The 60,948-nt window shown below is 38.9% G+C and overlaps 2 protein-coding genes across 23 annotated transcripts in view; both read left to right on the forward strand.

Moving 5' to 3' along the window:
* Positions 1-14,904, forward strand: part of ZNF780A (zinc finger protein 780A) — a 19,184-nt gene extending 4,280 nt beyond the window's left edge. For 7 of the 8 annotated variants that reach the window (XM_030941733.1, XM_010380873.2, XM_030941727.1 and 4 more), the window contains 4 exons: positions 1,774-1,827; positions 3,356-3,482; positions 5,030-5,125; positions 11,686-14,904. In XM_030941733.1, the coding sequence (XP_030797593.1) occupies positions 1,819-1,827; positions 3,356-3,482; positions 5,030-5,125; positions 11,686-13,379 (1,926 nt within the window). In that variant the 5' untranslated portion in view covers positions 1,774-1,818 and the 3' untranslated portion in view covers positions 13,380-14,904. Of the gene's footprint in view, positions 1-1,773; positions 1,828-2,995; positions 3,055-3,355; positions 3,483-5,029; positions 5,126-11,685 lie in introns of those variants that run through there. The other variant, XM_030941734.1, reaches the window with a different exon arrangement.
* Positions 14,905-32,908: 18,004 nt separating this feature from the next.
* Positions 32,909-60,432, forward strand: LOC104676127 (zinc finger protein 780B). 15 transcript variants are annotated; one of them, XM_030941723.1, is made up of 7 exons: positions 33,073-33,280; positions 33,760-33,828; positions 39,875-39,928; positions 41,458-41,584; positions 43,071-43,169; positions 49,917-51,587; positions 58,712-60,432. In XM_030941723.1, the coding sequence occupies exons 3-7, from the start codon at positions 39,920-39,922 to the stop codon at positions 58,939-58,941; spliced, it is 2,136 nt and encodes a 711-aa protein (XP_030797583.1). In that variant the 5' UTR covers positions 33,073-33,280; positions 33,760-33,828; positions 39,875-39,919; the 3' UTR covers positions 58,942-60,432. The 15 variants fall into 15 exon arrangements, with proteins under 15 accessions (XP_010379180.1, XP_030797579.1, XP_010379182.1 ...); XM_010380878.2 differs by lacking the exons at positions 33,073-33,280; positions 58,712-60,432 and adding an exon at positions 32,909-33,066 and having other exon boundaries at positions 49,917-53,446; XM_030941719.1 differs by lacking the exons at positions 33,073-33,280; positions 33,760-33,828; positions 58,712-60,432 and adding exons at positions 33,020-33,066; positions 33,877-33,989 and having other exon boundaries at positions 49,917-53,446.
* The last annotated feature ends 516 nt before the right edge of the window (positions 60,433-60,948 follow it).

The raw sequence follows: 60,948 nt of genomic DNA on the forward strand, positions 1-60,948 counted from the left end.
GGCATTCTATAAGAATTATATCTAAAATAATATTTTAATTGGTTATTTGGTGAAGAAGGAAACCAAGCATGGTGGTGTATATTCCAGAAATTTTCTCACATAGTTTGCAAATGCTACTTATCTGCATTGTGTTCATTCGAAGAAGAATCTTGATAATGAGAATATCTAATTATATTGGTGAGATACAGCTAACGGGTGTTAGAACTACCTGATGTTATTTTTTATAGTCGCATTAACCTCTTGTTGAACCTCATGACAGGCTCAGGTTTTTTTCCTGATAACTCTGTTTTTGTTTTTTACTTCGAAAGTAGAAATAGACTATCATTAATGCATACAAGTCATTGGTTGGGGACTTGCAGAAAATTTTTTCTAGAAATTGTTCCAACATACATAAAAAAACATAGACATCTTAGTGTTGGTCAAGAATTGGAAAATAAAGGAAACAAACTCGTTAAGTAAAAACAATAGCTCATTAGATTATCCTGACATTTTCCCCCCAAGTTCAAAGGGAGGTATCTAAATAAAAAGTGTCTTTCATCTCATTTGGAGAAGTTTCCTCATAGGAAAGAAATGTGTATGTACATTTACATATGTCCATATATAGAGATGCATACACACACGTGTGTGTGTATAGATATATATATGTGAATATAACTGTAAAGATTCCAAGTTAATGTCTGGATGTAGTTACAATTTTTTTTTTTTTTTTTTTCTGACATGAAGTCTCACTCTGTTGCCAGGCTGGAGTGCAATGGCGCGATTTTGGCTCACTGCGACCTCTGCCTCCTGGGTTCAAGTGATTCTCGTGCCTCAGCCTCCCGAGTAGCTGGGATTACAGGCATGTGCCACCAAACCCAGCTAATTTTTGTATTTTTAGTAGAGACGGGGTATCACCATGTTGGCCAGGATGGTCTCGATCTCCTGACCTCATGATCTGCCTGCCTTGGCCTCCCAAAGTGCTGGGATTACAGGTGTGAGCCACTGCGCCCGGCCACACCTTTTTGCTTCTTAAGCAAAAAGAAGAAAATTGGAGCTACACAGAGGAGAACTCTTAACATACATATAATTTTCTAAATTTTTTTCTACTGATGTCTGTTAGTCTTTTTATTAATATTTCTATATACATATATTTTACAAATGTAATCATATTATCCTGTTTTGTAATCTGATTTTTCTGTTAATCATAGAATACCACCTATTCTATTACGCGGATGTTCTAAACTGTATTAACCAACTGGCTTTTGCTGAACTCAGAATGCTGAACACTGCCCTTGCAATTCTGTCTATATATCCTTTCCAGTTCTCATGCCTTGCCCCACTGCACCCAATCCTGATTTCACAAAGAGGTTCTGGATTGGATGATGCGATCCCTTCTCAGCTCTGAAAGGTGGGACTAGGGGAGGAGGATCTGCTTATGGCAGGATCAGAGGTCCAGTCCTAGGCCAAGATAGGTATCCCAAGAATAGAGGACTGGCTGGAAGCCACAACTTCAAGGCAGAAATGCCTGTGCTCAGCATTCATGCTTCTGCCGCAGGTTGCCTTGGATGTAGGCCAGAGCTTGGTTTCATCCCGACTCCACCTGTTCACTGCCAATTTATTTGGGAGAGAGTGTGTGTGGGGACAAGGGGAGTGATGGGAGGTGGTGGAAGTGTGCATGTTAGCAGGAGTAGTTGGAGAAATAGGAATGGAGAATAAAATAGTTATTTGCTTCAGTGCTTTGAGAGCACTGAGACATAGCTTTAATTATGGCCTTTTTTTGTTGTTGTTTTCCAGGGGAGAAGCACGAGGAAGATTGACCAATTTTGTAATTCTAGAAACATGGTCCATGTAAGTTGGTATTTCTCTTTTTTCCTTCAAAGATGGTGACTTTCGGGTTAGGTGACTGTTATTATTTAACCTGAAGCTTCTTACCTAGGATCTATGATCTTACATCCCAGTTTGTCCCATTATAGTGAAGGTTGGTGACAAAAAAAAAAAAGAGTCAGTGTTCTTCCTATTTGTACCTCTGTTTCCTACTGGCTTTGATGTTTTCTTTGAACAGGTTATTCAGTCTGTGCTCTGTGCTCAGACCTTGGTCAGGAAGAATATTGGAACAGTGGAGGAATCAGTCCCCACAGGGAAACAGGGTCTTATGGGTTTGATAAGTTACAGATGATTGACCACACTTGGGAACACTTTGAAACTTCACAGACTAGAGCTTTCCAGGTAGCTAAGGTAGAATTCCATAGTGAGTGGCCTCAGTTTGCAAGTGTGACAAGATGTTTTGCATTATGAGGCTTTTAGGAAAGTGATCAGTGAGGATAGTGGGCAGTAACAGGGAGAAGATAATTCAGGGCATGAATGATAGGTGATTATAGATTCTCTGGCCGGACGTGGTGGCTCACGCAGTCCCAGCACTTTGGGAGGCCAAGGCGGGTGGTGGATCACTTGAGGTCAGGAGTTTGAGACCAGCCTGGCCAACATGGTGAAACCCCGTCTTTTCTAACAACAACAACAACAACAACAACAACAACAACAACAACAACAACAAAATTAGCCTATTGTGGTGGTACGCACCTGTAATCCCAGCTGCACAGGAGGCTGAGGCAGGAGAATTGCTTGAACCCGGGAGGTGGAGGTTGCAGTGAGCTGCGATCGTGCCACTGCACTCCAGCCTGGGTAACAGAGTGAGACTTCATCTTAGGAAAAAAAAAAAAAAAATTATCAGAATTGGGAAAATCCTTAGAGGCCCTGGCCATCCTCAATGTATAAATAGAAAAAAATGAATAAATCTAATATGTCAGTTATATTGACTTTCATGCAGCTTATAAAAATCATTTGTCATGACAAGAAAAAATACTGTTGCTATCATCTCATACCATAATGAGCTTGAGGATTAAGAACATTCTTCAATTGTATGCAACCCCCACCTTTTTTTTTTTTTTTTTCTGAGACAGGGTCTTGCTCTGTGGCCCAGGCTGGAGTGCAGTGGCGTGATCACAGTTCACTGTAGCCTTGAACTCCTGGGCTCGAGCTATACTCCTACCTCAGCCTCCCAAGTAGCCGGGACTACAGGTATGTGATACCACACACAGTTACTTGTTTAATTTTTGCAGAGACAGGATATCATTATGTTGCCCAGGCTAGTCTCAAACTCCTGGGCTCAAGCAATCCTCCCAGCTCGACCTCCTGAGTAGCTGGGATTATAGGGATGAGCCACCATGCTCAGCCAGCAGCAGGATTCTTGAGGAATGTGCAGGCACTCTGTGAATTTCCATATTGCTTTTTTCTTACAGTACACTCCTTCACTTCCTCTCCTTTCGTCTTGAAACAATTTTCTTCAATTTCACCATAATACATGTGTTTGTGGTTTCAGGGATCAGTGACATTCAGGGATGTGGCCATCGACTTCTCTCAGGAGGAGTGGGAGTGCCTGCAGCCTGAACAGAGGACCTTGTACAGGGACGTGATGTTGGAGAACTATAGCCACCTGATCTCACTGGGTAAGGTCATTGGTCCCAGTTATTTTTGTGTCTGTTCTCTGGAATATCAGCTTTCTTCACCATGAATTTCAGGGCTATCTTTTAAGAGGTGGCTGAATTCCTTCTTCTTGTTCCCAAAGGAATGGATTGAGATTTGTTGGGTTGAAAACAGGCACCTCCCTGGAGCCCCTGCATCTTGCCTACTCCACAGTGGCCTCCATTACGCTGGTCCTCTTTGTAATTGCCTCTCTCTGTCCATGACCATGGGGCTGAATTTGAAATCTTGTACATTCATTGAAAGATATTGTCTAAGAACCAGGTTTCATATTATGTTTGATGTCAGAATTACTGTAGATTTTCTGTTTGTTGGTTTGTTTTTGTTTTTCTGGCCCACCTGTAAGGAGAAGAGTGTCTTGAATTTTTCTATCAAAGAAACCTCTATGATCACTGGGAGGTTGAGGCTGCAGTGAGCTGTACCCATCACTGCACTCCAGCCTGGGCAATAGACTGAGACCTTGTCTGAAAAACAAAAACAGACAAACAAAAATGTCTGTTATTTACATATACTGATTGGGTTGACAGAAATTCATTTAACACTAAAGTGAATGCATTTCATTTCCTTCAATAAACATTGCGTTACTTGTTTTGTAGCTGAAAGTTTCAGGCCATGGAGTTTATGTATTTTCTTTTTTTTTTTTTTTTTTTTTTTTTTTTGAGACGGAGTCTTGCTCTGTCACCCAGGCTGGAGTGCTGTGGCCGGATCTCAGCTCACTGCAAGCTCTGCCTCCTGTGTTCACGCCATTCTCCTGCCGCAGCCTCCCGAGTAGCTGGGACTACAGGCGCCGCCACGTCGCCCGGCTAGTTTTTTGTAGTTTTTCCGCCACGTCGCCCGGCTAGTTTTTTGTAGTTTTTAGTAGAGACGGGGTTTCACCGTGTTAGCCAGGATGGTCTCGATTTCCTGACCTCGTGATCCGCCCGTCTCGGCCTCCCAAAGTGCTGGGATTACAGGCTTGAGCCACCGCGCCCGGCCTATGTATTTTCATTGAGTAAATGTGCTGAGTGAGCTGTACATGTCTAAGGATGCAAAATAAATGACAATAATAAACATAATCTTGACTGTGCTACTGTGTATCAGGTAATGTTAGAAGTATTTTACTTACATTAACTTATTTAGTGTTAGTATCAATCCTATAAAATAGGTATTATATCATCCCCATTTAAGAGCTGGGAAAACTGAAGGACAGAGTTTAAATGACTTACCTGAGGTCATACTAGTAGTGAGTAGCAGAGACAGGATTTGAACGCGGCAGTCTGCCTTGAAGTTTCCTGCTCTCAACCATTCAGTTATACCTCTTTCTGAGGGATAAGATTCTGAGTTTAAATGAAAGAAAGTCCTTTTCTAACATAGTTAGAAAAGAGTTCTCTTACTCGACCTCTCACTCTTATCTGAAGTCTCTTCTCAATATTGTTTTGACTTGTAATTTATTATAAGTTTAAGCAGGTCACAAAGATTTGGAAAAAAAATTTTGTATTAAAAAAATTCTACATGTGTCATTTCTTTTATGCAGGAAGTTCCATTTCTAAACCAGATGTGATTACGTTACTTGAGCAAGAGAAAGAGCCCTGGATGGTTGTAAGGAAAGAAACAAGCAGATGGTATCCAGGTAAGTGAGGGTAAAGCAGGCAGGGGGAAGCCATCATTGTCCCGGACAGCCATGTGCTCAGAGAGGAGTCACACCCCTGAGATGTGGTTTGAAAAACTTTCTTCGACAACCTAAGTTGTGTTGGATAAAAATGCCCAAGACCTGGGAAGGAAGTAAAGATTAGAGCAGAAGCCGTCGCCAAGGAACTTCATCATTTACTAATCACCTAATTTCTGTTCTCTTATTTCCTTCCCCTTTTAGTGGAGTGAGTTCCCTCTGTTTTTCCCAGTGTAAACTTTTTTTTTTTTTTTAAATGGAATCTTGCTCTGTCCTGCAATGTGGAGTGCAGTGATGTGATCTTGACTCACTGCAACCTCTGCCTCTTGGGTTCAAGCAATTCTCATGCCTCAGCTTCCCAAGTAGCTGGGATGACAGGTGCCCACCACCGCACCTGGCTAATTTTTGTATTTTTAGTAGAGATGAGGTTTCACCGTGTTGGCCAGGTTGTTCCTGAACTCCTGACCTCAGGTGATCTGCCCACCTCAGCCTCCCAAATTCCTGGGATTACAGGCGTGAGCCATCATGCCCAGCCCATTTGCCAACTTTTTAATAGGATTTTTTTTTTTTTTGCTGTTATTTGAGTCTTGTCAGAGAAATAGTTGCAAATAATTTCTCTCATTTAATTTTGTCTATTCCCTCTGTTGATAGTTTCCTTTGTTCTGCAGAAGCGTTTTAGTTTAATACAGTTCCATTGATCTATTTTTGTTTTTGCTGCCTGTGCTTTTGCAGTGTTAACCAGAAAATTTTTGCCTAGGTCAATGTCCTGAAGCACTTCCTTTATGTTTTCTTTTGGTTGTTTTGTAGTTTTGAGTCTTACATTTAAGTCTTTAATCCATTTCCAGTTGATTTTTGTATATGGTGAGAAATAGGGGTCTGGTTTCATTCTATCGCATATGGATATCCAGTTGCTGCAGCACCATTTCTTTATTTATTTTTAATTATTATTTTCCAACTTTTATTTTAGGTCTAAGGGGTACATGGGTGGGTTTGTTATATGGGTAAATTGCATGTTGTGGTGGGTTTGGTGTACAGATAGTTTCACCACCCAGATAATAAGCATAGTACCCAATAGGTAGTTTTTGGGTCTTCGTCCTCCCACCCTCTACTCTCAAGTAGGCCCTGATGTCTGTTGTTCTGTTCTTTGTGTCCATGTGTACTCAATGTTTAGCTCCCACTTATAAGTGAGAATATGTAGTCTTTGGTTTTCTGTTCCTTCATTAATTTGCTTAGGATAATGGCATCCAGTGCCATCCATATTGCTGTACATAATCTTGTTCTTTTTTATGGTTATGTAGTATTCCTTGGGGTATATGTACCACATTTTCTTTAGCCAGGTGGTTAACCAATTATGGACATTTAAGTTGATTCCATGTCTTTGCTATTATGAATAGTGCTACAATAAATGTAGGCATTCATGTACCTTTAGGTTAGAACTATTTTCTTTTTTTGTTTCTGTCTTGTCTGGTTTTTGTTTCATGGTATGCCAGCTTCATAGAATGAGTTAAAGAGAATTTCCTCCTCTGAAATTTTTTGGAATAGTTTGAGGAGAATTGGTATTAGTTCTTTGTTTGGTAGATAAAATTCAGCAGTGAAGTCATCAGTTCTGGAGTTTTCTTTTTTGGGCGACATTTTATTACTGATTCAGTCTCATTACTCATTATTGGCCTGTTCAGCTTTTCTGTTTCGATGATCTTTTCTGTTTCTGTGGTGTCAGTGGTAATATCTCCTTTTTTATTTCTGATTTTGCTTATTCTCTTTTCTTCTTGGTTAGTCAAGCTAGTGGTTTATTAATTATATTTATGTTTTTTAAAAAACAACTTTTCATTTCATTGATCTTTTGTATTATTTAGTCTGTATTTTATTTAGTTCTGCCCTGATTTCATTGGATTGTTTATTTGAAATCTTTCTACTTTTTCAATGTTGGTGTTTATTGCCATCAACTTCGCTCTTAGCAGTGCTTTTGCTGTATCCCATAGGTTTTGCTGTGTTGAATTCTGATTTTCATTTGTTTCAAGAAATTTTTTGATTTCCTCCTTAATTTCTTTCTTGACCCAGTGGATATGTATAAGCAGGTTGTTTAATTTCCATGTGTTGTACAGTTTCCAAAGTTCCTCTTATTACTGATTTCTCGTTCTATTCCATGTCTGAGAAAATACTTGATATAATTTTGGTTTTGAAGAATTTGTTAAGAATTGCATCCTAACGTATGGTCTATCCTAGAGAATGTTCTGTGTGCTAATGAGAGTATGTGTATTCTGTAGCTATTTGATGAAATGTTCAGTAAATATCTGGTAGGCCTGTTTTGTCTAATGTGAAGTTTAAATTCAATGTTTCTTTGTTAATTTTCTATCTAGATGATCTGTCTAATTCAGAGTGGGGTGTTGAAGTCCCCAGTGATTATTGCTCTGGAATATATCTCTCTCCCTTTTGATCTAATAATATTCACCTTATATATCTGGGTGTTCTGGTGTTGGGATTATAGTATGTTTAGAATTATTATATCCTCTTGCTGAATTGATCCCTTTGTCATTATACCATGACCTTTTTTGTCTCTTTTTGCTGCTTTTGACTTAAAATCTTTTTTGTCTGATATAAATATAGCTATTCCTGCTCACTTTTGGTTTCCATTTGCATAGAATATCTTTTACTATTCCTTTACTTTCAATCCATATGTTTCTTTTTTTTTTTTTTTTTTTTTTTGAGACGGAGTCTGGCTCTGTCACCCGGGCTGGAGTGCAGTGGCCGGATCTCAGCTCACTGCAAGCTCCGCCTCCCGGGTTCACGCCATTCTCCTGCCTCAGCCTCCCAAGTAGCTGGGACTACAGGCGCCCGCCTCGTCGCCCGGCTAGTTTTTTGTATTCTTTAGTAGAGACGGGGTTTCACCGTATTAGCCAGGATGGTCTCGATCTCCTGACCTTGTGATCTGCCCGTCTCGGCCTCCCAAAGTGCTGGGATTACAGGCTTGAGCCACCGCGCCCGGCCAATCCATATGTTTCTTTACCAGTGAGATGAGTCTCTTGTTGGCAGCATATAATTGGGTCACTTTTTTAAAATCCATTCAGCCAGTCTATATCTTTTAGATGAAAAGTTTAATCAATTACATTCAATGTGATTACTGATATGTGAGGGCTTATTCTTGTCATTTTATTAATTGATTTCTAGTTGATTTGTATATCCTTTGTTCCTTTGTTTCTCTTTTATTTTTTATCATTGTGGTTTGGTTGTTTTCTATAGGGATGACATTTGAGTTCTTTCTCCTTATTTGTGTGTTTGCTGTGTCAGTGGGTTTTATAATTTTGTATGTTTTCACAATGGTAGATATTCTTTCACTTATAAGTGTAGGACTCTTAAGCATATCTTGTAGAGCTGGTCTACCCTCAGCTTTTGTCTGGGAAATATTATTTCTTCTTCATTTATGTTGGATAATTTGCTGAGGATAGTATCCTTGATTGGCAAGTTTTTTCTTTCAACATTTGAATGTATCATTTCATTCTCTCTCATTTCTTTCTGTTGAGAAATCTGCTCTTTGGCTGATGAGAGTTCCCTTGTAAGTAACTAGATGCTTTTCTCTTGCTGTTTTTAGTATTCTCTCTTTGTCTTTTTTTTTTTCTTTGAGACGGAGTCTCGCTCTGTCGCCCAGGCTGGAGTGCAGTGGCCGGATCTCAGCTCACTGCAAGCTCCGCCTCCCAGGTTTACGCCATTCTCCTGCCTCAGCCTCTGGAGTAGCTGAGACTACAGGCGCCCACCACCTCGCCTGGCTAGTTTTTTGTATTTTTAGTAGAGACGGGGTTTCACAGTGTTAGCCAGGATGGTCTCGATCTCCTGACCTTGTGATCTGCCCATCTCGGCCTCCCAAAGTGCTGGGATTATAGGCTTGAGCCACCGTGCCCGGCCTCTCTCTTTGTCTTTGACTTTTGTATTTTGATCATAATGTGCCATGGAGAAGACCTTTTTGTGTTGTTATCTATTTGGGTATCTCTGAGCTTCCTGTATCTGGATGTCTACACCTCTTGCTAGAGTTGGAAAGTTTCCAGCTATTATTTCATTAAATAGATTTTCTTTCCTTTATTTTTTCTCTTCATCTCTGGGACCTCAAAATTTCAAATATTTGGTTGTTTTATGATGTCCCATACAGGGTCTTTATTTCTTCTTCTCTTTTTCTTTTTCTGCTTTTGTCTGACTGGGTTATTTCAAAAGAATTGGCTTTATGTTCTGAGATTCTTCTACTTGATCTAGTCTGTTGTTGAAGATTTTTAATGTATTTCATATTTTATTCAATGAATTATTCAGTTTCAGAATTTCTGTTTGGTTCTTTTTTATAATGAAATTGGTAAATTTCTTCTTCTTATCCTGAGGTTTTTTTGTTTTGTTTTTTCTGATTTCTTTGTATTGTTCTTCCAAATTCTCTTGTATCTCGCTTAGCTTCTTTAATATAATTATTTTTAATTATTTTGCTAGGATATAACATTTTCCCCCCATTGGAATGTTTCTGGACAATTATTATGTTCCTGTGGAGATGTCATGTTTCCTTCTTCTTCTTTTTTTTTTTTTTTTGTTACTTCCTGTGTTTATTCTCATTTTTTTGAATTTGCTTTTGTAGGGGAGGCTTTTTTCCTAAAGATGTATCTATGGTTAATAGGGTTGGATAGAGCATTTTCACTTTGATTCTGGGTGTGTGCAGTAGTGTTGTTATATAGTGTTATGATTTTTTTTTTTTTTTTTTGAGACGGAGTCTCGCCCTGTCACCTAAGCTGGAGTGCAGTGGCCGGATCTCAGCTCACTGCAAGCTCCGCCTCCTGGGTTCACGCCATTCTCCTGCCTCAGCCTCTGGAGTAGCTGGGACTACAGGCGCCCGCCACCTCGCCCGGCTAGTTTTTTGTACTTTTTAGTAGAGACGGGGTTTCACCGTGTTAGCCAGGATGGTCTCGATCTCCTGACCTTGTGATCTGCCCGCCTCGGCCTCCCAAAGTGCTGGGATTACAGGCTTGAGCCACCGCGCCCGGCTGATTTTTTTTTTTTTTTTTTTTACTGTAAACAGTGTCATTGGTGTCTGTGATTTCTTCATTGGCTTTGGTTGTGATGGTTAGTGGAAGGTATGGTGAAGTTTTATTGGGGATGAGGAGTGATATAGTTTAGGTATTTTCCCCTCTAAATCTCAAGTTGAAATGTAATCCCCAGTGTTGGAGATGGGGCCTGGTAGGAGGTAATTGGATCATGGGAGTTGATTTCTCATGAATGGCTTAGCACCACCCCCTTGGTGCTGTCCTCACAATAGTGAGTTCTTGCAGTACCTGGTTATTAAAAATATATGGCACTTCTCCTTGTTCTCTCTCTTGCTCCTTCTCTTGCTGTGTGACATTCTTTGTCCTGTGCTGCCTTCTTTGATGAGTAAAAGCCCCCTAAGGCCTCCCCAGAAGCTGAGCAGATGCCAGCGCCATGCTTGTACAACCTGCAGAACCATGAGCCAGTTAATACTAATTTTTTCATAAATTACCCAGTCTCAGGTATTCCTTTAATGCAAGAATGGCCTAGCACTAGGACACTAGGTAGGCAAGTCCTTGGGCTCTGGTGGTGGCAGTAGCAGTACAGACATGCCTGTTTTGGGGCCCCAGGGTAGTCTATGCTGGTACTAGTATTAGTGTGTCTAAGCACATTGATTCTTTGGCCTCCTTGTGGTTTGGATGATAATGGTATGCTGGGTGGGTGGATGGGTTCTTGGATTCTTGGGCAGCAAGCGTGGCATGGGTGATGGTAGTAGTAGTGAACAGGACAAACTTCTGGCTCCAAAGCAGTAAGTGCTTGGTGTTGGAGGTGACTGTGATGGGCTGGGTGGGCCAGTCCACAGAACATCCGGTTGTGAGTATAGGTAGGTGCCAGTTGTGGAGGTAGCAGCAGGTTATATGGGTCTGACCTCAGGCCTCTGTGATGAGTGCTTAGGTAGCAAAGGTGGTAGATGGATCAGGGTGATCCCCAGGTTCCCAGATGGTGTGCTTGGGGACTTGGGCACAGAGCTGGGTCTGATGGACCTGACCTTAGGCCCCCCAGTTGTACGTGTTGGTTCTTATGGTGAGTAGGGGTGGAGTGATCCCCAGGCCCCTGGCAGTATGCTGCTGTTGATTTTCTTTTCCAATGTGAGTTGAAATTTTCTTGTATATGCCAGTATATTTGGATTGTATCCTGGACATTCTAATTACTGACTATGAAGCTATGGGTCTCATGGTCTTAAGTCCTGTAGAACATATCAATATGTTTCAATAGATAGTCAACCAAGTTAGGTTCAACCTTTGGTGGTTCATTTTCCTATTTTTACATGTACATAACCAGGCTGGCTCAGATGTGCATTTGCTTCCACTGGAAACAGAAGTGATACGAGAAAGGTTCTATTTACCAACTTTGTTGGTTTTGGCTAATAAAACCAATAAAGGTTTTATTGGTTTGAATTGATGGTTTCAGTTGATGAAAGGACTTTGCATGTATGTTATAGGAAAATAAAATAGGTTTGCTTTCTTCATTTCTTTCAGATTTGGAGTCAAAATATGGACCTGAGAAAGTATCTCCAGAAAATGACATATCTGAAGTAAATTTACCCAAACAGGTTATAAAGCATATAAGTACAACTCTTGGCCTCGAGGCCTTTTATTTTAGAAACTACTCAGAATATGGAAGATTTGAGGGACTACAGGGATATCAAGAAGGACGTATCAATCAAAAGATGATCAGCTGTGAAAAACTGCCTACTTATACTCCTCATGCTTCTCTTATTTGCAATACACATAAACCGTATGAATGTAAGGAATGTGGGAAATACTTTAGTCGTAGTGCAAATCTTCTTCAGCATCAGAGTATTCATACTGGAGAGAAACCCTTTGAATGTAAGGAGTGTGGGAAAGCCTTTCGACTTCATATACAATTTACTCGACATCAGAAATTTCATACTGGTGAGAAACCTTTTGAATGTAACGAATGTGGAAAGGCCTTTAGTCTTCTTACCCTGCTTAATCGCCATAAGAACATTCACACAGGTGAGAAACTGTTTGAATGTAAGGAATGTGGGAAGTCCTTTAATCGTAGTTCAAACCTTGTTCAACATCAGAGTATTCATGCTGGTGTAAAACCATATGAATGTAAGGAGTGTGGGAAAGGCTTCAATCGTGGTGCACACCTTATTCAGCATCAGAAAATTCATTCCAATGAGAAACCCTTTGTATGCAAGGAATGTGGGATGGCCTTTCGATATCATTACCAACTTATTGAACATTGCCAGATTCATACTGGTGAGAAACCCTTTGAATGTAAAGAATGTGGAAAGGCGTTTACTCTTCTCACAAAGCTTGTTCGACATCAGAAGATTCATACTGGTGAGAAACCCTTTGAATGCAGAGAATGTGGGAAGGCCTTTAGTCTTCTCAACCAGCTTAATCGCCATAAGAACATTCACACAGGTGAAAAACCATTTGAATGTAAGGAATGTGGGAAGTCCTTTAATCGTAGCTCAAACCTTGCTCAACATCAGAGTATTCATGCTGGTGTAAAACCATATGAATGTAAGGAGTGTGGGAAAGGCTTTAATCGTGGTGCACACCTTATTCAGCATCAGAAAATTCATTCCAATGAGAAACCTTTTGTATGTAGGGAATGTGAGATGGCCTTTAGATATCATTGCCAACTTATTGAACATTCTCGAATTCATACTAGTGACAAGCCATTTGAATGTAAAGACTGTGGGAAGGCCTTCAATCGTGGCTCGAGCCTTGTTCAACATCAGAGTATTCACACTGGTGAGAAGCCCTATGAATGTAAGGAATGTGGGAAGGCTTTTAGACTTTACCTACAACTTTCTCAACATCAGAAAACTCACACAGGTGAGAAACCCTTTGAATGTAAGGAATGTGGGAAATTCTTCCGTCGTGGTTCAAATCTTAATCAACATCGAAGTATTCATACTGGAAAGAAACCCTTTGAATGTAAGGAATGTGGGAAAGCCTTTCGACTTCATATGCACCTTATTCGACATCAGAAATTGCATACTGGTGAGAAACCCTTTGAATGTAAGGAGTGTGGGAAAGCCTTTCGACTTCATATGCAACTTATTCGACACCAGAAATTGCATACTGGTGAGAAACCCTTTGAATGTAAGGCGTGTGGAAAGGTTTTTAGTCTTCCCACCCAGCTTAATCGCCATAAGAATGTTCACACAGGTGAGAAGCCATCTTGAATGTAAGGAATGTGGAAAATCCTTTAATCGTGTCTCAAACCATGTTCAACATCAGAGTATTCATGCTGGTATAAAACCATGTGAATGTAAGGAGTGTGGGAAAGGCTTCAATCGTGGTTGAAACCTTACTCAGCATCAGAAAATTCATTCCAGTGAGAAACTCTTTGTATGTAAGGAGTGGAGGAAGACCTTTCGATATCATTACCAACTTACTGAACATTACCAAATTCACACTGGTAAAGAAAAGCCCTTTGAATGTAAAGAATATGGAAAGGCCTTTAGTTCTCTGACACAGCTTGCTGGACTTCAGATCATTTATACTGGCGAGAAGCCATTTGAATTTGAGGAATGTGGGAAGGCCTTCAATAGTGGCTCAAACCTTATTCAACATCAGAGTATTCATACGGGTGAGAAACTCTATGAATGTAAGGAGTGTGGGAAAACTTAGATTTAGTTTGGTCCTGACTGCACATCAAAGAATTCATACTGGTATGAAGCCCTGTGAATGTACAGAATGTGGGAAGACCTTTAGTTGTAGCTCAAACATTATTCAACACGTTAAAATTCATACTGGTGAGAAACCCTAGAATGTAAGGAATGTGGGAAAGCATTTACTGGATTATCAGCTGTGGATTATCAGCTTTCTTAACATCAGAAAATTCATAATAGTTAGAAATTTTATGACTATAAGGAGTGTGGACAAGCCTTCACTGTGTATGAAAAATTTACTCAACACCGGAGAGCTCACACTGATGAGAAATCTTGTGAACATGAAAGAATGTGTGAAGAACTTTCATCATGGCCTGGGATTTGCTCAACATCAGAGTATTCATACTTCCGAGAAATCTTTGGGTGTAAGGAATGTGAGGCGTTTTATAGCCACACTAAATACCTTAGTGTTTGGAGAAGATATTTCTTGTGAGAAAGTCTTTGAATGAGGAATATAGGGTAGTTGTTATGTTCACAATATACTCCCTATGAAATACTTTACCAGATACAGGCATACCTCTCTGAATTGTGCATTGCAGTTATTGTGTTTTATACAAATTGAAGGTTTGTGGCAACCCTGTGGTGAGCAAGATGATCAGGTCCATTTTCCAAACATCATGTGTGCATTTCATGTCTTTATGTCACATTTTGGTAATTCTCAGAATATTTCAAACTTTTTCATTGTTATGTATCTATTATGGTGATCAATAACCAGTGATTTTTGATGTTACTATTGTAATTGCTTTGGGATACCACAAATCCTGCCCATAAAAGATGGTAAACCTAGTTGATACTTGTGGGTTTGGAAGGAATTGTCAAATATACAACCATATACCCCCACCTAGATTCAAAATTATTAACAAATTTGCACGTTTATATTTTGTATATTTGTTGTACCATTGAGAATAAGTTTTAGACATCATGACACTTTACCCTTTATTTAATCAACATGTGTATCACCCAAACACAAAGACAAAATCATATAGCCGTTGTACCATAATTACCCTTAAGGAAACTATTCATAATTCTGTAATATTCCATTTTCAGATTTCTTCATTGGCTTCCAAACCATCTTTTACAGCTATTCATATTCAAAGGAGAATCCATTGCAGAATCTGCATTGCATTTGGTTAACTCTCTTTAGTATATTGTAGCCTGGAAATCCTATGAATGTAGGTTCTCAAAAGCTCCAGAGGCTTAAGCCTTAGCTTATAAGTCTGGGCCTTTATGTTTTTTATTTCTCCAGGTTATTGTGATACTAACCAGAGTTAGAGAGCCACTGACCTAGGACATTTCTCCTCATTCTTTTTTTTTTTTTTCCGCAGTTGCAAGATTTAATAGAGTGGAAACAGAACTCCCATACAAAGGCCGGGGCGGGGGACCCAAAGAGGGTAGCCATTACCGGCTTGAATGCCTGGGTTTATATCCCAATCATTGTCCCTCCCGCTGTGCTCTCAGGCAATAGATCATTGGCTATTTCTTTACCTCCTGTTTTTGCCTAATTAGCATTTTAGTGAACTCTCTTTCCTACCTGATTGGTCAGGTGTGAGCTAAGTTGCAAGCCCCATGTTTAAAGGTGAATGCGGTCACCTTCCCAGCTAGGCTTAGTGATTCTTAGTTGGCCTAGGAAATCCAGCTAGTCCTGTCTCTCAGTAACCCCCTCAACAGGAAAACCCAAGTGCTATTGGGGAGGTTGACCGATGACTGCTCCAACTGCTTCCTGCTGAATTGGGGCATAGTAGAGGTTGTGCAGTTGAGATTTCCTCGGGAGGGGTGCCTTCGATGTCACTGATGTCGGAGCATGGGCTAGCAGGCCAGTCCAGGGGTCCGCGGTGGATTTTAGTCATGGACTGCATCTGGGGCTCCATTTGAAGAACAATTTGTAGCTTTACAGCTTCGATTCTGGAGGAGACAAACTTAACAACTAGGTTAAAGATACAGGGATTGAAATGTATGGCCTGTGGTGCAGGGGATTATTTCTTTGGCACACTTCACAGACCCTGACTATCTGCTTGATAGTTTTGAAAAGGCCTGATCCATCTCCTCATTCTTAAAAAATGAGATTGAATTTTGACTAGCCCAGGAAAGTTGTCTATGTATTTAGACTTCTTTCTTTATAATGTCATTTAGCTGTGTTCTCTTTGTTGCATATTCTGTACAAGGGAATTTGAGTCCAGAGGCACTGTTAGGTCAGATTAAACATTTTGGGGAAGGATACTTTGCAGGCTATTTGTATGTCATGTTTTACTGTCAGAAAACATTTAAGTACAGGTCCTTGCATTAGTGAAACTAAGTTTGATCATTTGGGTAAGCTGGTAACTGCCATAAGTCCATTGTAAATCTCTAGTTTGTAGTGGGTTAAGTAATCTACGGAGAGACTTTGTGACCCCTGAAAATTTATAGTCATGTATTTTAGCTCTGGATTGAATACAAAATGAAAATTGAAATAGACTATTTAAAAATGAATGCCATTAAGGTGTCAACGTAAGTCAACTTGTGTCATAAGGCTGACAGTATACTCAGTACAAAATTAGCACCCTCTAGTTTATTCAGGGAGCTAAGATTGTTTCGTCTGGAACCTTGTTTTTGTTTAGCATTTATCACCAGCACCTATACCATGGCTGGTACATGAGCTGTTGATAAACTTTGAAAAACATTTAAGCCTTTAAATCAAGCTATAAAACATGATACCATTGTGGCATCATGAATTAGAGAGATTAACTTTTTTAAAGATCAGTAATAATCCTTTGTGATTTTATTCTAGTGCATTTAAAAATCTATATAATGATAATTTATATTGATAGCTTTCTTTTTGTGAATATACCCTTATCAGATTATTATTCTTTTGATAGACTACTTAATTCTATTTCTTAACATTTAATTGCATCTATAATCATAAGTAAAATTATAATTTTCTAAACATTTTTCAGGTTTTGTTAATGCAGTGATCTTGTAAATCTTATAAAACAAGGCTGTATAAAACTTGGCTTTCTAGTCTTATGTTCCTATTTTTTATTTCCAGTTTCATCTTTTTCGTATTGATTCTCTTTGACTTTCTTTTTTGAACTCAACAGATTCCCTGGGTATTAACCCAGCACAACTTCTTTATGGGTCATTGCACATTCTGGTAGTCTCATTAAGAATTGTCATAAAGGCCGGGCGCGGTGGCTCACGCCTGTAATCCCAGCACTTTGGGAGGCCGAGGCAGGCAGATCATGAGGTCAGGAGATCAAGACCATCCCGACTAACATGGTGAAACCCCGTCTCTACTAAAAATACAAAAACATTAGCTGGGTGTGGTGGTGGGCACCTATGGTCCCAGCTACTCGGGAGGCTGAGGCGGGAGAATGGCGTGAACACGGAAGGCAGAGCTTGCAGTGAGCAGAGATTGCACCACTGCACTCCAGCCTGGGTGACAGAGCAAGACTCCGTCTAAAAAAAAAAAAAAAAAGAATTGCCATAAAAGAAAGATCCCTGGAGGCCTTCCAGTGAAACTCTATCATCATGCAATCTTGGGATTTCTAAGTTGGAAGTCAGAGTCCCTTTGCAAACATAATAAAACACTTTAAAATATTTGCTAAAGTTACAAACCAAGTATGTAAAAATTTAAAAATCACCTACTACTTTTAAAAGCAGAGAAGGCATCCATAGAATATTTCCTTGCTTACAAGCCCAGTGAACATACTGAATTCACTTACAAAAAGAATTTTCTCAATTTTAGCTGCTTTTCAAAAAAATTCTTATTCCTTTTATTGTAATTCTTTGACATTGTTGCTGCTTCAGGGTTTTGGTAGTTGGACAGTTTGGTCTTTATTATGCTATTAACATTTTTACCTGTCCTGAAACAAGGAAATGCAATCAAAGAAACAGAAGATTGCTGGACCTTGAACCACATTATGATATCAGATGACCCAGAGTCATGGTTACTAAGTTGTTTAAATTTTTAGTAACAAAGATGTATTAGAAAGTAATAGGTCAATTAAATAATGGTTTTTTTTGGATACATTTAATTATATAATCTCCTTAAATTGTGCTTAGTCAGCGGTATTTAATCTGTTGTCTATTATATATCTAACTGGTCAGTTATGTTTATTATATATGTATTGCTTATTAATATCTTATTGGAGTAACTCATTTTTAAAACAATATATTTCATCTCCTAGGAGAAGAGGATAGAGTATATGTTTTTATTCTTTTTCATTAGGACATTGGGGTCTTTTATTATTGTGAAATGTACTGAATATTTCATTTCTTTGGTTTGTGAGTCTGACCTTCACTCCCTAGCACTGATTTTTATTTGGACCTCCTTTTACCTGATTCATAGGAGTTATGAGTAGCCGTTAGTATGGATACATTTTTCCCATTTCTAGTATACTGTCTTTTCCGAAAGTGTCTGGCTTACTAAAACTTCTCTGTATTTGTTCCATCCTGCGTTTACAGCTGAATACAAATAGGTAACTATATCTTCTAAACAAGCATCAAGTTGGTGGAAAAAAGGCGTATAAATAGCTCTTTCTCACCTACTATCAACAGTAAATTAAACATTCTTGACTGCAGCCTCCTTTTGTAAAATCTATAACCATTTATCTTTTGAGTGTGACATGATACTAGATGTATGATAATTATATATTTTGTGTATTAGTATGAACATGATTTTTAACAGACTTCTTCCAATGAACTATTATACAGATGGTCCCCAACTTAATTGTCAGCTAACAATGTCTCAGCTTTATGATGGTGCAAAAGTGGTATGTTGCTATAGTTTGGATATTTGTCCTGTCCAAATCTCATGTTGAAGTTTGATCTCAGAGTTGGAGATGGGGCCCTAATGGGGGGTGTTTGGGTCATGGGGGAAGATCCCTCATGAATAAATTAATGTCCTCTCGGGATTGAGGGGTGAATGAGTTATCACCCTGTTGGTTCCTGTGAGAGCTGGTTGTTCAAAAGAGCCTGGCACCTCCTCCCTCACCCTCTTGCTTTCTCTTTTGCCATGTGATGACTGCATACACTGGCCCCCCTTGACCTTCTGCCATTAGTGGAAGCAGCCTGAGACCCTTACCAGAAGCAGATGCTGCACCATGATTCTTGTACATTCTGCAGAGCAGTGAGCCACATAAACCTCTTTATTAATCACCCAGCCTCAGATATTCTTTTATAGCAACATAAAATGAACTAAGACATACTCAGAATATGCTCCTCAGATTAAGATGGGGCTATGTCTAGATAAACCCATTGTTAAATTGAAAATACTGTAGGTCATAAATACACATTTGGCATATGATGTTTTCAATTTATGATGGGTTTATTTGGATATAACCCCATCATAAGCTGAGAAGCATCTGTGGTAATTATGATAATTTGATGCTCAAATTGACAAAATGTAGCCAGTAGGAGTCCAGTTCCATTTGTTTTTTTGACTTCTTTTTCTCTTTTCACTTTTTAAACGAGTGTTGTTTTCAGGTCCTAAGAAGATGTTTTAGCCTGATCCTTCTTTGTTGGTCCATGTCCCCCATGCCTCTTGTCCTGAGTCAGGGAATCAACTCATGATTCAGTACCCTCGTAGGGCATCCTGGTTCTATTTAGAGGAAAAGAGCCTTAGAGACCAAACAATCTGGCTGTTGTGGGTGCACATGGCAGTTATAGGTATGGAAAAAAAGATGTTGCTTTCCTTAGAATTCTTTTAATGATTTCAGAGTAGAAAATGTCATCATAAGTTCACTCTGATTTTCCTCAGCTTACATTTCTATGATCTGTTCTTGTTTGCATTTGGTATTTTATTGAATTATAAGGTTTTCTGTATGGTGATAGCTGAGAAGTTTATCTCCTGCTAGGGCCTGCCTGAAATGCCTGCCCATTTTTAGAGATATTGGTTTGATTCAAATTTGTCTTGGTGTTTCTGAGCAGTGTTATGAAGAACATGCAACAATGGATGATAGATAGATAGATAGATAGATAGATAGATAGATAGATAGACAGATTGATAGATTTATATTTGAGATAGAGTTTCACTCTTCTTGCCCAGGCTGGAGTGCAATGGTGTGGTCGTGGCTGTCTGCAACCTCGCAATTTCAAGTGATTCTCCTGCCTTTGCCTCCCAAGTAGCTGGGATTACAGGTGCCTGTCACCACGCGCAGCTAATTTAGTAGAGATGGCTTTCACCATGTTGACCAGGCAGGTCACGAAGTCCTAACCTCAGGTGATCTGCCCCCCTCAGCCCCTAAAGTGCGAGGTGGCTCAAACCTCGCCCAGCTGACAACAGATAATATTTTGGATGTTCGTAGATTCCCCAGAAAAAAAAACTGCACAGATTTCTGTCATCCTTTTACAGGGTATTATGATAATCCAGTTTGCAGTATGGGTGATGAGAGACCTGTGTGTTCTAATTTCTAGGATACCATTCCATTTCTATGAGTCTTCTGCACAAGTGTGGTCTGTAGGATTTCAATGTGGTTATTTGTAATTGTTGAAAGTGAAACTTTCCCCATGGATTCCCCAGTGGATCAGAGTCTGTTGTTATAGATTAGAGTCCAGGATTATAGAACCAGTAATTTTTATTAACAGTTGGCTATGACTGTTTAGAATAAGGACTGCATTTATTTTTCCAAGGTGTTTCATGTGACATAACTTATGGCAAGTAGGATGTAAGTGAATATTTTGGCAGTTCTGGAAACCTCTCTTAAAACACAGCTGGCTTAATATATTAATATTTGAGAAATCTGGGTGAAGGATATCCAGAAATTCTTTTTTTTTTTTTTTTTTTTTTTTTTTTTTTTTTTTTTTGAGACAGTGTCTTGCTCTGCCCCCAGGCTGGAGTGCAGTGGCCAGATCTCAGCTCACTGCAAGCTCCGCCTCCCGGGTTCACGCCATTCTCCTGCCTCAGCCTCCCGAGTAGCTGGGACTACAGGCGCCCGCCACCTCGCCCAGCTAATTTTTTTGTATTTTTTTAGTAGAGACGGGGTTTCACCGTGTTAGCCAGGATGGTTTCGATCTCCTGACCTCGTGATTCACCCGTCTCGGCCTCCCAAAGTGCTGGGATTACAGGCTTGAGCCACCGCGCCCGGCCGCTCAGAAATTCTTTATGATTTTTCCCAGTCGTGTGTAAGTCTGAGAGCTCATACTATTCTGATGCCAGCAGTGGAAAAATTCATGATCGGTTTGGAGCAAAGCCACAATATCAGGCTTACACCCATATTATATGACAGAGAAATTAACCTTATCTTGTTTTATCCACTTTAATTTGGGGCAGTTTTACTATTTTACTTACCACCAAATTAAATGTTAAATGATACACCTAGATTGTCATATATTAAGACTATGTATTCTTCTGTGTTCTGTAGCTCAAAAGCACAGATCTGCAGAGAGCAGAGTATCCCATGCATGTTGTCATGTACTTATCCCACACCCTATTAAAACCACAGTACCTGCAATGGAGACTTTTTTTTTTCTTTAAGAATATGTATCTCTGCCACATCTATGATTCTCCAAAATGAGATGACAGAAAATGCTAAAAGATAGATGACTGTATGAAGTTCCACTTCTGTGTGATAGGATAGGGAGACTCTGTAGACTCACTTACCAGCAAGACAAGTAAAAACGGCAAAAAAAAAAAAAAAAAAAAAAAAAAAGCATTTTTTTTTTTTTTTTTTTTTTGAGACGGTGTCTGGCTCTGTTGCCCAGGCTGGAGTGCAGTGGCCGGATCTCAGCTCACTGCAAGCTCCGCCTCCCGGGTTTACGCCATTCTCCTGCCTCAGCCTCCGGAGTAGCTGGGACTACAGGCGCCCGCCACCTCGCCCGGCTAGTTTTTTTGTATTTTTTAAGTAGAGACGGGGTTTCACCGTGTTAGCCAGGATGGTCTCGATCTCCTGACCTCGTGATCCACCCGTCTCTGCCTCCCAAAGTGCTGGGATTACAGGCTTGAGCCACCGCGCCCGGCCAAAAAAAAGCATTTAAAAAACTTTACTATTTGAGGTCTGAAAAAGTGCAAAGAGTATACAGCAAATGAAATACCTAACAACAAAGTCTACTAAAACTTGGTAAGAGCAGTGAGAATTTGTGGTATTTAAGACACAGCCCACTCTCTTCTTGTCTTCACAGCTCCGTTTGATGGAAGCTTCACACTGAGTGGATGCTGCCAGGGTGATGACGCTCCAGCTCTTGATCAAGGTTTATCAGATATCAACAGGAAAGGCAGGCTTCCAGGGTTTCTCAACCCTACCAACTCTCAGTTGGAGAGGCTAAATTCCTAGTGAATGCAACTAAGTAGTTTGGGGCTCTTTTGCTTCCCCCAGTCCCACCCATAGGTTGAAAGCTTTACCCAGGCACAGTGAACTCTGATTTGTGTCCTGATTGCCCTTGCCTCAACTTGCTTGTAAGGCAGAGGTTTCACAACAAGAAAAACAAAATGGCTACCACCCAGCCCATTGCCCAGAATGGTGGTTCAGAGATTTTGTCCAGAGAGAGAGAGACAGCCCATAAGAATAGAGCTCTGAAGCTCTCTCCAAAGAAATGAAATTTATTTGAAACTGTGTCAAACAAATAGCTCCCCTTAATTAAAAATAAATATGCCAGCTAATTAATCAGATAATTCCATGGGAAGGACAGCTAAGGAGTCCTCCTAAGGTCAAAAGAAACCTCAAAGTCTGGCCTCAAAATCTAGTGCTGCCTAACTTAAATCATATCAGACTGCTTAATAATTAATGCTCCAAGGACTTGTTGAGAACAGTCGAGTGATGATACAGAAGCTAGTGGAGCCTAGGAGGCTAGAAATAATACCAAAGGAGGCAGACTTCTTAACAGAGACATCAGGGAAAGATAGTCAAAGAGTCTCCTGTTTAAAACCATTGTCATACCAGGGTAACTGTGCATATGTACAAGGCTGCACCCTCTGAGAAACAACAAAAAGCTTCCCACTGCAAGCTATTTCACTAAAATAGCTTAGTCAAAACAAAAAACAAACAACCACGGCCAGGCACGGTGGCTCTCATCTATAATCCCAACACTTTGGGAGGCCGAGGTGGGTGTATCACTGGAGTTCAGGAGTTCAAGACTAGCCTGACCAATACGGTGAAACCCGGTCTCTATTAAAAATACAAAAATTAGCTGGGTGTGTTGGTGTGCTCCTGTAGTTTCAGCTACTTGAGAGGCTAAGACAGGAGAATTCCTTGAACCTGGGAGGTGGAGGTTGCAGTAAGCCAAGATTGTGCCACTGCACTCCAGCCTGGGTGCCAGAGCGAGACTCCGTCTCAAAACAAAAACAAAACAAAACAAAACCCCACAAAACAAATAACCAAGCAAACAACCACAAAAAAAACAAGCTCTGAAAAAGAGAATAGGGAATCAGTATCCAGAATTGCTATAGTATGGTGTATCACCTAACATGTCCGCTTATCAACAAGAAATTATAAGACATGCAAAGAAACTGGAAAGTTGGATCTATAAACAGGAAAAAAGAGGCAACAGAAATGGCCTCTGACAGGGAACAGATATCAAATTTAAAAGAGAAAAACTTCAAGGTAGCCATTATATATACATATATGTTCACAGTAGTAAAGGAAAATATGTCTCATCAAATAAAGAATACCAATAAAGAAAATCATAAAAGGAACCAAAAGTAAATTCTGGGGTTGAAGAATATAATAACCAAAATAAAAAATCATTAGAAGGGCTAAATAAGTTTGAGCTGGCAGAAGAATGAGAAAACTTTCAAATAGATCAATATAAACTATGCAACCACAATTCCACCTTCCCACTAGAATATAGAATAAGAAAATAAAATGAAGAAATAGAATGAAAAAATAGAACAAAGAAAACTGAAGAGAGCCTCAGAGAAATTTAGGACAACTTTAAGTGCACCAACATACATGTAATGAGAATACCAGAAGGTGAGGAGAAAGAGAAAGAAACAATAATATTCAAAGAAATAATGGCTAAAAACATCCACAATTTGTTGAATAAATATACACAGCTGGGCATGGTGGCTCACGCCTGTAACCCCAGCACTTTGGGAAGCCCAGGCAGGCAGATCACGAGGTCAGGAGTTCGAGACCAGTCTGACCGACATAGTGAAACCCCGTCTCTACTAAAAATACAAAAATTAGCTGGGCATGGTGGCGCACGCCTGTAGTCCCAACTACTAGGGAGGCTGAAGCAGGGGAACTGTTTGAACCCAGGATGTGGAGGTTGCAGTGAGCCAAGATCACGCCATTGCATTCCAGCCTGGGCAACAGACTGAGACTCCGTGTCAAGAAAAACAAAAACAAAAAAACCATTATACATGCAAGCATCTCAACAAATGTAAACAGAATGAATGCAAACATGTCCACAAATACACATATCATAGTAAAAATGCTAAAAGTGAAAGAAAATTTTGAAAACTATAAGACAAAAACAATGTGTCACAAGGGTACCCCAATAGATTAACAGCAGACTTCTCATCAGAAACAATGGAGGGTTTGAAGGCAGTAGGATGAGATATTGAAAGTACTCAAAGGACAAAAGCTCTGTCAACTATGGATCTTATTCCTAGTAATAATGGTATCTTTCAAAAATAAAGGTAAGATAAAGCCCTTCCCAGATCTACCATATAAGAAATTGTAAAGAAAGTTATTCAAGCTGAAAGCAAGTAAATCCACAAGAAAATTCAAAATCACATTTTAAAAAAGAGCAAAATTAATATTTATAATTAAAGGTAATTATAGCCAGGCACAGTGGCTCAAGCCTGTAAAACTAAGCACTTTCAGAGGCCGAGGCAGGCAGATTACCTGAGGTCAAGAGTTTGAGACCAGCCTGGCCAACATGGCAAAATCCCATCTCTACTAAAAATACAAAAATTAGTGGGGCATCTGGTGTGCGCCTGTAGTCTCAGCTACTCGGCAGGCTGAGGCAGGAGAATCGCTTGAATCTGGGAGGCGAAGGTTACAGTGAGCTGAGATTGTGCCACTTCACTCTAGCCAGGGTGACAAAGTGAGACTCAATCCCAAAAACAAACAAACAAACAAACAAACAAACAAACACGGTAATTATAAAAGGCAGCATAAATGCACATTTCTTTCTTTTCTTAATAGATTTAAAAAGCAATTGTATAATACAATATGTACATATTGTGTTGTTGGCCATATAACATGGAAATATAATATTTTTGACAATAGCAGCATAAAGGAGGTAAATGACAGCAAAGTTGTATTGGAGTAAAGAAGCGATACATGATAGTAACTAGAATTCACAGGAACAAATAAACAGAAGTAGAAAAATAATAAAAACCTACATATTAAGAAACCTATATAAATATATATATACACTCTATTCAGTTTCTTTAATAGACATAAACCTATATAAAATAAGTGTAACAATGTATTATTGAGTTTGTAGCATATATAGATGTAATAATGTAGAACAATAATAGAATTAAAGTACAATAGATTAGAGCTATATAGGAGTAACATTTATATATCTCACTGGGATCAAATTACTATAGCTCTGAAGCTGACTCCAAAATATATATATGGTAAATCTTATAGCAGCCATTAAAAACTAACAAAAATACCATGAATAAAAAAGAAATTAAAATGTGTTATTACAGAAAATTAACACAGAGGAAGGCAGTAAGGGAGGAAACGTGGGAGTGGGTGAACTATAATACAGAGAACTATAATACAATACAACATGGCAAATGTAACTCATTCCTTATTAATAATTACTTTAAATGTAAATGGATCAAACTTGGCAATCGAAAGACATAGATTGGCAGACCAGATAAAAATGAGATCCAACTAAATGCTATCTATAAGAAACTCACTTTAGATCTAAGGACACACATAGTTTGAAAGTGAAAAGATGAAAAAAGATATTTCATGCAAATAGCAATTAAAAAGATGGGAATGGCTATATTAACATCAGACAAAATAGACTGTAAGTTAAAAAGTGTTAGAAGAGACAAATAATATGCAACAAAAGGGTCAACTTACCAAGAAGATATATCAATTACAAATACATATACACCAAACATCTGAGCTCCAAAATATATGAAGCAAACGTTGACAGAATTAAAGTAAGAAATAGTCATCTATGTAATAATAGTAGGAGACTTCAATACACTGCTTTTAATAATGTATAGAATAACAGGACAGAAGTTCAATAAGGAGATAGGGGACTTGAACCAACTGGACCTAACACACACACATATGTATATATATAACATTTCCTCCCAACAATAGCAGAATACACATTTTCCTCAAGTACATGTGTATTATTATCCAGGATAAACTACGTCTTAGGCCGCAGAAGAAGTTGTAATTTTAAAAGATTGAAACTAGAATTCAATAGCATAAGTAAAACTGTAAAATCCACAAGTATGTGAAAATTAAACATACTCTTAACTAGTGGATCAAAGAAGAAATGAAAATGAAAATGAAGTAAATGAAAATACAACATACCAATTTTATGGAATGCAGCAAAAGCAGTGTTAAGATAATTTTGTAGATGTTGGTGTTTACATTAAAAAAGAAGATTTCAAGTCAGCAACCTAACTATGCCCTTAGAAACTAGAAAAGAAGAAGAAACTAAATCTGAAGTTAGTAGAAGGAAATAAAAAGATTAAAGAATAACATATTAGATAATAAAAATAATAGAGGAAATTAGTAAAACTAAGGGTTGATTCTTTGAAAAGCTCAATAAAATTGTCAAACCATTAGCTAGATTGATTAAGAAAGACCGAAATAACTAGGATCAGGAATAAAACAAAAAAACATTCTTACCAATTACATAGTAATAAAAAGCATTATGCATGAGTACTTTTAACAATTGTATGCCAATAAATTGGATAACCTAGACAAAATGGAAAAATTCCTAGAAACACACACGTGACTAGGACAATCATGAAGAAACAGAAAATCTGAATATACCTATGACCAGTAAGGAGACTGAATAGTAATTCAATACCTCCTAATGAAGAAAAGCCAAGGACTAGATGGCTTCACTGGTGAAGTCTACCAAATGATTTTAGATCTTTATTCTTTTCTAGCAGTATAGGCATGTAAAGCTAGAAATTTCTCACTAAAAACATGTTTAGCTGCTCCAAAAATTTTGGTTTTGTTTTTATTAAAAATACATTCTAGGCCAGGTGTGGTGGCTCGTGCATGTATTCCCAGCATTTTGGGAGGCTGAGATAGGATTGCTTGAGGCCAGAAGTTTGAGACCAGCCTGGTCAACATAGCAAGATTCCATATCTCTTTTTAGAAGTAAAATAAAAAAATTCTAATCTCTCTTATAATTTTTTTTTTTGATCCATGGGATCAAAGCAATGTGTTGAATAATTTTAAAATATTTTTGAATTTTCCAAATTTCCTCAATTTTTTTATTTCTAACTTAATTTCATTGTGGTCAGAGGATACACTTAGCATGACTTTTTAAAACTATTATGATTTGCCATATGGTCTAGTATATTATTTAGTTTAGAAAATGTTGCATGTTGAGTATGTATTTTATTATCAGTTGAGGGTTCAATAAATATCAGTTAAGTCAAACTAGTTTGTAGTGTTGTTTAAGCCTTCTATGTCCTTGCAGATTTTCTGTCTAGTTGTTATATTTATTGAGAATGGAGTGTTGAAATATCCAACTTCTATTGTTGAAATGTCATTTTCTCCCTTCAGTATTGTCAGTTTTTGTTTCATGTATGCAGTCTCCTGTTTTTAGGAGCGTATATGTTCACTGTAGTTATATTTTTCTGATTAACTCACCGTTTTTTTTTTTTTTTTTTTTGGAGACAGAGTTTCGCTCTTTTGCCCAGGTTGGAGTGTCATGGTGCAATCTCGACTAATTGCAACCTCCACCTCCCAGGTTCAAGTGATTCTCCTGCCTCAGCCTCCCGAGTAGCTGTGATTACAGGCATGCGCCACCACGCCTGGCTAATTTTGTATTTTTAGTAGAGACAAGATTTCTCCATGTTGGTCAGGCTGGTCTCGAACTCCCGATCTCATGTGATCCGCCCACCTTGGCCTCCCAAAGTGCTAGGATTACAGGTGTGAGTCAGCACGCCTGGCCTAACTCACTCTTTTAACATTAAATAAATATCTCTCTTTTTCTCTAGTAACATTTTAAAAGTCTATTTTGTCTGATGGTGGTATTAACCATTCTTGTTCTCTTCTGATCACCATTGGTATGGTATCTATTTGTATTTTTTTCCATCCTTTTGTTTTCCATCTGTTTGTTTTCAGTTAAAAAAAAAAAAACCCTAATATACATCTTAGCTTTAAAAAATCTAATTGATATTGTTACTAATATAGTATTAACAGTGGCCAGGCATGGTGGCTCACACCTGTAATCCCAGCACTCTGGGAGGCCGAGGTGGGAGGATTGCCTGAGGCTAGGAGTTCAAGACCAGCCTGGGCAATATAGTGAGGCCCTGTCTCCACAAAAAATTAGAAATAAAATTTTAATCAAAATAGATTAAATAATAATAATAGTATATAGAAAGTTTGCTGCAATATAGATCCCTTCCTCCCCCTCCTTTTTGCTATTATAGTAATACAAATGTGACACAAATGACAACTTTATACATTATGAACAAAACAATTGTAAAATTATGGTTTTATGCAGTTATCTGTAATCAGTTAAAATAAAAGGGTAAAAGTGTATATTATCTTTTATTTACCTATGTAATGACTTTAATCACTGCTCATTATTTCTTTGTGTGGATTCAAGTTACCATCTGGTGTCACCTTTCATCCCAAAGAACTTTAATATTTCTTATTAGGAAAGTCTACTGTCTACTGGCAACAAATACTTTAAGTTTTTATCTGCAATTCTCTTGGAGTATGTTCACATTGTGTATTGTAAGTATATGAGGGTGTGTGTGTGTGAGTGATCAACTTTGCAAAGAGTTTGGTCATTATTTTTCAAGCATTATTCCTTTGTCTTTCCTTCTGTCCCTCCTGCCATATGTATGATGGTGTTTTTCTTGGTGTACTACATATCTCTGAGGCTTTCTTCTTCTTTTTTTTTTTTGTGAGACGGAGTCTCTCTCTGTCACCCAGGCTGGAGTGCAGTAGTGCAATCTCGGCTCATTGCAACCTCCACCTCTCAGGTTCAAGCAATTCTCCTGCCTCAGCCTCCTGAGTAGCTAGGACTACAGGTACCCAACACCACACCCAGCTAATTTTTGTATTTTTAGTAGAGACAGAGTTTCACCATATTGGCCAGGCTGGTCTCGAACTCCTGACTTCATAATCTGCCCGCCTCTGCCTCCCGAAGTGCTGGAATTACAGGTGTGAGCCACCATGCCTGGCCTTCTTCATTTCTATTTCTTCTTTTTTTCTTTCTGTTCTTCAGACTGCATAATTTCATTGGCCTATTTTCAAGTTTATGAATTCTTTTTTCAGGCTAAATCTGCTATTGAGTTCTAGTGAATTTTTTATTTTAGTTATTGTACTTTTCAACTATAGAATTTCTACTTAGTGCTTTCATTGCAATAATAATTTCCATCTCTCTATTGATAGTCTCTGATTGGCAGGACATTATTGTCATACTCTTCTTTAAATTCTTTACATATGGCTTGTTTTAGTTCTTTGAACATAATTAAAATAGTTGCTTTCAGATCTTTGCTAAATCCAACATTTGTGCTATCTCAGAGACAGTTGTCTACTAGCTGCTTCATTCCCATCCCCTCTGAGTGAGCAACTTGGATTCTTTAGCTCCTGTGAAAGTTTGTTCATACATAGATAGATGTTTAAATTGATGGGTCTGTGAGAGCTAAGTGCTGGAAAGTCCCATTCTGCTATCTTGCTGACATCACTCCCTGTTAAGACTTTCTATTTTTTCTTGAGTCAGTGATAGTTTGTGTGTTTCTAGGAATTTTTCCTTTCCATTTAGGTTATTTTGTTGACATAATTGTTTATCATTTTCTTCTATGATCATTTTCATTTTTGTAAGGTTAGTAATGTCTCCACTTTCAGCTCTGACTTTAGTAATTTTGGTGTTTTCTCTTTTTTCTTGTTCCGTCCTGCCATAGTTTTGGCACTTTTTTGATCTTTTCAAAGAACCAACTTTTAATTTTGTAAATATTCTCTATTATTTTTCTATTTTCTATTTAATCTAACCCCCCGTTATCTTTATTATTTCCTTTCTTCTCCTGACTTTTTTTTTCTATTTTTCATATTCTAATTCCTAAATGTATAGAGTTAGGTCATTGATTTGACATCTTTCCTCTTTTATATAGGCATGTAGAGTTTTAAATTTTTCCCTGAGTAGTAAGCATCTCATAAACTTTAGTAACGTGTTTTTATTTGTATTTATCTAAAATGTTTTCTAAATTCCCTTTTTATTTGTTCTTTGACTTTTTGGTTGTTTAAGATTCTGGTGATTTGGCACAAAACAGTGATATCATCTATCCTCACTACTATTCAGTATAGAAATTCAACAGAGTTTCAGTTGTCAGAACTTGCCAACATGAAGACGGTGGGATTTAGTCCTACAAATTAAGGAAGAAGCTGAATGAAGTCATGAAATAACATATTATATACAGGATTTAATTTTGAAATTCTTCAATTTTGCATAGGAATTTCTTCAGCTATGGCAGTAGTCTTTTGATGGTGCTCCCATTTTTAACTGGATACATTTACAATTTGTGCTAGAATGGAATTCTATTGAGAAGGTTTATGTTTCTGTAACACCTAAATTTGGCTTAACATTCAAAGGTATCATAAATTGAGCCAATTTGTTTGGCTTTAGGAATAATTTTTAAATAAATGTACCCTTCCTAGACTAAGTGGCAAAAAAAAAAAAAAAAAAAAAATAGAGATGTACTGTGAAGGCAAAATACATCAACTGCTAAAATATTTGCAATCTAGTATTCCATATTCACAATACTCATGAGGATATCTTCCATTTCATTGGATACATTCTAAGACTTCTGATTACCTTAGTATATGCAGAGTATATATCTCAATTTAAAAGATATGGTGTTCAGAGAAGTGCCTTTTGAAGGTAGCTATAATTTCAAGTTTATTAACCATAAAGTCCAACGTTGAACAGTGCATACAATTTTATCAAAGTTTAAAAATAATAGACTACATTGAAAAAATGTCCTTAAAAATATGGTGATACTGGCTAAGAAACTGATTAAAGCATTGGAATATATACCAAAAATAATTATTCTGCTCTTAATGTATAGTCAATATAGATAACTTAAAATTTTTTCTTTACTACAAAAACATTATTTTGTTTTAATGCAAATATGTTATTTTTTACCCTTTAGGATATAACAAAATTATGATTCATAAAGGAAATTTTCAAACATTATATAATTTCAATTATCATAGTAGTCATACATTTTCAAATTTTTACTACTTTGGACAATATATAGTGAGCTGTTATTGATTTCTAATTTAATTCCATTTTTGTCAAAAACATGCTTTGTATGACTTGAGTCCATTTACCCATTTATTGAGACTTGTTTTATGGCCCAGAATATGGCATATGCTGGTAAGTGTCCCCTGTTCACCTAAGATGAATTTTACTGTCTTTGAGAAGAGTGTTCCAGAAGTGTAAATGAGATCAAGCAGGTTGATATGTTGTTTAGATAATCTATACCCTGTTGCTTTCCTGTGTTAGTTCTATCAATTACCAAGAGAGATATGTTGAAATATCTGATTGTAATTGTGGATTTGTCTGTCACTTTATTAATCTAACAGGTTTTTACTGACATACTTAGAAGCTGTATTATTAAGGGCATAATTTAGGCTTGTTCTTTCCACTGGAGAACTGTATCCTTCATCATTATTATGATGCAACTTTCTTTATCCCTGATACAGTCTTTTTGTTGACGTCACTTTGTTTTTAATATAGCCACTTCAGCTTTCTTTTGACTAGTGTTAGGATGGTATATATTTTTCCATCATTTTACTCTTAACCTATTAGTGCTTTTATATTTAAAGTATTACCTGTAGGTAGCATGTATTTGGGTCTGACTTTTAAAAAAATATCCAACCTGACAACCTTCTTAAGGTGTTAAACCAGTTACATTTAATGTGATTATTGATAGAGTTAAGTTTATTATCTTGCTATTTGTTTTCTGTCACAGTCGGGAATGAAAAGACATTTTGCTCTTTATTATTCCATGTTTCCTCCTTATGTAGCATAGGAAACTACAAAAATCATTTTTAAAGTTCAATTTTTCTAGGTTACAACAGTGAAATCGAGCTCTTCCTACAAAAAACAAGCCCCCTTTCGCATTTGTTTAGACTAGTTTAAGAAAATGTGTTAATTATTCATCCTTCAAGATAAGGCAAGTAATTCTCTGTGTACTTTTATCCATTTCCATGCTGTCCTGAATCACGTTTTTCTCTCCAGATAAAAGGAAGATTGTCTTTAAGAATCAAGTATATTTGATTCTGAAATCTCTCATGTAAACCACACTTCCTCTTCTAGTAAAACCATTTCTTCTCTTTCTTTCTTTTTTTTTTTTGAGACGGAGTCTCGCTATGTGGCCAGGCTGGAGTGCAGTGGCGTGATCTCAGCTCACTGTAACCTCTGCCTCCCGGGTTCAAGCAATTCTCCTGCCTCAGCCCCCCGAGTAGCTGGGATTACAGGCACACGCCACCACGCCCGGCTAATTTTTGTATTTTTAGTAGAGACGAGGTTTCACCATGTTGGCCAGGATGGTCTCGAACTCCTGACCTCGTGATCTGCCCGCCTCGGCCTCCCAAAGTGCTGGGGATTACAGGCGTGAGCCACCGCGCCCGGCCTTTCCAACCATTTCTTTAGTTCAAGTTTTTCAAATTTATCCTAAGTCCCTTCAAACAGCACAAAGTGGAAGCCTATGCTGGGATCTGAGACGAAAGAGGTCAAAGCAGCTACATTTTGACGTAATTTTACTTTAAATTCTTCTTTAAAAGTTCTGATTATTTGCATTCTTCTGCATGGAGAGAAAAGGTAATTTACACTGACTCACCGAGAAGAGCAACGCTTCTCTCAGATGGGGATCCTCGCCCGGGGCCGCAACCTCTGCACCCCACGGTCTGGAACTCCCACAAATCCATTAGGCTCGGCTCCCTTAGGAGCCTCCAGTGTATGCTGGGATCAAACTGAACAGACTAGAGCCCAAGGCTTCTGAAGCGCTTTCTGCTCAGGACTGCATTTCCCAGAGGCCACCGCACCGGAATTAACAGTTCCACTTCCGGCCTCCAGGGGTTGACGACGTAGCTGGGTAAGGTCTTCACGTCCTAAGAAGAAATTGGTGGCTGCGGGAGGTCTTCGTGGACTGGGACTCGAACCTGACCGACCCGGCAGTGCGGGTGGGCGAGAGCGAGGCGCTCAGAGGAACCCGGAGCGCAGACGGAATCTGCCAGATCCCTAGGCGTGCGTGTGCGCGGGCATCAGACGACGGGGATTGTGTGATCTTGAGTGACGGAAGGGACTGTGTGAGTGTGTGCGTGAGGCCCTGTGCACAGGACCGGGAGGGCTTGTGGACGCAGTGCGTTTTGCTGGGGCTGTGTGAGTGTCACTGTGCCAGTGGTACTAGGCTCCTGCTGCTTCCTCCGTCTTTCCCCTTCAAAGCTGCGGAGGCTGCAGCAGAGGAATTGCCCCAGTAGGGAGGTCAGATATTGAGCCGAGAATGAAGTTTTGCATAAGAAGGCGCAGATCTGGACTCGGGGTGGGAATTTGAGAGCTGGAAGTGTCTCTTGAGAGTCCCCCAGGAGGGCAGCTACATGTTCAGAACCCAGCATCCCTTCAGATATCTGTCCCCAGGAACCAGCTTCGAATTCGGACCGATTCCTCCTCCTTTTATTTCCTCATTTCGTACGAAGTGAGGGCAGTTGTGGCCATGGAGGGTACTTTCAAACTTAGTCTGCGCTCCAAGAAAAGCCTAGAGTCTCACGCTTGCCGTATCCTTTCCCAGTCGTACCAGTATCCAAAAGAAGGACCGGGAGGAGGATGAGAGCATTATTGCTGCACACTTAAGTCAAGGGTGAGTTTGTGCTTTGTATTTGTTTAAGACATGCGTTTTTGATTTCAGAATATAGAAGTTCCTGCCGGGCGCCGTGTCTCACGCCTGTAATCCCAGCACTTTGAGAGGCCGAGGCGGGCGGATCACGAGGTCAGGAGATCGAGACCATCCTGGCTGACACGGTGAAACCCTGTCTCTACTAAAAATACAACAACAAAAAAAATTAGCCTGGCGTGGTGGTGGGTGCCTGTAGTCTCAGCTGCTCGGGAGGTTGAAGCAGAAGAATGGCGTGAACCCGGCAGGCAGAGCTTGCAGTAAGCCGAGATCGCGCCACTGCACTCCAGTCTGGGCGACGACAGAGCGAGACTCCGTCAAAAAAAAAAAAAAAAAAAAAAAAAAAAAAAAAAAAAAAAAAAAAAAAAAAAAAAAAGTTCCTGTAAATTTTTAGTGAATTTCAGGAGAATATGCAAATTGATTCTTGCCCCCTCCCATCGTGTCGCCCCCCTGCCCCGCCCTCTCCCCACTTTTACACTTAATATTCACAGAACCATTTGGCAAATCATTCACACCTTCCTGTGCGCTCTCTTCTAAGCTGGTATAAAAACAGTCCTCCAGAGGTTTATATTAAAGCTTTATTTTAGACTCTGCTTTGGTAAGAAGATTAGTTTGTGGAATCGCACCACCGGGTATCTGATTGTCTTTACAGGCCTCCTTTTCAAAGCAGGGAGGAATGGAGATGGTTGGGTGATTTCCTCTGTGAGGCTTTCAGGAGTCGGAAAGTGATTGCACAGACATTGGTATCAAGAGTCAGGATTTGTTTGGGAGAGTCCATGAGATTATAATTGTAATTATTGCCAGATCTCTCTGAGGTTTGGCAGTTCCACTTGCGTTTTGGGTTATTTGCGTGTGTGGACTGTGAGAGGCAGTACACTATTGTGGTTAAGAATAGGGGAGTGGGCCGGGCGCGGTGGCTCAAGCCTGTAATCCCAGCACTTTGGGAGGCCGAGACGGGCGGATCACGAGGTCAGGAGATCGAGACCATCCTGGCTAATACGGTGAAACCCCGTCTCTACTAAAAAATACAAAAAAACTAGCCGGGCGAGGTGGCGGGCGCCTGTAGTCCCAGCTACTCGGGAGGCTGAGGCAGGAGAATGGCGTAAACCCGGGAGGCGGAGCTTGCAGTGAGCTGAGAACCGGCCACTGCACTCCAGCCTGGGCGGCAGAGCAAGACTCTGTCTCAGAAAAAAAAAAAAAAAAAAAAAAAAAAAAAAAAAAAGAATAGGGGAGTGGATCCAGAGTATCTGGGTTGGAATGTTTGTTCTGTCCGTTTCTGGTCTTCTCAGACTTGTAATGAACATTAGAATGAATGAATACCATAAAGCCTCTTAGAGCAGTGCTAGGCATATAATAATAAAAGTTTAATGTTTTAACTTTTGTCTTCGTGTGGCCATTTTAGGTCATTTCCCTTGACTTTCTATAGGACAGGAGCATTGGGAATGTGTGAGTCATTGTGATTGCTGCTTGCATAGTAAGAAAATGAGTTGCTCAAATGATCTAGGACAGAAATTCTTTTTAAATTGACAGATAAAATTGTATGTATTTATCGTGTGCAACATGATGTTTTATAGTATATGTACATTGTGGAATGATTAAATTTAGCTAATTAGCAATGCATTAGCTCACATAGTTATCATTTTTGTGGTGAGAACACTTAATAGCCACTCTCTTAGAATTTTTCAAGACTACAGAAGTTATTAATTGTAGATATGCTGTTGTGTAATAGATTTCTTGAACTTATTTCTCTTATCTTCCTGAAATTTTATATCCTTTGACCAACATTTCCCCAACCAACACCGCCTTCCCTCCCTCACCCACATTACCCCCAACCTGTAAACAGCATTCTCTTCTCTAATTCTATGATAGCAACTCTTTTCTTTTTTTTGAGAGAGTGTCTCACTGTGTTGCCCAGGCTGGAGTGCAGTGGCGCAGTCTCGGTTCACTGCAACCTCTGCCTCCTGGGTTCAAGTGATTCTCCTGCCCCAGACTTCCGAGTAGCTGGGACTACAGGTGTGTGCCACCACACCCAGCTTATTTTTGTATTTTTAGTAGAGACAGGGTTTCTCCATGTTGGCCAGGGTGGTCTTGAACTCCAGACCTTAGTGATCCGCTTGTCTCAGCCTTTGCCTCCTCTTTTGAAAGTGCTGGGATTACAGGTGTTAGCCACCGCACCTGGCCTATATAAACATTTTTTTAGATTCCACTGATGAGTGAGATCATGTGTCTTTCTGTGCCTGGCTTACTTCACTTAATATGATATTCACCAGGTTCATCCATGTTGTTGAGAATGACAGCATTTCCCTTTTTTTATAGCTAGTTTTCCATTATATATATATATATATATATATATATATATATATACACCACATTTTCTTTATCCATTCATTGATAGACACTTAGATTGATTCCATATCTTGGCTATCGTGAATAGTGCTGCTATAAAAATGGGTGTGCAGGCCGGGCGCGGTGGCTCAAGCCTGTAATCCCAGCACTTTGGGAGGCCGAGACGGGTGGATCACGAGGTCAGGAGATCGAGACCATCCGGGCTAACACGGTGAAAACCCATCTCTACTAAAAAATACAAAAAACTAGCCGGGCGAGGTGGCAGGCGCCTGTGGTCCCAGCTGCTCGGGAGGCTGAGGCAGGAGAATGGCGTAAACCCAGGAGGCGGAGCTTGTAGTGAGCTGAGATCCGGCCACTGCACTCCAGCCTGGGAGACAGAGCGAGACTCCGTCTCAAAAAAAAAAAAAAAAAAGAAATGGGTGTGCAGATGTCTCTTTGACATACAGATTTCATTTCCTTTGGATGTATACCCCGTAGTGGATTGCTGGATCATATGGTAGTTCTAGTTCTAATTTTTTGAAGAACTTCCATACTGTTTTCCATAATGTCTGTGTCACTTTACATTCTCACCAACAGTGTGCAATGGTTCACATTTCTCTACATTCTCACCATTTGTTAACTTACATCTTTTCAATAGCCACCCCATACATATGAAGTGATATCTTATTGTAGGTTTAAATTTCATTTCCCTGATGATTAGTGATGTTGAGTATTTTTTCATATACTGTGGCCATTTATATGTCGTCTTTTGAGATGTGTTTATCAGGTCCTTTGCCCATTTTTTAATTGGGTTGTTTTCTTGCTGTTGAGTTCCTCACACATTTTAGATATTAACCCCTTATCAGATATATTATTGCAAATATTTTCTCTCATTCTGTAGGTAGTCTCTTCACTTTGCTGTGCAGAAGCTTTTTTAGCCTGATGTAATTTCCTTTGTCTATGTTTGCTTTTGTTGCCTGTGCTTTTGAAGTCATTTCCAAAAAAAAAATTATTGCTCAGGTCAATGTCATGGAGCTTTCCCCGTATGTTTTTTTCTATTTGTTTCATAGTTTGGGATCTTACATTTAAATCTTTAATCCATTTAGAGTTGATTTTTGTATAATGGTTTGAGAAAAGGGTCTAATTTCATTCTTCTGTGTATGACTACCTAGTTTTTACAACAGTATATATTGAAGAGACTGTCTTTTCCTTATTGTATGTTCTCGGTACCTGTCTCAAAAATCAGTTGGTTGTAAACACATGAATTTATTCTGGGGCGTTTATTCTGTTCCGTTTGCCTCGGTGTCTGTTTTTATGTCAGTACCGGGCTGTTTTGGTTACTGTAGCTTTGTAGTATATATTAAAATCAGGTAGTTTGATGCCTCCACTTTGTTCTTTTGGCTCCAGACTGCTTTGACTATTTGGGGTCTTTTGTGGTCCTATACAAATTTTAGGATTTTTTTTTTTTTTCTTCTATTTCTGTAAAGAATGTAGGACTGAAATTCTTAACCTGAGTTCCTGTAACTCCAATTACGGTCTTGGGGACCACAAAGCTCTTGAAATAATATATTGAAGTACTATGGAAATGTATCAATGTGGGTTTTAGAGGGAGAAATAGTATATCGTATCAAGACTGTCAAAACTGTATGTAACCCATGAGGCTTGGATCCATTGATCTAGATAAAACATTGATTCTCAGGAGGGATGATGTTTAAGAACTTTTGGTTGTCACACTGTGGGGGAGGTGCTGCTTAGATCTAGTGGACAGAGGTCAGGGATGCTGCTGAACATTGTACCGTGCACAGGATAACTCTCCCCACAGCCCCAACAAAGGATTATACACCGCAATATGTCAGTAGTGCCTAGGGTGGAAAACCTTAGTCTAGAATCAAAAGACTGTGATACCTGGAATGACACTGTAAATGATCTCATATAAACTAAGTGTCCTGTAATATGGAAATCACTAAGCAAATTATACTAGACTCAAGTGATAGAGTATTATGCAACTAATAAAATGATGTCTATAAAGAATTATGGAAAGAAATATTTGATATATTATTAAGCAGTATTCATGCTATGAACAATAATGCTCACGAAAATGTTACATGTATATGAATCCCATATACTAAGATAGGGTTTTTGTAAGGCATTCTGTAGGAATTATATCCAAAATGGTATTTTAATGAGTTATTTGGTGAAGAAGGGAACCCAAGCATGATGATGTGTATTCCACAGATTTTCTCATGTAGTTTCCAGATGCCACGTATCTGCATTGTGCTCATTCAGAGAAGAGTCTTGATAATGAAAATGTCTAATTATATTGGTGAGATACAGCTAAAGGATGTCAGAACTAGCTGATATTATTTGTTATAGTCACATTAATCTTTTCTGTTGATCCTCATGACAGGCTCAGTTTTTTGTTTTTTATGATTAAAAGTACTCACTCTCTGATAACTCCGTTTTATTTTTACTTTTGAATTCGGATGTAGAAATATGACCATCATTAATGCATACAAGACATTGATTGGGGACTTGTAGACAATTTTTTTTTTAGAAATTATACTAACATACATAGAAAAACATAGACATCTTAGTGTTGGTCAAGAATTGGGAAATAATGGATGCAAACTTATTACATAAAAACAAGAGCTCAGTAGAGTTTCCTTTTTTTGTCCCCAAGTTGAAAGGAAGATGTCTAAATAAAAGGTGTCTTTCATCTAATTTGGAGAACAATTTCCTCACAGGAAAAAAAAATGTGTATGTACATTTAAATATGTACATATACAGATACATACACATATGTATGTGTATATATATATGTGTGTGTGTGTGTGTGAGAGAATATAATTATATATTCCAACTTATGCCTGGGCATAGTCATAATTATGAAGTACTCTTAAGCAAAAAGAAGAAAATTGGGGCTACAATACAGAGATAAGTACTGTTAGCATGCATACACCTAAATTTTTTTCTATTGATGTCTATTAGTCTCTTGCTTAATATTTATACATATATTTTACAAATGTAATCATATTATCTATCCTGCTTTGTAACCTGATTTTTCTGTTAATTGTATGTCTGGAACATTTAATGATTACTTCGAATTCTATTACATGCCTATTCTGAACTGTACTTAACCAGCTGGCTTTTGGTGAGCTCAGAATGCTGAACACTACCCATGAAATTCTGTCTATATCCTTTCCAGTTCTCATGCCTTGCCCCACTGCACCCAATCCTGAGTTCACAGAGAGGTTCTGGATTGGAGATGTGATCCCTTCTCAGCTCTGAAAGGTGGGGCTAGGGGAGGAGGATTGCTTACAGCAGGATCAGAGGCCCAGTCCTAAGCCAAGATAGGTATCCCCAGACTGGAGGACTGGCTGGAAGCCCTCCTGCTGGAGTGTCTTTTGAGCAACTTCAAGGCCGAAATGCCTGTGCTGGGCAATCATGCTTCTGCTGCAGGTTCCCTGGGATGTAGGCGAGAGCTTGGTTTCATCCACACTCCACCTGTTCACTGCCAGTTTATTTGTGAGAGAGTGTGTGTAGGGGAAAAGGGAGTGATGGGAGGGGTGGAAGTGTGCGTGTTAGCAGGAGTAGCTGAGAAATAGGAATGGAGGATAAAATAGTTATTTGCTCTAGTGCTTTGGGACACAGCTTGACTTATGGCCTTTTGTTTCTTGTTGTTTTCCAGGGAAGAAGCCCAAGGAAGATTGACCAATTTTGTAATTCTAGAAACATGGTCCATGTAAGTTGGTAGTTCTCTCTTCTTCTTGAAATATGGTGACTTTCAGGTTAGGTGACTTATTATTTCGCCTGAAGCTTCTTACCTAAGGCCTAAGGATCAACACCTTTTTTTTTTTTTTTTTTTTTGAGATGGAGTCTTGCTCTGTCACCCAGGCTGGAGTGCAGTGGCGTGATCTCGGCTCACTGCAACTTCCGCCTCCTGGGTTCAAGTGATTCTCTTGCCTCAGCCTCCCGAGTAGCTGGGACTACAGGCGCCCACCACCACGCCCAGCTAATTTTTTGTATTTTTAATTAGAGACGGGGTTTCACCATGTTGGCCAGGATGGTCTCGATCTCCTGACCTCGTGATCCCCCTACCTCGGCCTCCCAAAGTGCTGGGATTACTGGTGTGAGCCACTGCGCCCGGCCAGGATCCACGATCTTACACCCCAGTTTGTCCCATTACAGTGAAGGTTGGTGACCAAAAAATAAAGGTCAGTGCTCTTCCTATTCATACCTCTGTTTTCCCACTGGCTTTGATGTTTTCTTTGAGCTGGTTATTCAGTCTGTGCTCTGAGCTCAGTCCTTGGTCAGAAAGAATGTTGGAACAGTGGAGGAGTCAGTCCCCACAGGGACACACGGTCTTGTGGGTTTGATAAGTTACAGATGATTGTTGCATTTGACCACACTTAGGAACACCTTGAAACTTCTCCACAGACGAGCTTTCCAAGTAGCTAAGGTAGAATTCCATAGTGAGTGGCCTCAGTCTGCAAGTGTGACAAGGTGTTCTGCTTTATGAGGATTTTAGGAAAGTGATCAGTGAGAATAGTGGGCAGTAACGGAGATTATTCAGAGCATGAGTGGTAGGTGATTACAGATTCTCTGAATTGGGGAAAAGCTTAGAGACTCTGACCATCTTAAATGTATAAATAGAAAAAGATGACTAAATCTAATATGTCAGTTATTTTGAATTTTATGCAGCTTATAAAAATCATTTGTCATTGACAAGAAAAAATCCTTTTGCTATCATCTGATATCACAATGAGCTTGAGGATTAAGAGCATTCCTCAACTGTATGCTACTACCTTTTTTTTTTTTTTTTTTGAGACAGGGTCTCACTCTGTAGCCCAGGCTGGAGTGCAGTAGTGCCATCACACTTCACTGCAGCATTGAACTCCCAGGCTCAAGCGATACTCCCACGTCAGCTTCCCAAGTAGCTGGGACTACAGGCACATGCCACCATGCCACCATGATAGTTCTTTCTTTCTTTCTTTCTTTTTTTTTTTTGCAGGGAGTGCATCTTGTTATGTTGCCCAGGCTGTTTGCAAACTCCTGGGCTCAAGTGGTCCTTCCATCTTGGTCTCCCAAAGTGCTGGTATAGCAGGCCTGAGCCACCATGCCAGGCCAGCGGCAGGATTCTTGAGGAATGTGTAGGCACTCTGCAATTTTCCATATTGCTCCTTTATTGCAGTTTAATCTTTCACTTCCTCTCCTTTCGTCTTGAAACAATTTTCTTCAATTTCACCTTAATACATGTGTTTGTGGCTTCAGGGATCAGTGACATTCAGGGATGTGGCCATTGACTTCTCTCAGGAGGAGTGGGAGTGCCTGCAGCCTGATCAGAGGACCTTGTACAGGGATGTGATGTTGGAGAACTACAGCCACCTGATTTCACTGGGTAAGGTCATCTGCCCCAGTTAATTTAGCATCTGTTCTCTGGAATATCAGCTTTCTTCACCGTGAATTTTAGGGCTGTGTTTTAAGAGGTAGTTGGATTCCTCCTTCTTATTCCCAAAGGAATAGATTGAGATTTGTTGGGTTGAAAATAGGCACTTCCCTGGAGCCCCTGCACCTTGCCTACTCCACAGTGGCCTCCTCCATTATGCTGGTCGTCTCTGTAATCCCCTCTCTCGCTTCATGACCATGGGGCTGAGTTTGAAATCTTGCATATTCGTTGAATGATATTGTGCAAGAACCGGGTTTCATATTATGTTTGACCTCAGAATTACTGTAGATTTTTTTGTTTGTTTTTGTTTTTCTGGCCCACCTATAAGGAGAAGAGTGTGTTGAGTTTTTCTATCAAAAGAGCCTCTATGATTGCTTGAGCCTGGGAGGTCAAGGCTGCAGAGAGCCATGGTCATGCCACTGTACTTTAGCCTGGGCAACAGAGCAAGACACTGTCTCAAAAAACAAAACAAAACAAAAGCCTCAATGATTTACATATTAGGTTGACAGAATTCATTTAGCACTAAAGTGAATGTATTCCATTTCCGTCAACAAACATTCTGTTACTTGTTTTGTAGTTGAAAGTTTCAGGCCATGAAGTGTATGCTTTTCTGTGGGGTGAAAATTCTTAAAATGAGCTGTAAGTGTCTAAGGATGCAAAATAAATAATGACAGTAAACATAATAATTGTTAACTTTGTGCTACTACATATCAGTGAATGTTAGAAGTATTTTGCATATATTACCTTATTTAATATTAGTATCAATCCTATAAAACAGGTATTATTATCATTCCTGTTTTAGAGTTGGGAAAACTGAAGGACAGAGAGTTCAAGTGACTTGCTTAATGTCAAAGTACTAGTGGATGGCAGAGACAGGATTTCAACCAGGTAATCTGGCTTGAAGGTTCCTGCTGTCAACCACTAAATTATACCTCCTCTTGAAGGATAAGTTTCTATTAGTTTAAATGAAAGTCCCTTTTTTTTTTTGAGACGGAGTCTCACTTTGTTGCCCAGGCTGGAGTGCAGTGGCGCGATCTTGGCTCCCTGCAAGCTCCGCCTCCCGGGTTCATGCCATTCTTCTGCCTCAGCCTCCCGAGTAGCTGGGACCACAGCCACCCACCACCACGCCCAGCTAATTTTTTGTATTTTTAGTAGAGACGGGGTTTCATTTGGTGTTAGCCAGGATGGTCTCGATCTCCTGACCTTGTGATCCACCCGCCCTGGCCTCCCAAAGTGCTGGGATTACAGGTGTGAGCCACTGTGCCCGGCCCTTTTTTTTTTTTTTAAACATAGTCGATCCCTTACTCAATCCTCTCTTATCTGGAGTCTGTTCTCAATATTGTTTAGGCTTGTAATTTATTATAAGTTTAACTAGGTCTCAGAGTTTAAAAAAAAATTTTATATTAAAAAAAATTCTACATGTGTTATTTCTTTTAAGCAGGAAGTTCCATTTCTAAGCCAGATGTGATTACGTTACTAGAGCAAGAGAAAGAGCCCTGGATTGTTGTAAGGAAAGAAACAAGCAGATGGTATCCAGGTAAGTGAGAGCAAAGCAGGCAGGGGGAAGCCATCATTGTCCTGGACAGCCCATGTGCTCAGAGAGGAGTCACACCCCTGAGATATGGTTTAGAAAACTTTCTTCAATGACCCAAGGTCCCCCGTTGGATAAAAATGCCCAAGACCTGGCAAGGAAATAAGATCACTATAGGAGCTATCCCCAAGGAACTTCATCATACCTAATTTCTGGTGTTTTCTTCCTCCTTTAATGGAGTGAGTTTCCTCTTTCTTTCCCAGCGTAAACTTTAAACAGTTTTTTAAATTATTTTTTAAGAGACAGCATCTTGCTATGTTGCCCTGGCTGATCTTGAACTCTAGGCCTCAAGTAGTCTTCCTGCCTCAACCTCCCAAGTAGGCTGATATTACAGGCATGAGCCAATGCTTCTGGCCCCCAGTGTACACTCTCCTGGTCCCCAGTGTAAACTTTTAACACATATTTTGGATCCAGCTACTTTCCAACTCTGCTTTTGCATTTAGATTTCTATATGTGTTTTCACTAAGAAATGTGTTCATATTCGGTAAATATGTATTGAGTGTACATTCCTAGAAGGCATGTGCTTGGCTGTGTCAATACTGTAAAGTACAGGTAATGAACAAGACAGAAAGTCACTGCCATCATGGACTTTACCAGCAGTTTGTGAGACATGCCTCAAACAAGTAAGCAAATGAATATATAAGGAATACCAGAGAATTGTACTATTAGGACAAGGAAATAGGAGTGATGGAGTGAAATGGCAGAACTTGGGTGCTCAAGGTGCCTGTGTTGAAGTGGGCATGCTTGCATAGAGATGGGAAGTAAGGGTTCAAGTTGTATATCCAGGTGAGAGTATTCTAGTCAGACTGAGCAGGTAACACGAAGGTGGAGTAAGTGATGGAACAGCAGGAAGAGAGGTCTGAGAGTTAGGCCGGAGTCTTATCATACAGGGTTTTTGACTATCATTGTGAGGAATGTGGGAAGTTCTTCAAAAGTTATTTTATTCATTTTTAGTTGATACCCAATATTTGTACATATTTATGGGATACACGTTATGTTTTGTTATATGTATAGAATGTGTAATGAGCAAGCGTCAGGGTATTTGAGGTATCCATCAAATCCACCAGAGGAGTGTTTATCATTTTTTTGTGATAGGAACATTTCAAGTCTTCTTCTAGCTATTTTGAAATATACAATACATTATTGTTAATTAGAGTCACTCTACTCTGCTAATGAACATTAGAAGTCATTCCATTTACCTGTATGTTTGTAACATTAACCAACTCCTCTTCATCCCCCACCCCTCACCACACACCCTTCCCAACCTCTGATTTCTATCATTCTGTTCTCTACCTCTGAGATCTTTTTTCAGCCTGCAGATATGAATGAGAACATATGATATTTGTCTTTTTTTTTTTTTTTTTTTTTTTTTGAGATGGAGCCTCACTCTTGTTGCCCAGGCTGGAATGCAGTGGTGCAATCTTGGCCCACTGCAACCTGTGCCTCCCGGGCTCAAGCAATTCTCCTGCCTCAGCCTCCTGAGTAGCTGGGATTACAGGCACCTGCCACCATGCCTGGCTAATTTTTGTATTTTTAATAGAGACAGGGTTTCACCATGTTGGCCAGGCTGGTCTCAAACTCCTGACCTCAGGTGATCCACCCACCTCAGCCTCCCAAATTGCTGGGATTACAAGCGTGAGCCACTGTACCTGGTCTGATATTTGTCTTTCTGACCTCCGATTCCCTCCATGTTGCTGCAAATGACATGATTTCGTTTTTTAGAAGTCTGAATAGTATTCCATTGTGTATATATCACATTTTCTTTATCTGTTTGTCTGTTGGGTGACACTTAGATTGATTCCATACCTTTGGTATTGTGAATAATGCTACAATCATACAAGTGCAGGTATCATTTTGATATACTGATTTCTCTTCCTATGGATCAATACCCAGTAGTGGGATTGTTGGATCATATGGTAGTTCTATTTTTAGTTTTTTGAGAGATCTGCATGCTGTTTTCCATAGTGATTGTACTAATTTATATCCCACTAACAGTATATAAGAGTTCCCTTTTTCCCTCATCCTCTCAGGTATGTTATTTTTTGTCTTTTAAATTGTAGGCATTCTGACTGGGGTAAGATGATATTTCATTGTGGTTTTGATTTGCATTTCTCCCTGATGAGTAGTGATGTTAAGCATTTTATCATACTCTCTTGGCTGTTTGTATGTCTTCTTTTGAGTAATGTCTATTCATATAATTTGCACACTTTTTTAATTGGAGTTTTTTTTTGGCTGTTATTTCATTTTCTTGTATATTCTAGATATTAGTCCTTTGTCAGAGAAATAGCTTGGAGATAATTTCTCTTATTTGTCTATTCACTCTGTATATAGTTTCCTTTGCTGTGCAGAAGCTTTTTAGTTTAGTATAGTCCCATTTGTCTATTTTTGGTTTTGTTGCCTATGCTTTTGCAGGCTTAACCATAAAATTTTTGCCTAGACCAATGTCCTGAAGCATTTCCTCTATGTTTTCTTTTAGTAGTTTTATAGTTGAGTCTTATACTTAAGTAGAGTTTATAGTTTATAGTTGAGTTTTATAGTTGAGTGTTACATGTAAGTCTTTAATCCATTTTCAACTGGTTTTTGTATGTGGTGAGAGATTGGGTCTATTTCATTCTTTTGCATATAGATATCCAGTTTTCCCAGTACCATTTATTTATTATTATTTTCTAACTTTATTTTAGGTTCAAGGGCTACATATATGGATTTGTTATATAGATAAATTGTATGTTGTGGGTATTTGGTGTACATATTATTTCATCACCCAGGTAATAAGGTAAGCATAGTAGTTTTGGGATCTTCGTCCTCCTCCCACCCTCCACCATCAAGTAGGCCCTGGTGTCCATTGTTACATTCTTTGTGTTCATGTGTACTCACTCAGTGTTTAGCTCTCACTTGGAAGTAAGAGCATGCATTATTTGGTTTTCTGTTTCTTCATTAATTTGCTTAAGATAATGGCCTCTAGCTCCATCCATGTTGCTGCAGCGGATATGATCTTGTTCTTTTTTATGGCTGCGTAGTATTTCTTGGTGTATGTATATCACATTTGCTTTATCCGGTTAACCATTGATGGACATTTGACTCCGTGTCTTTGCTATTGTGATTAGTGCTGTGATGAATATATGCCCCCATGTGTCTTTTTTTTTATTGTTACTTCATTAGCAGGAACCATGTATCTTTATATTAGAGTGATTTTCCTTTTTTGTTTCTTCCTTGTGTGGTTTCGCTTTCATGGTAATGCTGGCCTCATAGAATGAGTTAAGAATTCCCTCCTCTTCAATTTTTTTGGAATAGTTTGAGGAGAATTGGTGTTAGTTCTTTGAGAGTTCAGTAGATGGAGTTCAGCATGAAGTCACTGGTCCTGGACTTCTCTTTGTCGGAGGACATTTTATTATTGATTCAATCTCATTACTCATTATTGGTCTTTTCAAGTTTTCCGTTTCTTCCTGATTTAATCTTGGTAGGTCCTGTGTGTCCAGGACTTATGCACTTCCTCTGGATTTTCCAGTTTGTTAGTGTGTAGTTGTTCCTAGTAGTCCCTGGTGATCTTTTTTATTTCTCTGGTGTGTAGTATCTCCTTTTTTCCTTCTGATTTTATTTCTTCTGTCTTTTCTTCTTGGTTAGTCTAGATAGCAGTTTATTAATTTTATTTATGTTTTTAAAAAACTACTTTTCATTTAATTTCTTTTTTCTATTATTTAGCCTGTATTTTATTTAGTTCTGCTCTGATACTTCTACCAATTTTAGGTTTGGTTTGTTCTTGCTCTTGTAGTTCCTTGAAGTGCATCTTTAGGTTGTTTATTTGAAATCTTTATACTTTTTGATGTAGGCATTTATTGCCATAAACTTTCCTCTTAGCAGTGCTTTTACTGTATCCCATAGATATAGGTTTTGGTACGTTGTATTTTGATTTTCATTTGTTTTAAGAATTTTTTTATTTTCTCCTTAATTTCTCCCTTGACTCAGTGGTTATATAGGAGCATGTTGTTTAATTAATTTCTGTATAATGTACAGTTTCCAAAATTCCTTTTGTAACTGATTTCTAGTTTTATTCCACATCTGAGAAAAGACTTGATATAATTTTGGTTTTTAAAAATTTGTTAAGACTTGTTTTGTATTCTAACATATGGTCTCACTAGAGTATGTTTTCTGTGCTCATGAGAAGAATGTGTATTCTGTAGCTGTTTGATGAAATGTTCAATAAATGTCTGTTAGGCCCATTTGGCCTAATGTACAGTTTAAACCCAGTGTTTCTTTGTTAATTTTCTGTCTAGATGATCTAATTCTGAGAGTGGGGTGTTGACATCCCCAGTGATTATTGTACTGGAGTATCTCTCTCCCTTTTGATCTAATAGTATTTGCCTTCTATATCTGGGTATTCTGGTGTTGGGATTATATGTTTAGAATTGTTACATCCTCTTGCTGAATTGATCCCTTTATCGTTATATGATGATCTTGTCTCTTTTGCTGTTTTTGACTTAAAATCTTTTTTTTTCTGATATAAATGTAGCTATTTCTACTCATTTTTGGTTTCCATTTGCATGGAATATCTTTTCCTGTTCTTTTACTTTCAATCCATATGTGTCTTTACCAGTGAGATGAGTTTCTTGTAGGCAGCTTATAGTTGGATCATGTTTTTTCATCCATTCAGCCAGTCTGTATCTTTTAAATGAAGTTTAATACATTGACATTCAATGTGATTACTGATATGTGAGGGCTGATTCTTATCATTTTATTAATTGATTTCTAGTTGTTTTATATATCCTTTGTTCCTTTCTCTTTTATTTTTTTTTATTATTGTGGTTTGGTTGTTTTCTATAGGGGTAACATTGTGTGTTTTCACAATGGTAGATATTGTCCTTTCACTTCTAGGTGTAGGACTCTTGAGCATATCTTGTAGGGCTGGTCCAGTGGTGATGAATTCCATCACCTTTTGTTGTCTGGGAAAGACTATTTCTTTTTCATTTTTGTAGAATACTTTGCTGAGGATAGTGTCATTGACTGGCAATTTTTTTCTTTCAACACTGAATATATAATCTCATTCTCTCTCGTTTCTCTCTGTTGAGAAATCTGCTGTTAGCCTGATGAGTTTCCTTGTAAGTGACTAGATGCTTTTCTCTTGCTGTTTTTAGTATTCTCCTTTGTCTTTGACTTTTATATTTTGACCATAATGGGCCATGGAGAAGATCTTTTTGTATTGTATCTATTTGGGTATCTCTGAGCGTCCTGTATCAGGATGTCTACATCTCTTACTAGAGTTGAAAAGTTTCCTGCTATTATTTCATTAAATAGATTTTCTATCCTTTATGTTTTCTCTTTGTCTCTAGGACCTCAAAAATTCAAATATTTTGTTGTTTTTTGATATTCCATATGTCACGGAGGCTTTATTCATTTATTCAGATGTTCTGAGGAAAACGTTTATCCTAAGGCTTAAAAGATGAGTTGGATGTTTGTTACAAAGAGCCAGGCCAGAGGATTCTTGGAAGATGAAGCAGTCTAAGCAAGAAAGAAGATAAGAGAAAGGTTATATCATGTTCTGGTTGCTAGAAGGAGGGAGTGGTTAGAGATCAGCCATAAAGGAGGACAGTGCCCTGATAGGAAGTTTTGTTCTCTGTGTTAAGGTTTTTGGATTTTGCATTAAGACTAAAGATAAACCATTCAAAACCAGTTTTAAGTATGATTGGTAAACTTTGATCTGAATCAATCATCTGGTAGAGATATTAAAAATGCATCTTTGGCTGGGTGTGATGGCTCCCACTGGTGATCCCAGCATGTTGGGAGATCAAGGCAAGAGGATTGCTTGATGCCAGGAGTTCAAGACCAGCTTGGGTAACATGGGACACCATCTCTACAAAGTAAAAATAAAAAATAAAAATAAAATAAAAATTAGCCAGACTATGGACTGCAGGAAGACTAAAGAAAGAAAGAAAAAAAAATTGTCCAGACATGGTGGCATGTGCCTGTAGCTGTAGCCACTTGGGAGGCTTAGGCAGGAGGATTGCTTGAGCCTGGGAGTTTGAGGCTGCAGTGAGCTATGATCATGCCATTGCACTATAGCCTGTGCAACAGAGAGAGACCCTGTCTCTTAAAAAAATAATAATAATAATACAGGCCGGGCTCAATGGCTCACACCTATAATCCCAGCACTTTGGGAGGCCACCCACCTGATGTTAGGCGTTCCAGACCAGCCTGGCCAACATTGTGAAACCCCATCTCTACTAAAAATACAAAAATTAGCCTGGCGTGGTGGCACACTTGTAATCCCAGCTACTCTGGAGGCTGAGGCAAGAGAATCACTTGAACCCAGGAGGTGGAGGTTGCAGTGAGCCAAGATTGTGCCATTGCACTGCAGCCTGGGAGACAAGAGTGAAACTCCATCCCAAAAAACAAACAAACAAAAAACAGCTTTTTTCACTAAAAATTCTGATTCTGTACATCTGAGTTGCTTGAATATCAATATCTTTATTAAGCTCACCAAATGGTTTTGATTCACACTTAAATTTGACAAAGTTAACCTGTTCCTTTATGTACACCACCATCTTACATAAACTTTCTTCATTATTGGCACCCCTTTTCTTTTTCAGATCCCTTCCCTGAAAGTATTATATTTTATACTTTGGCCATTTGTTTAATGGATTTTGTATGCATGTGTGTTATAAGAAAATAAAATATGTTTGGCTTCTTCATTTCTTTCAGATTTGGAGTCAAAACATGGACCTGAAAAAATATCTCCAGAAAATGATATTTTTGAAATAAATTTACCCAAACATGTTATAAAGCAAATAAGTAAAACACTTGGCCTTGAGGCCTTTTATTTTAGAAATAACTCAGAATATAGAAGTAGATTTGAGGGACTACAGGGACATCAAGAAGGATATATCAATCAGAAGATCATCAGCTATGAAGAAATTCCTACTTATGCTTCTCTTATTTATAATACACATAAACCCTATGAATGTAAGGAATGTGGGAAACACTTTAGTCGTGGTTCAAATCTTATTCAGCATCAGAGTATTCATACTGGAGAGAAAACCTATAAATGCAAAGAATGTGGGAAGGCCTTTCAAGTTCACATACAACTTACTCGACATCAGAAATTTCATACTGGTGAGAAACCTTTTGAATGTAACGAATGTGGAAAAGCCTTTAGCCTTCCCACCCAGCTTAATCGCCATAAGAACATTCACACAGGTGAGAAACTGTTTGAATGTAAGGAATGTGGGAAGTCCTTTAATCGTAGCTCAAACCTTACTCAGCATCAAAGTATTCATGCTGGTGTAAAACCACATCAATGTAAGGAGTGTGGGAAAGCCTTTAATCGTGGTTCAAATCTTATTCAGCATCAAAAAATTCATTCCAATGAGAAACCCTTTGTATGCAGGGAATGCAAGATGACCTTTCGATATCATTACCAACTCGTTGAACATTGCCGAATTCATACTGGTGAGAAACCCTTTGAATGTAAAGAATGCAGAAAGGCCTTTACTCTTCTGACAAAGCTTGTTCGACATCAGAAGATTCATATTGGTGAGAAGCCCTTTGAATGTAGGGAATGCGGGAAAGCTTTTAGTCTTCTCAATCAGCTTAATCGCCATAAGAACATTCACACAGGTGAAAAACCATTTGAATGTAAAGAATGTGGGAAGTCCTTTAATCGTAATTCAAACCTTATTCAACATCAGAGTATTCATGCTGGTGTAAAACCATATCAATGTAAGGAGTGTGGGAAAGGCTTTAATCGTGGTGCAAATCTTATGCAGCATCAAAAAATTCATTCTGATGAGAAACCCTTTGTATGTAGGGAATGTGAGATGGCCTTTAGATATCATTACCAACTTATTCAACATTGCCAAATTCATACTGGTGGGAAGCCCTTTGACTGTAAAGAATGTGGGAAGGCCTTTAGTCTTCTGACACAGCTTGCTCGACATAAGAACATTCATAGTGGTGAGAAACCATTTGAATGTAAAGACTGTGGGAAGGCCTTCAATCGTGGCTCGAACCTTGTTCAACATCAGAGTATTCATACTGGTGAGAAGCCCTATGAATGTAAGGAGTGTGGGAAGACTTTTAGGCTTCACCTACAACTTTCTCAGCATGAGAAAACTCATACAGGTGAGAAACCCTTTGAATGTAAGGAATGTGGGAAATTCTTCCGTCGTGGTTCAAATCTTAATCAACATCGAAGTATTCATACTAGAAAGAAACCCTTTGAATGTAAGGAATGTGGGAAAGCCTTTCGACTTCATATGCACCTTATTCGACATCAGAAATTTCATACTGGTGAGAAGCCCTTTGAATGTAAGGAATGTGGCAAGGCTTTCAGTCTTCACACCCAGCTTAATCGCCATAAGAACATTCACACAGGTGAGAAGCCATTTGAATGTAAAGAATGTGGGAAGTCCTTTAATCGTGTCTCGAACCTTGTTCAACATCAGAGTATTCATGCTGGTGTAAAACCATATGAATGTAAGGAGTGTGGGAAAGTCTTTAATCGTGGTTCAAACCTTATCCAGCATCAGAAAATTCATTCCAGTGAGAAACCCTATGTATGTAAGGAGTGTAGGAAGACCTTTAGATACCATTACCAGCTTATTGAACATTACCAAATTCATACTGGTGAGAAACCCTTTGAATGTAAAGAATGTGGAAAGGCCTTTAGTCTTCTGACACAGCTTGCTGGACATCAGATCATTCATACTGGTGAGAAGCCATTTACATGTAAGAAGTGTGGGAAGGCCTTTAATCATGGCTCAAACTTTGTTCAACCTTGGAGTGTTTATAATGGTGAGAAACCCTATGAATGTAAGGAGTGTGGGAAGGCTTTTAGACTTCACCTACAACTTTCTCTGCATCAAAAACTTGTACAGGTGAGAAACCCTTTGAATGTAAGAAATGTGGGACAGCCTTCAGACATCAGTAGCAACTTACTGAACATCAGAAAATTCATACTTGGGTGAAAACCTTTGAATGTAAGGAATGTGGGAAGGCCTTTCAATATAATTACCAATTTCGTGGACATCATAGATTTCATATTCGTGAGGACCCTTATGAATGTCAAGGATGTGGGAAATGCATTACCAGTGGTAGAAACCTTAGAGTACATCAGAGAATTCATACTGGTGAGAAAACATATAAATGTGAAGAATGTGGGAAAGCCTTTAGTCATAGTTCAAACCTATGAAACATGTTAAAGTTCATACTGATGAGAAACTCTATGAATGTAATGAATGTGAAAAGGCCTTTAGCAGTAATTATGAACTTACTGTACATCTGAGAATCCATACTGCTGAGAAACCCTGTGAGTGTAAAGAATGTGGAAAACTTTTGGATTTAGCTTAGTCTTTACTGCACATCAAATAATTCATACTAGTATGAACCGTATGAATGTAAAGAATGTGGAAAGACCTTTACTTGTAGCTCAAGCCTTGTTCAACATGTTAAAATTCATACTGGTGAGCGACCCTGTGAATGTAAAGGATGTGGGAAGACCTTTAGACTTAGTTCAGTCCTTTCTGCACATCACAGAATTCATACTGGCATGAAACCCTATGAATGTAAAGAATGTGAGCAAACCCTTACTGTGAATGATCTGCTTACTTAACATCAGAAAATTCATAATAGTTAGAAGTTTTATGAATATAAGGAGTGTAGATAAGCCTTCACTGTGTATGAAAAATTTGCTCAACACCAGAGAATTCATATTGATGAGAAATCCTGTGAACATAAAAGAATGTGTGATGAACTTTCATTGTGGCCTGGGATTTGCTCAACATCAGAGTATTCATACTGCTGAGAACTCCTTTGAGTGTAAGGGATGTGGGATGTTTTTATAGCCACGGTAAATTATTTAAGAGTTCAAAGAAGGTAATTTTGGTGAGAAAGTTATTGATGTGAGGAATGTAGAGTAGCTGCCATGTTCACAGTTTATTGCCCGTGAAATATTTTACTGGATACAGGCATACTTGCTTAATTGTGCATTGCAGTTACTGGATTTTATATACATTGAAGGTCTGCAGCAACCTTTCAGTGAATAAGTCTATCAGCACCATTTTCCAAACAGCATGTGCAAATTTCATGTCTTTGTGTCACACTTTGGTAGTTTTCATAATATTTCAAACTTTTTTATTGTTATATGTGTTATGGTGATCTGTGACCGGTGTTTTTTGATGTTACTAGTGTAATTGGGGATACCACAAATCCTGCCCATAAAATATGGTGAACCTAGTTGATAATTGTTGCGGGTTTGGAAAGCATAGTAAAATATACACCTATATCCCCCCACCTAGATTCAAAATTGTTAACAATTTGCCACATTTATTTTTTGTATATTTGTTGTACCATTGAGAATAAGTTTTAGACCATTGAGAATAAGTTTTAGACATCATGACACTTTACCCCTTGTTACATCAGCATGTGTGTTACCCAAACGTAAAGACAATATCATATAACCATAGTACCATAATTACCCTTAAGGAAAATATTCATAATTCTATAATATCATTCCATCTTCAGATTTCTTCATTGACCGGCAAACCATCTTTTACAGCTATTCATTTTCTAAGGAGAATCCATTGCAGATTCTGCATTGCATTTGGTTATCTCTCTTTAGTGTACTGTAGCATGGAAACCCCATGAAGCTATGCTCTCAAATTATGGTGGGTATCAGAATCACCTGTGGAACTTAGTAAACCTAGAGAAGTGTAGCCCTAGCTTATAAGCCTGGGCCTCTGTTTTTTATTATTTCTCCAGGTTTTGTGACTGTGATACCAACCAGAGTTAGAGAGACACTGGTCTAGAACATTTCTCCTCATTTAAAACAAAATACATTGAATTTTGAGTAGGTCAGAAATGTTGTCGGCTACGTGTTTTGATTTCTTTCTTTATAGTGTCATTTAGCCTTGTTCTTGGTTGTATTTTCTGTACAAGGGAATGTAAGTCCAGAGGCTTTCTTAGGTCTAGATTAAACATTTTGGGGAAGAATACTTTGTAGGTTATTTGTATGTCATATTGTATTGTCAGAAAACATGTACGTACAGGTCCTTGCATTAGTGAAACTAAGGATGATCATTTGGGTAAGCTGGTAACTGCCATATAAGTCCATTGTAAAGATTTAGTTTGTAGTGGGTAAGTAATCTATGGAGAGATATTGTCATCTCTGAAAATTTATAGTCATGTGTATTTAAGCCCTGGATTGAATACAAAATGAAATTTGAAATAGACTATTGAGAAATGAATGCCACTAAAGTGCCAACATAATTCAACTTGTGTGATATGGCTGACACCATACTCAGTACAAAACTGGCACCCTTCAGATTATGCAGGGAGCCAAGATTGTCTGGAACCTTTTTTTTTGTTGTTCAGCATTTATCACCAGCACCTATCCCATGGCTGGTACATGAGCTATTGATAAACTTTGAAAAAAAAAAAAAAAACCCTTTAAATCAAGCTGTAAAACGTGATACCATTGGGCTGGGAGCAGTGGCTCACACCTGTAATCCCAGCACTTTGGGAGGCCAAGGTGCGCAGATCAGCTGAGGTCAGGAGTTCGAGACCAACCTGGCTGATATGGCAAAACTCCTTGTCTCCTAAAAATAAAAAAATTAGCTGGACGTAGTGGCACATGCATGTAATCCCAGCTACTTGGGAGGCTGAGGCAGGAGAATCACCCAAACTTGGAAGGTGAAGGTTGCAGTGAGCTGAGATTGTGCCACTGCACTCCAGCCTGGGTGACAGAGTGAGACTTCGTCTCAAAAAAAACCCAAAACAAAACATGATACCATTGTGGCATCATGAATTACATTAATTTTTTTAAGATTAAGAATAATCCTTTGTGATTTTATTCCATTGTGTTAAAAAATCTATAAAGTGATAATTTATATTGATAGCTTTCTTCTTTCTATGAATATACCCTGGTCAGATGATTATTCTTTTGATAGACAACTTCTATCTTTAACCACTTAATTGTATCTATAATCATAAGTTGTAATTTTCCAAGTGTTTTTCAAGTATTGATGTTGCAATGATATACAACTTATAAAACAAGATTATAAGGCTGGGCGCGGTGGCTCAAGCCTGTAATCCCAGCACTTTGGGAGGCCGAGACGGGCGGATCACGAGGTCAGGAGATTGAGACCTGGCTAACATGGTGAAACCCCGTCTCTACTAAAAAAATACAAAAAACTAGCCGGGCGAGGCCGGGCGCGGTGGCTCAAGCCTGTAATCCCAGCACTTTGGGAGGCCGAGACGGGCGGATCACGAGGTCAGGAGATCGAGACCATCCTGGCTAACACAGTGAAACCCCGTCTCTACTAAAAAAAATACAAAAAACTAGCCGGGCGAGGTGGCAGGCGCCTATAGTCCCAGCTACTCGGGAGGCTGAGGCAGGAGAATGGCCTAAACCCGGGAGGCGGAGCTTGCAGTGAGCTGAGGTCTGGCCACTGCACTCCAGCCTGGGTGACAGAGCGAGACTCCGTCTCAAGAAAAAAAAAAAAAAAAAAAAAAAAAAAACTAGCCGGGCGAGGTGGCGGGCGCCTGTAGTCCCAGCTACTCCGGAGGCTGAGGCAGGAGAATGGCGTGAACCCGGGAGGCGGAGCCTGCAGTGAGCTGGCATCGGGCCACTGCACTCCAGCCCGGGTGACAGAGCAAGACTCCGTCTCAAAAAAAAAAAAACAAGATTATATAAAACTTGGCTTTCAAATCTTATGTTCCTATTTTTTATTTCCAGTTTCTTTTTCCTATTCATTCTCTTGAACTTTTTTTCTTTGAAATCAAAAGATTCCCTAGGTATTAACCCAGCACAACTCCTTTATGGGTCATTGCACATCCTGGCAGTATCATTAAGAATTGTCATAAAAGAAATCCCTGGCAGCCTTTCAATGAAACTCTATCATCATGCAATCTTGGCAGTACTATGTTGGAAGTCAGAGTCCCTTTGCAAACATAATAAAACACTTTAATATATTTGTTAAAGTTACAAGCCAATTATGTACAAAGTTAAAAATCATGGCTGGGCACGGTGGCTCACATCTGTAATCCCCAACTTAAAATGGTTTGACTTACAATTTTCAGCTTTATAATAGTACAAAAGTGATATGCTGCTATAGTTTAGATATTTGTCCCCTCCAAATCTCATATTGAAGTTTGATCCCAATGTTGGAGGTGGGGCCTAATGGGAGATGTTTGGGTCATGGGAGAAGATCCCTCATGAATAAATTAATGTCCTCTCTGGATTGGGGGTGAGTTATCACTCTGTTAGTTCCTGTGAGAGGTGGTTGTTCAAAAGAGCCTGGCACCTCCTTCCTCACCCTCTTGTTTCCTCTCTTGCCATGTGATGTCTGCATACACTGCCCCTTTTCACCTGCCACGAGTAGAAGCAGCCTGAGGCCCTTACCAGAAGCAGATGTTGCACCGTGATTCCTGTAAATCCTACAGAACAGTGAGCCAAATAAACCTCTTTCTTTATTACCCAACCTCAGCTATTCCTTTATAGCAACACAAAATGGACTAAGACATAGAGTATGCTCCTTAATATGGGGCTATATCTAGATAAACCCATTGTTAAATTGAAAATATTGTAGGTCATAAATACACATATGGTGTATGATGTTTTCAATTTATGATGGGTTTATTTGAATATAACCCCACCATAGGTTGAGGAGCACCTGTAGTAATTATGATTATTTATGCTCAAATTGACATAATGTGGCCAGTAGGAATCCATTTACTTTTTTTTTTTTTTACTCCTTATTTTTTTCTTTTGATGTTTTAAAGGAATATTGTTTTCAGGCCGTAAGAAGATGTCTTAGACTGATCCTGTTTGTTGGTTCATGTCCCCCATGCCTCTTGTCCTGAGTCATGGAATCAACTCATGATTTAATACCCTCTTAGGGAGTCCTGGTTCCTTTTAGAGGAAAAAAGCACTAAAGACCAAAAAATCTGGCTGCTGTGCATACACACGGCAGTTACAGGTATGGAAAAAAAGATGCTGCTTTTGTTAGAATTATTTTAATAGTTTCAGAGTTGAAAATGTCATCATAAGGTCAGAAGTTCACTCTGATTTTTCTCAACTTACATTTCTATGATCCGCTCTTTTTGCATTTGGCATTTTATTGAATTATAATGTTTTATGTATGGTGATAGCTGAAAAGTTTATCTCCTGTTAATGCCTGGCTGAAATGATACATTAATCTGCATCCCATTTTTGGAGGTAATGCTCCAATTCAAATTTGTCATGGTGTTTCTGAGCAGCATTGTGAAGAAACTTGTTTTAGAATAGTCAATGATGGATGTTATCTTGAATGTTCATAGACTCCCCGGAAAAGAAGAAAAAGTAGACACAAGGTATCTGTCATCCTTTTATAGGGTATTGTGATCATCCAGCTTGGGGTATGAAGAATAATGGACCTATGTGTCTTAATTTCCAGAATCCCATTCCATTTCCATGTGTCTGCTGCACAAGTTGTGGTCTCTAGGGATTCACTGTCTTCACTTGTAATTGATCAAAGTGAAACCATCTCCATGGATTCCTCAGTGGGAACTGTTGTTTATTAGGCCCCCATATCCACTCTACCCTGCTTTCATGATTATAGAACCAGTAATTTTTATTAACAGTTGGCTATGAGTATCTAGAATAAGGACTGCAGTTATTTCTCCAAGGTGTTGTCATGTGACACAACTTATGGCAAGTAGGATGTAAGTGAATATTTTGGCAATTCTGGAAACCCCTTAAAACACACTGGCTTAATATATTAATATTTGAGAAATCTGGGTGAAGGGTATCCAGAATTATTTACTGTTCTTCCAAGTTCTGTATAAGTCTGAGTGTTCATTCCATTTTGATGCCAGAATGGTAAAATTCATGATTGGTTTGGAGCAAGGCTACAATATCAGGCTTACATCCATAATATATGACAAAGAAATGAACTTTTATTATCTTTTATTCACTTTAATTTGGGTCAATTTTACTATTTTACTCACAACCAAATTTAATCTTAAATGCTGCAACTAGATTGTGACATGTTAAAAGTAATAACCATCAATATATCTTTTATGTTCTCTAACTCAAAAGCACAGAGCTGTAGAGAACAGAGTATCTATCCCATGCATGTTGTCATGTACTTATCTCACACCCTATTGAAATCACAGTACCTGTGACGGAGACATATTTTTTTCTTCAAGAATATGTATTTCTGCCACATCTATGATTCTCCAGAATGAGAGGACGGAAAATGCTAAACTATTGTTAAATGACTATATGTAGTTCCACTTCTGGATGGCAGATGTGGGGCTCTGCAAGCTCATTTTCTAGTAAAACTGTAAAAAAAAAAAAATGTATAAAAACCTTGCCATTTGAGGTCTGAAAGTGTCCAAAGAGTATATATAGGAAATGAAATATCAAGAAATTCTACTAACATTTGGTAAGAACCAAGAACTTGGTAAGAGAATTTGTGGCGATTAAGACACAACCGACTCCCTTTTACTCTTTACAGCTCAATTTGATAGAAGCTTCACTGTGGGTGGATGCTGCCAAGAGGATGGGGCTGCAGCTGTAAATCGAGGTTTGTCATGTATCAACAGGAGGGGCACACCTCCTGGGTTTCTTATCACCCCCTCTTGGTTAAAGTGGCTAAATTCCTGGTGTACGCAACTAAGAGGTTTGGGGCTCCTTGGCTTCCCTCAGCCCCACCCACAGTTTGGAAAGTCTACCCAGGCACAGTGAACTCAGATTTGGACCCAGATTGCCCTTGCCTCCACTTGCTTGTAAGGCAGAGGTTTCATAACACAAAAAACAAGATGGCTACCATCCAGCCCATTACCCTGAATGGTGGTTCAGAGATTTTGTCTAGAGGGAGTGGTGGTCCATAAGAATAGAGCTCTGAAGCGCTCTCCAAAGGAATGGAATTTATCTGAAACAGTGTCAAACAAATAGCTCCCCTAAAAAGTAAACACAACAACATAAACCATAGGCCAGGGATTTAATCAGATAATTCCATGGGCAGAGACAGCTAAGGAGCCCTCCAAAAGGTCAAAAGAAACCTCAAAAACTGGCCTCAAAAACTAGCCCTGCCTTAAATTATATTAAACTGCTTAATAATTTATGCTCCAAGGAAATGTTGAAAACAATAGAGTGACCAGATAGAAGGCAGTGGAGCCTAGTGGGCTGGAAATAATACCAAAGAGGCAGTCATCTTAACAGAGAGATAGGGAAAGATAGTCAAAGAGACTCCTTTTTAAAACCATTGTCACACCAGGGTAACTGTGCATATGTTTAAGGCTGAGGAACAACACAAAATAGTTCACACTGCAAGGGGGAAAGGGAAACAGATTTTACTAAAATAGCCAAAACACAAAATACATAACCAAGCAAACAACAAGAACAAGCTCTGGAGAGGGGACAGGCAAATCACTACAGTATGTTTCCTAATATGTCTACTTATTAGGAAAATAATCAAAAATGAAGGCGTGCAAACAAATGGGAAACTTGGACTTATACACAGGAGAACAGCAAGCAGGCCAGGTGCCATGGCTTACACCTGTAATCACAGCACTTTTGGAGGCCAAGGTTGGCAGATCACTTGAGCTCAGGAGTTTTGAGACCAGCCTGGACTACATGACGAAACCCTATTTCTACTAAAAATACAAAAATTAGGCAGGTGTGGTAGAACATGCCTATAACTAGGCTAAGACACAAGAATTGCTTGAATTCAGGAGGGAGAGGTTGCAGTGAGCCAAGATCATGCCACTACACCAGCCTGGGCAACAGAGCAAGACTCTGTCTAAAACAAAACAAAACAAAACAAAAACAAAAGAAAAACAGGCAACACGTTGGCCTATGACAGGCAACAGGTGTCATAATTAATAGACAAAAACTTCAATTTAGCCATTATATATTCACAGAAGTAAAGGAAAATGTAAAGATAACGTCTCATCAAATAAAATCAATAAGGATAAATGACAAAATGAACCAAATGTAAGTTGAAGACCACAGTAACCAAAATAAAAAATTCATTAGAAGGGCTAAATAAATTTGATCTGGCAGAGTAATTAGAAAACTTTCAAATAGATCAATGGAAATTATGCAACCTCAATTCCATCTTCCCACTAGAAAAAAGAATAAGAAAATAAAATAGAATGAGAAAATAGAAGAAAGAAAATATGAACAGAGCCTTTAAAAAATATAAGACACTTTAGGCTGGGTGCGGTGGCTCAATCCTGTAATCCCAGCACTTTGGGAGGCCGAGACGGGCGGATCACGAGGTCAGGAGATCGAGACCATCCTGGCTAACATGGTGAAACCCCATCTCTACTAAAAAAATACATAAAAAAAAAAAAAAAAAAAAAAAACTAGCCGGGCGAGGTGGTGGGCTCCTGTAGTCCCAGCTACTCGGGAGGCTGAGGCAGGAGAATGGCGTGAACCTGGGAGGCAGAGCTTGCAGTGAGCTGAGATCTGGCTAGTGCACTCCAGCCTGGGTGACAGAGCGAGACTCTGTCTCAAAAAAAAAAAAAAAAAAAAGAAATATAAGACACTTTTAAGTGCACCAATATACATGTAATGAGAATACCAGAAGGAAAGGAGAAAGAGAAATGAGCACAAAAATATTCCAAGAAATAATGGCTAAATTGCCGGGCACGGTGGTTCAAGCCTGTAATCCCAGCACTTTGGGAGGTTGAGACGGGCGGCGGATCACGAGGTCAGGAAATCGAGACCATCCTGGCTAACACGGTG

The sequence above is a fragment of the Rhinopithecus roxellana genome, chromosome 12 (assembly GCF_007565055.1).
Source record: "Rhinopithecus roxellana isolate Shanxi Qingling chromosome 12, ASM756505v1, whole genome shotgun sequence".
NCBI classification, from domain to species: domain Eukaryota; kingdom Metazoa; phylum Chordata; class Mammalia; order Primates; family Cercopithecidae; genus Rhinopithecus; species Rhinopithecus roxellana.

Excerpts from the sequence above, each read along its gene's own strand:
- LOC104676127 (XM_010380878.2), top strand. Across the intron at positions 41,585-43,070 it reads CAGCCACCTGATTTCACTGG|CAGGAAGTTCCATTTCTAAG; the intron begins GTAAGGTCATCT and ends ATTTCTTTTAAG. Across the intron at positions 43,170-49,916 it reads AACAAGCAGATGGTATCCAG|ATTTGGAGTCAAAACATGGA; the intron begins GTAAGTGAGAGC and ends CATTTCTTTCAG.